Raw genomic sequence first — 65,587 nt, 5'->3', positions numbered from 1 at the left:
TGTGATCCTTGCTGCCCTGTTGTATTGCGTGAGTTTGTGTTGATCAGCTGTCTTCACCAGTGGAACCACTGGTGCTAAACCTCTGCCAGACACATTAGACTGTACCTCGATTTATCTTATTAATTAACTCCCAGTACCCAGTTAATTCATTCCCTGAGTGTTGCACTCCCAGTACCCAGTTAATTCATTCCCTGAGTGTTGCTGGAAATGTTATTCCACTGGGTTTCCGCTGTACTGTCTGGGTTACCCTGGACTCCGCCGCAGCATCTGAAATGAAACAGCCTTCTGGTTGTTGTAGCCATCTGAGATGGCCACCTGCAAAGGACCATGGGAATTATGGCCAACCCAGACAGATAAGATTAAGGTTCCCCATGGTCAGCTTATGCAGAAAGTAAGTAGGCATGGGATAGTGGGAAATTTGGCCAGTTGGATAACGAACTGGCTAACCAATAGAAATCAGAGAGTGGTGGTGGATGGCAAATATTCAGCCTGGAGCCGTTACCAGTGGCGTACCGCAGGGATCAGTTCTGGGTCCTCTGCTGTTTGTGATTTTCATTAATGACTTGGATGAGGAAGTTGACAGGTGGGTTAGTAAATTTGCAGACGATACAAAGATTGGTGGCGTTGTGGATAGCGAGGAGGGCTGTTGTCGGCTGCAAAGAGACATTGGTAGGATGCAGAGCTGGGTTGAGAAGGGGCAGATGGAGTTTAACCCTGAAAAGTGTGAGGTTGCCCATTTTGGAAGGACAAATATGAATGCGGAACACAGGGTGAACGGTAGGAGGAGCAGAGAGATCTTGGGGTCTATGTTCATAGATCTTTCAAAGTTGGAATTCTCAAAGTTGGCACTCAAGTGGATAGAGCTGTGAAGAAGGCCTATGGTGTGCTAGCGTTCATTAGCAGCGGGATTGACTTTAAGAGATGAGGTGATGATGCAGCTGTACAAAACCTTGGTACGGTCACATTTGGAGTACTGTTGCAGTTCTGGTCGCCTCATTTTAAGAAGGATGTGGAAGCTTTGGAAAAGGTGCAAAGGAGATTTACAAGGATGTTGCCTGGAATGGATAGTAGGTCTTACGAGGAAAGGTTGAGGGTGCTAGGCCTTTTCTCATTATAGCAGAGAAGGATGAGGGGCTACTTGATAGAGGTTTATAAGATGATCAGTGGAATAGATAGACAGGCAGACTTTTTCCCCAGGTGGAACAAACCATTACAAGGGGACATAAATTTAAGGTGAATGGTGGAAGATATAGGGGGGGATGTCAGAGGTAGGTTCTTTACCCAGAGAGTAGTGGGGGCATGGAATGCACTGCTGGTGGAAGTGGTTGAGTCAGAAACATTAGGGTCCTTCAAGCGGCTATTGGATAGTTACATGGATTACGGTAGAATGATGGTGTGTAGATTAATTTGTTCTTAAGGGCAGCACGGTAGCATTGTGGATAGCACAATTGCTTCACAGCTCCAGGGTCCCAGGTTCGATTGCGGCTTGGGTCACTGTCTGTGTGGAGTCTGCACATGCTCCCCGTGTGTGCGTGAGTTTCCTCCGGGTGCTCTGGTTTCCTCCCACAGTCCAAAGATGTGCAGGTTAGGTGGATTGGCCATGATAAATTGCCTTAGTGTCCAAACTTTCCTTTAGTGTTGGGCGGGGTTACTGGGTTATGGGAATAGGGTGGAGGTGTTGACCTTGGGTAAGGTGCTCTTTCCAGGAGCCGGTGCAGACTCGATGGGCCGTGTGGCCTCCTTCTTCACTGTAAATTCTATGATAATCTATGATTAATCTAGGACAAAGGTTCGGCACAACATCGTGTTCTATGTTCAACCACCACTGGCTGCAAGTAAAGACTGGACGAAGAAATAATCCACCCACTCCCCACATCGACCACAAGCTGGGAGACTCTATGTGCTTTAAAAATTGGTATATCTTGTCTCTCAAAACGTTATTTCAAAAAAAGAGGCAGTCACACATGGTGACGATCATAATGGGTAAATTGGAATAAGGATAGAAAGACAAGTAAAACGATTTAGTAACTGAAAATAACAGATATTATGCTTGCACTCCCAGGATCACACGAAACACGGAATAAGACAAGGTGAAGCAAGGACCGCTGAAATACGTTTTGATCGCTGGACTCCTGCAACTGCGCGCGCAACAAACTATTTTAATGCACATTACACCAGGCCCAAATACTGCCACACATGACACCCCTAGCCTGGACACTACACCACACAGAGGTAGACACTGACACCCACACTTGGTGCGAAAACATTGCCAATTGGAACCCCTTTCATACAAACTAGAGGCCCTTCTAGTAACTTCAATAATCTGCAGTGTCATTCAGACACTGTGACTCCGTAAATGCCGAGCAAAAGCATCCTGCTCCCCGATATATACAGGTAATTCAATTTAGTTGAATGCTGTAAGAATTATAACCATGTACCTCTGTAACTTTGCTAGATTAGTTCACAATTTACATTGATGATTTGGAGTTGGGGACCAAGGGCAATGTGTCCAAGTTTGCAGATGACACTAAGATGAGTGGTAAAGCGAAAAGTGCAGAGGATACTGGAAGTCTGCAGAGGGATTTGGATAGGTTAAGTGAACGGGCTCAGGTCTGGCAGATGGAATACAATGTTGACAAATGTGAGGTTATCCATTTTGGTAGGAATAACAGCAAACGGGATTATTATTTAAACGATAAAATATTAAAGCATGCCGCTGTTCAGAGAGACTTGGGTGTGCTAGTGCATGAGTCACAGAAGGTTGGTTTACAAGTGCAACAGGTGATTAAGAAGGCAAATGGAATTTTGTCCTTCATTGCTAGAGGGATGGAGTTTAAGACTAGGGAGGTTATGTTGCAATTGGATAAGGTGTTAGTGCGGCCACACCTGGAGTATTGTGTTCAGTTTTGGTCTCCTTACTTGAGAAAGGACGTACTGGCACTGGAGGGTGTGCAGAGGAGATTCACTAGGTTAATCCCAGAGCTGAAGGGGTTGGATTATGAGGAGAGGTTGAGTAGACTGGGACTGTACTCGTTGGAATTTAGAAGGATGAGGGGGGATCTTATAGAAACATTTAAAATTATGAAGGGAATAGATAGGATAGATGCGGGCAGGTTGTTTCCACTGGCGGGTGACAGCAGAACTAGGGGGCATAGCCTCAAAATAAGGGGAAGTAGATTTAGGACTGAGTTTAGGAGGAACTTCTTCACCCAAAGGGTTGTGAATCTATGGAATTCCTTGCCCAGTGAAGCAGTTGAGGCTCCTTCATTACATGTTTTTAAGATAAAGATAGATAGTTTTTTGAAGAATAAAGGGATTAAGGGTTATGGTGTTCGGGCCGGAAAGTGGAGCTGAGTCCACAAAAGATCAGCCATGATCTAATTGAATGGCGGAGCAGGCTCGAGGGGCCAGATGGCCTACTCCTGCTCCTAGTTCTTATTAAGTAGAAATGTGATGCTGCGGTTTTAAAATGTTTGTACTGTACATACGTTCTTTTTGATATTTGCCTGCAGCATGAGAGTAGTTTAGATAGTGTTAGTTATTCAATTGTGCGGATAAGGTAAATGTTTATTCGTGAGATGTTTTGTAGTGACCCGTTAGAAATTAGTAATTTGTGATGTGTTAATAAATATTAGGTAAATGCCCCAAAATATAGGGCAGAGTAGTGTAGAACCTTGCCTTGACCAAGGGTGACCTGTACACCAAGGATGATAAGGGATCAACAGTGTGATCCACCATGCTTTGCGTTCAGGATCAAAAGGGCGGGATGTAGCCATCTGAGATGGCCACCTGCAATGGACCATGGGAATTATAGCCAACCCAGGACTCAGACAGATAGAGAGCTTCTGTGTATTTGAAACGCAGGTAGCTAGACCTAATCGAAACCCCTGCTCGTTTGCATTCTAATGACCCATTTCCCCAGAACAATAGGACTGCACTCAAGAAACCGCTACAGCCAGACTGATCGGCGCCACTCCCTTTACTCAGGGAGCCCAACAGCCACGGTCAATGACCGCTAAGGACCCACCCAGCCACCCGCCCCTTTATTGGCCAAAATCGAAGGCAGTGATCGAAGCCTGTTGAATTATTGGGTCCAAGATTAAGGACCGCCCCAAAGAGCGCAAAATCCCAGAGGGATAAAAGGGGACACAGCCATGTGTTCAGTCTCTTTTGGACCCGGCCTGTGCCAGCCTCCTTTGAATCCGGCCTGTACCAGCCCAACTGCAGCATAACGACCAGACAGCCAAGTTCAAGACCAACAATCGCTACCTGACGGATGAGCACAGCAGAGACAGAGCCACTTCTTCAAACCAGCCACGTGAGATCAAGATAAAGGCCTTATCCATCTGCATAGAGCCAGTCGCCCTGAAGTTAACTATAGGTTATTGTAGCTGATAGGTGTAGTTTAACTTGTAGTATATTGTGCTTGCATGTCAAAGTAACCCTTGTGTGTAAATAAACCATCTTTGAACTTGAACTGACTTACTGGTTGTGTGGTCAGTTGACCGATACATGGGAAAGCCTTGTGGTTCAGTAAGAGAAATAGAAACACCCATAGTATTGGCGACGCTGTTGCGACATAACATCATACCATAAAAAGAGCCTCAGTATCATATTGGCGACTCTAAAGAGCAACATTATTGGTGACGTTGGTGGGATAGTATTCCATTAATTTCGCAACAATATTGAGGCAAGTTGTTGCTCTGATTTGATCTCTGTGATTTATGATGTTCTATTACTGTGGCAAAGCAACAGGATGTGACAGAGTGATGGTAACTCACAATCGAATGACAGGCAGGTCACAGGGAGTCAGTAATACTGAGTTATTCAATTCCATCGATCTGAGGAAATTGGGCTGGATATGTTCATTGACAGAGGGCTTCAGCTTGCTGATCTCATGATGACTAATATGATTTGGTTTTCTTCAAACAAATTTTAAATCAAAGTGCAAAGGAGATTTAAATAGACAAAATTTATTAATCTGACACTGAAGTTTCATTGTCTTCTCTTAAAAGACATTTACTGTGTATAACACATATACTGCTGGGCTGAGGGTATGCTCCACATGAACTTCTGATCAGACTGCTGTACCGTCACTCGCTTTCTTATTGACAGGCTGGCCTTTCGCTAAAGCTGCTACTTTCTGCTTCTGCTGTTCAGCAGCACGCAGTTTCTTTACCTCTTGGAACACCTGAAACAAAACAGAAAGTAACAGAGTGTGTGATTGTGCGCACACCCAGCCTGTCCTTGCTCTTATTATTCATTTAGTTTTTAACTTCATGACTTTCACCATTTGCATTCTCAACTTGGAGCAGTCAGAGGGTTTTTTGCTTTGCACAGAGTGCTCCGAATGAACAACTTTCACCCATAACCTGATAATTTCAATAAGAACAAAAAGCAACATATGGCTGTTGGAGAGCACCCCCTCCCCCCCAATGCCTGCTCTGCCATCTCATGCCAGTCCAAAGATGTGCATGTTAGGTGGGTTAGACATGAAAAATTGCCCCAAGTGTTCAAAGGTTGGTTGGGGCTACAGGCATAAGGCTGGGGATGGGGCCTAGGTAGGGTGTTCTGTCAGAGGGTCGGTGCAGACTCTATGGGCTGATTGGCCTCCTTCTGCAGTGTAGGGATTCTATGATGATGCTATGAGATGGTGGCTGATTGGAGCCTGGCCTCACTTTCCTTCTTGCCTGCTCTCCATAATCCTTGATGCCCCTGTAGTTCATTTTTGCCCTCAACCATGAATATGTTCAATGACCCAGACTTCACTGCCCTCTGGAGTAGAGAATTCCAAAGATTCACAACTCACTGAAGAAATTTATCATCTGTATCTTAAATGGACTACCCCTGCTTTAAAACTCTGCCCCTCAGTTCCAGATGGCCCCAGGAATAGAAACATCCTTCCAGCATTAATCCCATCAAGTCCCCTCAGTACCTTACATGTTTTAATCAGATCCCCTCATTCTAAACTCCAATGGGTATAGGCCCCACCTTCTCAACCCGCAGGAAGGCAGGACTGACGTCCGTTTACCCACCCTGCTTATTACATCCCATAAATTTGTCAAACACAATTTCCCTTTCACAAAACCATGTTGACACTGCCTGATCGTATCATGGTTTTAGAACATAGAACATTACAGCACAGAACAGGCCCTTCGGCCCTCAATGTTGTGCCGAGCCATGATCACCCTACTCAAACCCACGTATCCACCCTATACCCGTAACCCAACAACCCCCCCTCTTAACCTTACTTTTATTAGGACACTACGGGCAATTTAGCATGGCCAATCCACCTAACCCGCACATCTTTGGACTGTGGGAGGAAACCGGAGCACCCGGAGGAAACCCACGCACACAGTGGGAGGACGTGCAGACTCCACACAGACAGTGACCCAGCCGGGAATCGAACCTGGGACCCTGGAGCTGTGAAGCATTTATGCTAACCACCATGCTACCCTGCTGCCCCTTTTTCTAACTCTTCCGTTCATATGCTGTTAATATTCCCTTAATGGATTTCAACATTTTTTTTAATGACAGGTGTTAGGCTAACTGGTTGTTTCCTGCTTTCTGTCTTCCGCCTTTCTTGAATAGGAATAAATTTGTGGTTTCCCAATGTATTAGGACTTTTATAGATTTTAGGAACATTTGGAAGATTAAAACACCCACTATCTTTGCAGCCACCTCTTTACGAGGCCATCAGTCCCAGGGAACACATCAGCCTCCTGTCCCATAGGTCCGCCCAGTACTTTTTCTCTCGAGATCATGATTGACTCCTTTCCTTTGCCCCTTAATTTTTTCACTATTAATGAGATGCTTTAACTGTCTGCTATCGTGAAAACAGATACTACATTATCTTTTCAAAGCCTCTGTTATGTTCTTGTTTCTCATTATTACATTAGCTCCTCTCTCTTTTACTGTCTGTTTTTCAATTTCTTGATAGTTTACTCATGCACTATATTCTCCACATATTTCTTTGCTGGCTTCTAGAATTTGCCAGTCTTCAGGCCTATCAATGATTGAGATTTGCAGCAGTGTGCAGTGTTTCTTCAAATTTGATATCATTCTTTACTTCATTTGTTATTTGTTTATTTAACTTCATTCATTTGTGAGGGGCAGGTCATGCCTCACAGGCCTCATTGAATTCTTTGAGGATGCGATGAGATACATTGATGAAGGTCAGGCAGTGGATGTGGTGTGTATGGATTTCAGTAAGGCATTTTATAAGGTTCCCCATGGTAGGCTCAATCAGAAAGCTAGGGGGCATGGGATACAGGGAAATTTGGCTGTCTGGATACAGAATTGGCTGGCCGAAAGAAAACAGCGAGTGGTCGTAGATGGAAAGTATTCAGCCTCGAGTTCGGTGACCAGTGATGACCCGCAGGGATCTGTTCTGGGATCTCTGCTCTTTGTGGTTTTTATAAATGACTTGGATGAGGATGTGGCTTTTATAAATGACTTGGATGAGGAAGTGGAAGGGTGGGTTAGTAAGTTTGCCGATGTCACAAAGGTTAGTGGAGTTGTAGATAGTATCAAGGGCTGTTGCAGGTTCCAACAGGACATTGACAGGATGCAGAGATGGGCAGAGAAGTGGCAGATGGAGTGATTCATTTTGGAAGGTCAAATTTGAATGCTGAATACAGGATTAAAAGCAGGATTCTTGGAAGTGTGGAGGAAACAGGGATCTTGGGGTCCATGTACATAGATCCCTCAAAGTTGTCACCCAGGTTGATAGGGTTGTTAAGAAGGCGTATGGTGTGTTGGCTTTCATTAACAGGGGGATTGAGTTTAAGAGCCACGAGACCTTGCTGCAGCTTTATAAATCCCTGGTTAGACTTTACTTGGAATATTGTGTCCAGTTCTGGTAGCCTCATTATAGGAAGGATGTGGATGCTTTGGAGAGGGTGCAGAGGAGATTTACTAGGATGCTGCCTGGACTGGGGGGCATGTCTTATGAAGAAAGGTTGAGGGAGCTAGGGCTTTTCTCACTGGAGTGAAGAAGGAAGAGAGGTGACTTGATAGAGGTGTACAAGATGATGAGAGGCGTGGATATCCAGAGACTTTTCCCCAGGGTGGAAATGGCTGACACGAGGGGGACATAATTTTAAGGTGATTGGAGGAAGGTATAGGGGAGATGTCAGAGGTAGGTTCCTTACACAGAGAGTGGTGGGTGCATGGAATGCACTGCCAGCAGAGATGGTGGAGCCAGAGTTATTCGGGACATTTAAGCAACTCTTGGACAGGCACATGAACAGCCGTTACTTGTAGGTTAGGTTGACCTTAGATTAGGATAAATGGTCGGCGAACATCGTGGGCTGAGGCGCTATATCTATGTTATCTTTCTTCAATTCTCAAAGATTATATTCCATTAAGAAATATCATCTAAATATCTGCCACTACTTACCAACTCTCATCTTTCAATCTATTTTCCCAGTCCATTTTAGCCCAATCTGTCTTCATACTTTTATAATTTTCTTTACATTTAAGACAATAGTTAAAGACTCAAGTTTCTCAGTCTCAAACAACATGAAATTCTGTGTATTGATCACTCTTCCTCAGAGAATCATTTATCTCAAGAAAATTCATAAATACATATTACAAGCTCAAAAGAGCTGTTTCCTGGTTCATTCTACAACATATTGTTCTAAGAAACTAGTCAGAATACACTCCACTTTTTCTCAAGGATATCTTTAACCATTTGATTCACCCAGTTTATATGAAGATTTCAAATTGCCCATATTCTTGCAACTCCTGTCCCTCATGGTTGTATTATTTCATAATTTATACTCTAACCTACAGTGTACTGTTACGGTGGCCTCTTGATTATTTCCACCAGTGACTTATTTTATTTGCTATTGCTTATCGCCACCCAAACTGATTCCACATCTTTATTTTCTGAACCAAGAACATTTCTCAATGCTGTACTAATTTCATCCTTTATTAGTATACCCCACCTCCTTTTCCTTTCTCCCTATCCTTCTGAAATGTAAATTTTCCCTCACTTGAGCCCTGAACCCAACGATTAACTTAAAGCCCCATCTACAGCCCTTGTTATCCAATTTTCTTTTGCACTGGAGTGCTGACTTTGGAGTGCTTAAATGGGAGTTTTGTGACTGAGGGGAATTAAGGATTAGTTTCTAACTAAAGTCTATCTAGTCTTTCTTTAATTTAATAATTAACGAAAAGTTGCTCTTTGGGTTGGATGAAGATGAGTTTTAGACCAGCTTTAAAGCAGGGTTGTCTGGATTACTCCCAGTGCTCCAGCTTCTTCCCATGGTTCAAAACCGTGCAGGTTAGGTGGGGTTACGGGGATAGGGCGGAAGAATGGGCCTAGGTAAGGTGCTCTTTCAGAGTGTTAGTGCAGACTCAAAATACTGAATGATCTCCTTCTGCATCGCAGGAATTCTATCGAAAGGTTTTAGGGATCATGCCATTGAATTGCAAAACTAGGTTCGGCCTGAAAGCTGTGTAAAGTACCAATACTGCACAGCTACTGATATCTGTTCAGGTTCCTCATCACAGTGTCAACTGATGCTGAGATTGTCCTTTGGGAACTGACCAGCCTTAAACCCAATGTGTTAGTTCAGCCAGTGGTCACTGATGAGTTTTTCTAGCACAACGTTCATCACAACACAGTCTGATTCCACCCACAACTAACATCCACACATGGATGGGGATTAGAGGAGGGGCTCCTGGACTAATTTTTCCCTTCCTTGTCCAAGGAGCTGAAGCTAATTGCAGCTCCCCAGATTTTATTTAATATTTACCCAACCCCAACCTGTTGAGCAGTCACGCTGAAATCAGAAGATTGATTTTCTTACCCTAATGCAGAAAGCTTTCTTGGCAGCCCACCGCTTTGTCACCTTCCTGTAATACTCTGGAGGGAAGGTGTACTGAATGCCCAGCTGGGTACAAACATTCTCAAACACGTTGTAGCGCGTTCGTCGGAGATACTTCAACAGCTTCTTCCGCCTGTCGATTGCCATTAGCATGTAACGTTTGTGCGTCTTATCCTGTTTAAGAATAAACATGTCTCTGTATCTTAGAAATATGTGCTGAATGCAACAACAGACAGCCCAGTGAAACACATCATATCAGATCCATGGTTATGTATCTGGGTCGGGAGGAAATCAAGGATCATTTGACTGCTGAGTGGGAGTAAAAATACAAACCAATCACAAAATACAGGCCTGTCCCTTTTTGCTTTGGCCAGTGTGTGATGGGATGTTAGGGCTTTATCATTAGAAGAATTGTTAGAATACAAATTTCACAAATACAAATTTCACCCAATCTGTCACAAATTTTAGATCAGCACAAAGAAAAATATTAAAAAGGATGAAAGGAAAGAATATGAAACTTCCTTTGAAGTTAGCACAGGCCAAAGAGTCTCTTCATTCCCAAGGTTCCTCCAGGTTGACACAATCTTTACAATCCCTCAGCACTTCTCCTGTATAAATCTCCCTCTACACTGTCCCCATCAAAAACTCCCAGGTCAGGTACAGCACAGGGTTAGATACAGTGTAAAGCTCCCTCTACACTGTCCCCATCAAACACTCCTAGGACAGGTAAAGCACGGGGTTAGATGCAGAGGAAAGCTTCTATGCTAATCCGAAGATTATTTTCACTCATTGGTGACAATAAAAGACATAGATTAAGCCAGAAGAAGAATGAATGTCTGACAAGGGAACTAAGAGATGGTATTAGATTCAAAGAAGAGGTATACAAGTTCGCTAGAAAAAGCAGTAGACCCGAGGATGGGAACAGTTTAAAATTCAGCAAATGCAGACCAAGGGATTGATTAAGAAGCGGAAAATACAATTTGAAAGTAAATGAGCGGGGAACATAAAAACTGACTAAAAGTTTTTATAGGTATGTAAAGAGAAAAAGATTGATAAAAACTAATGTAGGCCCCTTACAGTCAGCAACGGGGGAATTCTTAACGGGAAACAAAGAAATAGCTGAGGAGCTAAATTCATATTTTGCTTCTGTCTTCACAAAGGCATGAATAAGGTACTGGAAGTTCTGAGAAACACAAGTTTTAGTGAGGAGCTGAAGGAAATTAATATTAGTAAAGAAATGGTTTTGGGAAAATTAATGGGATTGGGGGCGAACAAATCTTCAGGGCCTGATAATCTTCATCCCAGAGTATTTAAGGAAGGGGCACTAGAAATAGTAGATCCATTGGTGGTCATTTTCCAAAATTCTTTAGACTCTGGAATGATTCCTACAGACTGGAGGGTAGCTAATGTAACCCCGCTATTCGAAAAGGGAGGAGAGAGAAAACAGGGAACAATAGATCAGTGAGGCTAATGTTGGTAGTAGGGAAGTTGTTGGAGTCAATTATCAAGGATTTCATAGCGCAGCATTTGGAAAGCAGTGGTATAATCAGACATAGTCAGCATGGATTTACGAAATGAAAATCATGCTTCTCAAATCTATTATAATTCTTCGACGATGTAACTAGTAGAATTGACCAGGGAGAACTGGTGGATGTGGTTTATTTAGGCTTTCAGAAGGCTTTTGACAAGGTCTCACATAATGAAATGAAAATCGCTTCTTGTCACAAGTAGGCTTCAAATTAAGTTACTGTGAAAAGCCCCGAGTCGCCACATTCTGGCGCCTGTTCGGGAAGGCTGGTTCGGGAATTGAACCGTGCTGCTGGCCTGCCTTGGTCTGCTTTCAAAGCCAGCGATTTAGTCCTGTGCTAAACCAGCCCCGAGCAGATTGATATGTAAACTTAAAGTGCATGGATTATGGGTAGTCTCTAGAGCTGGACAGAAAGCTGGTTAACAAAAAGAAGCAAATGTTGAAATAAATGGGTCTTTTTCTGATCGGCAGACAGTCACTAGTACTGCAGAGTGGGGTACCGCAGGGATCCTTGCTAGGACCCCAACTGTTCACATTATATTTAATGATTTGGACGAGGGAACTGAATGTATTATCTCCAAATTTGAGAATGATACAAAGTTGGGTGGGAGGGTGAGTTGTGAGGAGGGTGCAGAGATGCTTCAGTGGGATTGGACAGGCTGACTGAGTGTGCAAATGCATGGCAGATGCAGTATAATGTGGATAAATATGAGATTATGCTTCGGTAGCAAAAATAGGAAGGCAGATTATTATGAAAATGAAATGAAATGAAAATCGCTTATTGTCACGAGTAGGCTTCAATGAAGTTACTGTGAAAAGCCCCTAGTCGTCACATTCCGGCACCTGTCTGGGGAGGCTGGTACGGGAATTGAACCGTGCTGCTGGCCTGCCTTGAAAAGCCAGCGATTTAGCCCAGTGTGCTATTTGAATGGGTGTAAATTGAGAGAGGTGGATACTCAGCGAGACCTTGGTGTCTTCGTATATCAGTCGTTGAAAGTAAGTGCGCATGTAGAGCAGGCAGTAAAGAAGGCAAATGGTATGTTGGCCTTCACAGTGAGAATCTCGCAATAGGGATGCTTTACTGCAATTGCACAGGACATTGGTGAGGCCACATCTGGAGTACATATGTGGCCATATCTGCAGTTTTGGTGCCCTTGTCTGAGGAAGGATGTTCTTGCAATGGAGGGAGTGCAGCAAAGGTTTACCAGGCTGATTCCTGGGATGGACGACTGTCATATGTGGAGAGACTAAATCGGTTAGGATTATATTCTTTGGAGTTTAGAAGAGTGAGAGAGGATCTCATAGAAACTTACATAATTCAACAGGATTAGATAAGGGAAATGCAGAAAGAATATTCCCGATGGTGGGAGAGTCCAGAACTAGGGGTCATAGTTTGAGGATAAGGGGTAAACCTTTTAGGACTGAGGACACAGTGAGAGCGACGGGGACACAGAGCGAAGAGAGCGGCGGGGACACAGCGAGAGCGAGGAGAGCGGCGGGGACACAGCGAGAGCGAGGAGAGCGGCGGGGACACAGCGAGAGCGAGGAGAGCGGCGGGGACACAGCGAGAGCGAGGAGAGCGGCGGGGACACAGCGAGAGCGAGGAGAGCGGCGGGGACACAGCGAGAGCGAGGAGAGCGGCGGGGACACAGCGAGAGCGAGGAGAGCGGCGGGGACACAGCGAGAGCGAGGAGAGCGGCGGGGACACAGCGAGAGCGAGGAGAGCGGCGGGGACACAGCGAGAGCGAGGAGAGCGGCGGGGGCACAGCGAGAGCGAGGAGAGCGGCGGGGACACAGCTGCTGGAGAAGCGGCCTTCAGATTTTCGGCGGGAACAGTGGCCTGTCGGGAAGAGTGACATCACAGCAAAGCAGTGACCCGATTGGCAGGTAAGGAAAGTAGCTGGGAGAAATTCAACTCTTCGTGTGTTGGTAAGTATTGTGATTGTGAAGTAAAATCTTTATTCCTTTCCCTTATTCATTTGATATTATATTTGTAATCAGTTAAGGTAAAGTGTAAAAATGGCAGGAGATCCCAGACCCGTGTTATGCTCCTCGTGCGCAATGTGGGAGTTCAGGGCCGCAACCGATGCCCCTGACCCCTTCATGTGCGGGAAGTGTGTCCAGCTGCAGCTCCTGTTGGACCGCATGACGGCTCTGAAGCTGCGGATGGACTCACTTTGGAGCATCCGCGATGCTGAGGAGGTCGTGGATAGCACGTTCAGTGAGTTGGTCACACCACAGATTAGGATTGGTGAGGGAGACAAGGAATGGGTGACCAAAAGGCAGAGAAAGAGCAGGAAGGCAGTGCAGGTGTCCCCTGTGGTCATCTCCCTCCAAAACAGGTATACCGTTTTGGATACTGTTGGGGAAGATGGCTCACCAGGGGAAGGCAGTAGTAGCCAGGCTCATGGCACCGTGTCTGGCTCTGCTGCACAGAAGGGCGGGAAAAAGACTGGCAGGGCTATAGTCATAGGGGATTCAATCATTAAGGGGAGTATACAGGCGTTTCTGTGGTCGAAAACGAAACTCCCGAATGGTATGTTGCCTCCTGGGTGCTCGGGTCAGGGGTGTCACAGATCGGCTGCAAGACATACTGAAGGGGGAGGGTGAACAGCCAGTTGTCATGGTGCATATAGGCCCCAACGATATAGGTAAAAAATGGGATGAGGTCCTACAATCAGAATTTAGGGAGTTGGGAGATAAGTTAAAAAGTAGGACCTCAAAGATAGTAATCTCAGGATTGCTACCAGTGCCACGAGACAGTCAGAGTAGAAATTGAAGAATAGTCAGAATGAATAAGTGGATTGAGAGATGCTGCAGGAGGGAGGGGTTCAGATTTTTGGGACATTGGAACCGGTTCTGGGAGAGGTGGCACCATAACAAATCGGATGTCTACTGCTGGGCAGGACTGGAACCAATGTCTTCGGGGGCGCTTTTGCTAACACTGTTGGGGAGGTTTTAAATTAATGTGGCAGGAGGATGGGAACCAGATTAGGAAGTTAGAGGTCAGTAAAGAGGCAGCAACTCAAGCCAGTAAGGTACTAGATAATAAACTCAATGTGACTAAGGGGAAGAGTAGACAGGGAAGAGATGATGAACGCAAAGGGACAGATGATATGAGGTGCATTTGTTTTAATGCGAGAAGTGTAGCAGGTAAGGCAGATGAATTTAGGGCTTGGATTAGTACCTGGGAATAAGATGTTATTGGTATTACTGAGACTTGGTTGAGGGAAGGGCAAGACTGGCAACTAAATATGCCAGGGTATAGATGCTTCAGGAGGGATAGAGAGGGAGGTAAAAGGGGTGGAGGAGTTGCATTACTGGTCAGAGATGAGATGACAGCTGTGATTCAGGAGGACACGATGGAGGATTCGAGCACTGAGGCAATATGGGTAGAGCTAAGAAATAAGATTGTTGGGACTTCACTACAGGCCTCCCAAAAGCGAGCGTGAAGTAGAGGTACAAATATGTAGACAGATTATAGAAAAATGTAGGAGCAATAGGGTGGTCGTGATGGGAGATTTTAACTTCCCCAACATTGAATGGGACTAATGTAGTGTTGGAGGCGCAGATGGAGCAGAATTTGTAAGGAGCATCCAGGAGAGTTTTTTTAGAGCAGTATGTAAATAGTCCAACTCGGGAAGGGGCCATACTGGACCTGGTATTGGAGAATGATCCCGGCCAGGTGGTTGAAGTTTATGTCGGTGATTACTTTGGGAATAGCGATCACAATTCAAAGTTTTAGAATACTCATGGACAAAGACGAGAGTGGTCCTAAAGGAAGAGTGCTAAATTGGGGAAAGGCCAAGTATAATAAAATTCGGCAGGAGCTAGGGAATGTGGATTGGGAGCAGCTGTTTAAGGGGAAATACACATTTGAAATGTGGGAGTCTTTGAAGGAAAAGTTGATTAGAGTGCAGGACAGACATGTCCCTGTGAAAATGAGGGATAGAAATGGCAAGATTAGGGAACCATGGATGACGGGTGGAATTGTGAGACTAGCTAAGATGAGATAAGATCTAGGCGACTTAAAACTGATGAAGCTTTGGAGGAATGTCAGGAAAGTAGGACAAATCTCAAATGCGCAATAAAGAGGGCTAAAAGGGATCATGAAATATCTTTGGCTAACAGGGTTAAGGAAAATCCCAAAACCTTTTATTCATATCCAAGGAGAAAGAGGGTAACTAGAGAAGGGATTGGCCCACTCAAAGACAAAAGAGGGAATTTATGCGTGGAGTCAGAGGAAATGGGTGAGATTCTTAATGAGTACTTTGCATCGGTATTCACCAAGGAGAGGGACATGACAGATGTTGAGGCGAGGTATGGATGTTTAAGTGCTTTAGATCAAGTCGGCATAAGGAAGGGGGAAGTTTTGGGTATTCTAAAAGGCATTATGGTGGACAAGTCCCCAGGTCCGGATGGGATCTATCCCAGGTTTCTGAGGGAAGCGAGGGACGAAATAGCTGGGGCCTTAACAGATATCTTTGCAGCATCGGGTGAGGTGCCGGAGGACTGGAGAATTGCTAATGTTGTCCCTTTGTTTAAGAAGGGTAGCAGGGATAATCCAGGGAATTATAGACCTGTGAGCTTGACGTCAGTGGTAGGCAAACTGTTGGAGAAGATACTGAGGGACAGGATCTATTCACATTTGGAAGAAAATAGACTTATCAGTGATAGGCAGCATGGTTTTGTCCAGGAAAGGTCATGTCTTACAAACCTAATAGAATTCTTTGAGGAAGTAACAAAATTAAATCATGAGGGAAGGGCTGTAGATGTCATCATATACATGGACTTCAGTAAGGCGTTTGATAAAGTTTCCAATGGCAGGTTGATGGAAAAAGTGAAGTCGTATGGGGTTCAGGGTGTACTAGCTGGATGGATAAAGAACTGGCTGGGCAACAGGAGACAGAGAGTAGTGGTGGGAGGGAGTGTCTCAAAATGGAGAAAGGTGACTAGTGGTGTTCCACAAGGATCGGTGTTCGGACCACTGTTGTTTGTGATATGCATAAATGATCTGGATGAAGGTATAGGTGGTATATAAGTTTGCAGATGATACTAAGATTGGTGGAGTTGCAGATGGCGAGGAGGACTGTCAGAGAACACAGCAAAATATAGATAGATTGGAGAGTTGGGCAGAGAAATGGCAGATGGAGTTCAATCCAGGCAAATGCGAGGTGATGCATTTTGGAAGATCTAATTCAAGAGCAAACTATATGGTCAATGGAAGAGTCCTGGGGAAAATTGATGTACAGAGAGATCTGGGAGTTCAGGTCGATTAGTCCCCTGAAGGTGGCAACGCAGGTCAATAGACTGCTCAAGAAGGCATACAGCATGCTTGCCTTCATTGGACGGGGTATTGAGTACAAGAGTCGGCAGGTCATGTTATAGTTGTATAGGACTTTGGTTAGGCCACATTTGGAATACTGCGTGCAGTTCTGGTCGCCACATTACCAGAAGGATGTGGATGCCTTGGAGAGGGTGCAGAGGAGGTTCACCAGGATGTTGCCTGGTATGGAGGGTGCTAGCTATGAAGAGAGGTTTGAGTAGATTAGGATTGTTTTCGTAGGAAAGACGGATGTTGAGGGGGGACCTGATTGTGGTCTACAAAATTATGAGAGGTATGGACAAGGTGGATAGCAACAAGCTTTTTCCAAGAGTGGGGGTGTCAATTACAACGGGGTCACGATTTCAAGGTGAGAGGTGAAAAGTTTAAGGGCGATATGCATGGAAAGTTTTTAACGTAGAGGGTGGTGGGTGCCTGGAACGCTTTGCCAGCGGAGGTGGTAGAGGCGGGCACGATAGCATCATTTAAGATGCATCTAGACAGATATATGAACGGGCGGAGAACAGAGGGAAGTAGATCCTTGGAATATAGGCTTAAAGGATCTGGATTGGCGCCGGCTGGGAGGGCCGAAGGGCCAGTTCCTGTGCTATAATTTTCTTTGTTTGAAATTTCTTCACCCAGAGAGTGGTGAATCTGTGTAATTCACTACCAGACAAAGTAGTTGAGGCCAAATGTTTGCGTTTCTGGAAGGAATTAGATATCGCTCTTGGGTCTAAAGAGGGAGGAGGGTGGGATCAGGGTATTGAACTTGATGATCAGCCATGATTATAATGGATAGCGGAGCAGATTCGAAGGGCCGAACTGCCTCAACCTGCTTCTATGTTTCTACGAGAACCTTTCAGTAAAAGGTACTTCAGTGTGAGGTTTGAATGTGGAACTGTATGCTGTAAACTTTCTGAAAGTCAATACTATATTTAAACTTATTTTAAATTTTGAAAGGAGAAACATTATAGAGTATGGAGACTGAGAACATGTATGATTAGACTGAGTGGGAAACGAAAGACCATGAGCAGCTGTGTGTAACTGAGTCGGTGATGGTGGTTCAACTACTTGAAACTGTTCACTGGATTTGATGGAATTGCATGCCTCATTTACATCAGCCTTTGCTTTGACCTTCTGCAGACCCCAAGGAGGTCAATTGCAAAATGAAGCCCACCCTACCGCAAGTGCCCATTGTCTCCATTGGCCAAATGAGAATAGAAAGCACAGAATCTGCGAGGGCCATGCGGAGAACCCAAAACATCCCCGCAAGCTTGTGACAGGACAACAGATATTTGTTTATACAACATCTTTCAAGGCTATAGGATATCTCAAAGCATCTCAAAATAAATTTTGAAGCTGAGTCAATATTGTAATGTAGGAAACGCAGCAAGCTCTTCACACAGTCAGCCGCCACAAACAGCAAAAAATAATGATCATAGATATTACAGTGCGGGAGGCCATTCGGCCATCGAGACTGTACCAGCCCTTGGAAAGATCACCCAATCTAAGCCCACACCTCCTCCCAATCCCCGTAACCCTACCTAACCTTTTTGGTCACTGGGAGCAATTTATCATGGCCAATTCACCTAACCTGCACATCTTTGGACTGTGGGAGGAAACCAGAACACCTGGAGGAAACCACGCACACATTGGGAGAACGTGCAGACTCCACACAGACAGTGACCCAAGCTGGGATTCGAACCAGGGACCCTGGAGCTGTGAAACAACAGTGCTACCCACTGTGCTACAGTGCCACCCCACTTCTTAAATGTTATTAGGGTGTCCTGCACCTGCCCTTGGAAAGATCACCCTACCCAAGCCTCCCAATCCCCGTAACCCAGTAACCCTACCTATCCTTTTTGGACATTAGGGGCAACTTATCATGACCAATTCACCTAACCTGCACATCTTTGGACTGTGGGAGGAAACTGGAGCACCCGGAGGAAACCCACGCAGACACGGGAAGAACATGCAGACTCCACACAGACAGTGACCCAAGCCGGGAATCGAACCTGGGACCTTGGGAGCTGTGAAGCAACTGTGCTAACCACTGTGCTGTCACTGCCCTGGAGTGTCAGTTTAGATTTTGTTCTCAAGTATCTGAACGGGATGATTCCACAAGCCAACACAGACATGCTGCAAATTTAAGTGAAGAGTATACAGTAAGCCCTTGCCGTGCTGAGAAGAATGTGATGGGTTTCATGTTCAAACAGCTGGACCAAAAGTGACCCCGACTAAGAGGAACTATCAGAGAGGATTCCTGTATACAATGCATTAAAACTCAAGTGGAAGCCACAACCACACGAGGCAGTTGATCAATAGCAAAAGTTCAAGGGGAACCTAGATGAAGAGAAAAGGAATTGAAGGGCACTAAATGATATATAGGTCAGAGTGAGGATTTACTGATAGAGTAGGGGGTGACTAGGCTCCTGTGGAACATAAACACCAGTACGGACAAGGAGGTCCGACTGGCCAGGTTTTGTGTTGGAGATAACATGCAAAGTCACGCTCAACTGTGATCCCTGCCACCATCGCTCACATTCACACATGAAAAGCAGATATCAGACTGACAAGCGTGAGTGTCAATGTACAGAATCAGGTCCTGAACAGGCGCCGGAATGTGGCGACTAGGGGCTTTTCACAGTAACTTCATTTGAAGCCTACTAGTGACAATAAGCGATTTTCATTTTTTTCAGGTGGCAGCAAGGATCCAATTCCTCCTTTCCCGGAGGGGGAAACTGGCAGAAAAGGAGAATTTCTTGAAAGGGTGTGGTGTAGATTGAGACAGGAACGAGTCATAGCATGTTCCAATATTCAGTCACAAGCCATGGTGATGGAGCAAGCCTGCAGGAAATAGTTGATCCACAAATTGAAACCTGCATCTGTCAATAAAAGGGACAAAATTGCAAAATGTAATGAAGTAACAAAGAGGAACTGAAAATGGACTAATAGTTTCACTGGTTACTGTCGTCAGCCCTGGTTTAATGAAAGCTCTTCCCCTTCGAATCAGAGTTGAGAGTTCGAGGCCTACTTTCAGATTCTAACACAATCTGGATTGAAGCTTCAGTGCTTTAGAGAGTAACCGTGCCCTGGTCTCAGAGGCAGGGCTAACATGTCCCAGGCTCGCTGCAGTGCGACAATGTCCCAGGCCCATACAGGGTTTCCTTTGGATGCTCAGGTTTCCTCCCACAGTCCAAAGATGTGCATTAGGTGGACTGGGCATGATCAATTGCCCTTAGTGTTCAAAAGGTTAGGTGGGGTTACTGGGTTACAGGGATAGGGTGGAGGTGTGGGTTTAAGTGGGGTGCCCTTTCTGGAAGCTGGTGCAGACTCACTGGGCCGAATGGCCTCCTTCTACACTGTAGATTCTAAAGTTGAGTTCCAGAGCTGGCCTCACAAAATACCCACATATCCATTATCCAGCAATAGTCAATGGACAGGGATCAATGCTCGAGATCCTTGCTCATTATTAGACCTCTACTCCGATGAGAGGATGATCTGTAGAGGAATCAATGGTGGCTGTTTCTCACCTGTTGGGACTCAGTTTGATCAAGAGCAAACCTACCCAATGAGCAAACACCTGTACACTTCACTGGGCATAGGCCCAGCAAATCACTGAACTAAAAGCACTGACCAGCTCAGAAAAGGAGGATTTAACAGTAGCCGGTTAAACTATTAGTCAATTTTTAGTTCCTCTTTGTTACTTCATTACATTTTGCAATTTGCCCCTTTTATTGACAGATGCAGGTTTCAATTTATGGATCAACTATTTCCTGCAGGCTTGCACCATCACCATGGCTTGTGACTGAATATTGGGACATGCTATGACTCATTCCTGTCTCAATTTACACCACATCTTTTCAAGTAATCCTCCTTTTCTGCAGCTCAGCACTGCACCTCTCAATAATGGCCCCCCCTCCCAGCCCCTCTGTTTATACAGGGGAGCGAGGGCACAGGGCATGGAGTGCAGCTGGACTTGGAATTGTGACTTGGAGAGATCTCAGAGGTGTGTCTCAGTTGCTCACTGTCCCAGCACAGCGTTAAAATCAATATGTGGGCTGTCCTTGACACTCACCTTCCTGTGTATCTGCAGGTGCTCTTGGTAATTCCGAATTTTTGCTGTTAAGTTGGCAACTGAGGAGAGAGAGAGTGAGAGAGAGTAAGAGACTGTTACACTGCAATCATTTGACACATACTAGTCTGCACCTCCAGACAGATCCATTTCAGGAATCAGAGAGATCCCATCATTCTCTTTGTACTCACTTGCACACATTGTAAAGGATCCAATCCAATGATTTAGCAACAATGGAGGAGTCGAGAGAGGTGGATGTTGTCATGGTACATGTGAAAACACTGTGCTTTCAGATGATATCTCCGTGGAGTAGCTCGTAAGTGATAAACGGGGGGGGGGGGGGGGGGGGGGGGCAAAAATAGATCCCAGCCAGCATCTAATTCTTCAGTGAAAATCCTGTTTAATTCGCTGCAGTCTTTCGAAGAGGTAACATTGGGGGCTGATGGGAGCAATGCTATTGATGGGGTTTACATGGACTTCCAAAAGGCTTGATACAGCGCCGCACAACAGCCCTGGGAGCAAAGGTATCACTCGTGGATTAAAAGAGACAGAGGAAACATGGATAAAGAGTTGGCTGAGTGACAGGAAATAGAGCAGTGGAGTTTACCCAGGGGTCAGTGTTGGAACCCTTGCTTTTCCTGATACATATGAATGATATCGAACTTTGGTGTACAGTGCACAATTTCACAATATGCGGATGATACTATTATGGACAGGAGAGGGTTAATTTAAACAGCATTGATTTCTCCTTTTGCCATTCATCCATAAACAGAAAGGTGTTTTGATTTGCTTCCCCTCAGTTTTGATGTGATCCAATTTTCTATTAATAACCCCACGCAAACCCGAAATAGGATGAACTCAAAGGGTTAGTTTATTTGCACACACTCAAAACAAAGGAGAGTTGCCACGTTGCTTCCTGTGCACTCATACAATAAAAGAGGGATAGAGGAAAAAAGGATTTAGTGTATAGACCACAGAAAATTTGTTACAGGTGGGTCCAGAATCCAGAATCCAAGTCCAATGATGTACCCCTTCATGAAGGTCAGTAGGCTGATGCTGTATAAAATTCACTTTTCCAGGGGAGTTGACTTCACACGATGAGATAGACACACAGAGATGAATCAGTCTAATAGGTGATGGTATAATAGAAGTTCTGGTAGAAATAGTGTGGATGTAGCCAGCTATCATTCTGGGCAGAGACCCTTTTTCTGTGCTGTTGCTTGTAGATGGTTAAATGGCAGAGTAGATTTGCAGTACAGCATGGCAATATACTGGTTCCAGGGTGCAGAAAAGATTCATGAGAATGAAATGAAATGAAAATTGTTTATTGTCACAAGTAGGCTTCAAATGAAGTGACTGTGAAAAGCCTCTAGTCGCCACATTCCAGCACCTGGGAGGCCGGTACGGGAATTGAAACCGTGCTGCTGGCCTTGGCCTGCTTTACAAGCCAGCTATTTAGCCCACTGTGCTAAACCAGCCCCTGGTTCCAGGGATGAGGAACTTCAGTAATGAAGATGGACTGGAAAAGTTAGGACTGTTTTCCTTGGAGAAAATAAGGCAGAGAGGATTTTTGATAGAGATATCTAAAATGATTAGGGGTCGGATCAGAGTATATAAATAAAACTGTTCCCACTTGTTAACGGACCGTGAATGAAAGGGCACAGATTTAATTTAGCTAAAAAAGCAAACTTGACATGAGGAAAAAATGGCTTTACGCAGCAAGTGGTTGGGGTATGGAATGCTCTGCCTGAGTATAGCGAGGTTCAATCTAAACTTTCCGAAGGGAATTAGATTATCTGAAAAGGATGAATGCGCAGGGTTAAATGGAAAATGGCACTATTTAATTGCTCATTCAGAGAATTAGTGCAGACAAGATGGGCCGAATTGCCTCCTTCCGTGTTGTAACAGTTCTGTGATTCTGTGGAGGGCAGAGGTAATTGCGTGTGAACAGGAAAATAATTTGTTCTTGAAGGATGTTTCTCTGTTTCACATCTCTTCTTATTTTCCGACGATTTGCCCCGGCTTCAAAGAACAAATTAATTCGGGCAGCACAGTAGCATTATGGATAGCACAATGGCTTCACAGCTCCAGGGTCCAGCGTTCGATTCCGGCTTGGATCACTGTCTGTGTGGAGTCTGCACATCCTCCCCTTGTGTGCGTGGGTTTCCTCCGGGTGCTCTGGTTTCCTCCCACAGTCCAAAGATGTGCAGGTTAGGTGGATTGGCCATGATAAATTGCCCTTGGTGTCCAAAATTGCCCTTGTGTTGGGTGGGGTTACTGGGTTATTGGGGTAGGGTGGAGGTGTTGACCTTAGGTAGGGTGCTCTTTCCGAGAGCCGGTGCAGACTCGATGGGCCGAATGGCCTCCTTCTGCACTGTAAGTTCTATGATCTAACAAAGAAAAGTTCAGGACAGAAACAGGCCCTTCGGCCGTCCTAGCCTGTGCCAACCATGCTGCCAGTCTAAAACCTTCTACACTCCGGAGTCCGTATCCTTCTATTCCCATTCTATTCATGTATTTGTCAAGGCGCCCCTTAAACATCACTATCGTCCCTACTTCTACCACCTCCTCCGGCAGTGAGTTCCAGACACTTACCACCCTCAGTGTAAGAAAACTTCCCTTGCACATCTCTAAACTTTCCCCCTCGCACCGTAAACCTATGTCTCCAAGTAATTGACGTACCTAGGCTAAAGAGCTACAGAATGTTTAGAAAACATTCACTGAAGATACCCTCTGGAAGCTTACTTCAGTAAATGGAGATACCAAACAAACACTGCCAAGTCTTCAGCTGAAAAACTCAAATGCCAGGTACCAGCTTCATATTCAGGCCTGTGACCGATCAGTCACCCCAAACCATCACTTTCATTTATAGTATTTTACAGAACTCTTGAAGTTAGTGATGTAAACTTCTATATCAACACCCTTCTCTGTGGTGTGTACAACTTGGGTTCAAAGAATGAGTTTTAGCAAGTTGTTCAATCCTGCTAACCTGCTGGAATTGAAGAATTTTTGGCCTTTTCAATATCAAGGTTAAGGAAACTAAAGGATTGACTTGAACCCAGGATTAATTCCCTCTTAAAGGAGCTGAAATTGCTGATAAAACTATTAAATGGACTGTTGAATGTGTGCTGGGAAATATTGACCAAATTCGAAATGTTTTACACAAATTCTGTGGAAGGCGATCAGGAGACATTGAGAGACCGTCGGAACTGTCAGTTTTTGTAACGATGGGAAAGAAAGAATGAAAGTTAGAGGAAAGATTGTAGATGTCAGCTAGAATGGGAAGGGGCAATGCTGGGGTGGGGACTGTGTTAGGCCAGGAGTTTCCAGTTTTGTTCCAGCAAAAATGAAGGGTTGGTGAAATATGTCTAAGTCAGGATAGTCAGTGACTTGGAGGAGAGCTTGAAGCTGGTTTTTAAAAAATTTAGTATACCCAATTTATTTTTTCCAATTAAGGGGCAATTTAGCGTGTCTAATCCACCTACCTTGCACATCTTTGGGTTGTAGGGACGAAACCCTCGCAGACACGGGGAGAATGTGCAAACTCCACATGGACAGTGACCTCGAGCTGGGATCGAACCTGGGACCTCGGCGCCGTCAAACTGCAGTGCTAACCACTGCACCACCGTGCTCCCTGAAGCTGTTGCTTGCAGTCAAAGAGTCAGAGAATCATATAGCACAAAAAATACCCTTCGGCCCATCGCGCCCACGCCAGTCAAAAACAACCACCTAACCATTCTAATCCCATTTTCCAGCACTTGGTCCACATCCTTATAGTCCTAGGATCACAAGTGCACATCTAAATCATAATCACAGAATCGTAGAATTTACAGTGCAGAAGGAGGCCATTCGGCCCATTGAGCCAAGGAAAGAGCACCCTACTTAATCCCACACCTCCACCCTCTCCCCGTAACTCAATATCCTCACCCAACCTGTTTAGACACTAAGGGTAATTTATCATAGCCAATCCACCTAACCTGTACATCTTTGGACTGTGCGAGGAAACCGGAGCACCCGGAAAAAACCCACGCAGACACGGGGAGAATGTGCAGACTCCGCACAGACAGTGACCCAGCAGGGAATCGAACCTGGGACCCTGGTGCTGTGAAGCCACAGTGCTATCCACTTGTGCTACCGTGCTGCCCAAAGGTTTTGCCTGAAAAGGTTTTGCCTCATCCCCTCTCCTGTCCCTTTTGTTAAATCTTTTCCCCCGGTCATTGCTCCCTCCACCAAGGAGAAAAGTTTGTTCCTGTCTGCTCTATCCATGTTCCTCAATTTTAAACATCTCAATCATGTCCCCCCTCAGTCTCCTCTGCTCCAAGGAAAATAATCCAAGTTTATTCAAGCTCTCTTTATAACCTTCTCCAGCCCAGGCAGTATCCTGGTAAATCTCCTCTGCACCCTTTCCAGTGCACACAATACTCTAATTGTGGCCTAACTAATGTTTTATACAGTTCCAGCATAACCTCCCTGCTCTTAAACCCTGTGATCGGCTAATAAAGGCAAGTATACCATCTGCCTTCTCAACCACTGTATCGACCTGCTCTGCTACTTTAAGGGACCGGTGTACATGCACACCAAGGTCCCTCTGATCCTCGGTGCTTCCCAGGGTCCTGCTGTTTTTCATGTATTCCCTTGCCTTATTTTTCATGCCCAAGTGCCTCACACTTATCTGGATTGAATTCCATTTGCCACTGATCAGCCCATCTACATCCTCCTGTAATCTAACACTATCCTTCTCACTATTGACTACCCATCAATTTTCGGACCATCTTCACATTTACTGATCAACTCCCCCACATTCATATCTAAATCATTTATATAAACCACAAAAAGCAAGAGCCCCAACACTGACCCCTGCGGGACCCCACTGGACACAGACTTCCTGTCAGAAAAACATTCCTCACTTCCTGCCACTCAGCCAATGTTGGATCCAATTTGCCAACTTTCCTTGGATCTCCAGGGCACTAACCTTTGCTATCAGTCTCCCATGTGGGACCTTATCAAAAGCCTTGCTGATGTCCAAGTAGACTATGCACATGCAATTCCCTCACCGATACACCCGGTCACCTCTTTGAAAAATTCAATTGTTGGTTAGACATGACCTCCCCTTAACGAAACCATGGTGACTGTTCTTGATAAATCCCTGCCTCTCCAAATGCAGATTAATTATGTCTCTCAGAATTGATTCCAATAGTTACCCCACCATTAGACTGACTACTTTTTCCCTAGTTATCCTTTTACCCTTAAGGTTCTTGTAAAACAATTTAGGATTGTCCTTTATTTTACCTGTCAGTATCCTTTCATGTCCCCTTTTTGCTTTCTCTGCACCCATTGCCCAATGAAATTGGGTGGGGATTGAACGAAATACAATTGCAATTGCAATATGGGGACAGAGTTGGGAAATGACACTGACTGGATGCTTCACACACAACTGGCATCAACACAATGGGCCAAATAGCCTCCTTCTGCGGTGTAAATGACAATGAGTCAATGGTGCTAGAAATCAAAGGTCAATGTTTTGACACTACACAGGTCCCTGGGTCAGAGTACATCTACACTGTGTCCAGGTCTGGAGTGATACAGTGATCTTGGAAATCATCCAGAGGGCAGCAAGAATGATTCCAAGCTTAAACAATCTCAGCTACTCTGACAGGTTCAAAGGCCTTTATCTATTTACTTTAGAGCAGCACAAAGCATCAACGTGACCCAATTGAGGTCTATAAGATAAACGGCAGACTCATATTCCCATTGATTGCAGTGTAATAGATTGAGGAGGACCAAGGACATGTGTTTAAACTGTTTGAGAGTTGGAAATGATTGGGTGTTGGGCTATTCTTCTTTTCCCCAGGTACTAGCGAGTCTCTCCAAAATGTTACCAGCTCTCTGTACACCTTCACGAGGGAGCTGGAATTGTTCTAGACTGGAGCACAGATCACATCATATAGAAGCTTTGAGTCTTTATAGAGAACACAGGAGCTTTATTTAAAAATTTTTTTTTAGAATAGCCAATTATTTTTCTTTTCCAATTAAGGGCCAATTTAGCATGGCCAATCCACCTAACAAGCATATCTTTGGGTTGTGGGGTGAAACCCACACAGACATGGGGAGAACGTGCAAACTCCACACGGACTGTGACTCAGGGCCCAGATTCGAACCCGGGTCCTCAGCGCCGCAGTCCCAGTGCTAACCACTGCGCCACATGCCGCCCTAACACATGGATCTTCATGACAGGTTTTGATTTCCTAATGAGGGTGGACAGAAATTAATGCCTAGAGTATTTATTCCCTACTTGGTGCTGGGTTTTCGCTTTGTTCTCCTCTCCCTGTAGACATGTGTGCAGTGTTGGTGGTGGAAGGTGAAATAGTTTAGTAATTCCGATCATTAGGATGCGGAGGAATCTGGTCTCTGTCCACCTGTCAATTCTGCTACAAAACAGCTCGTGTTCTAAAAAAATATTAATGCAAATGCTTAAGCCAGTAAATAAAGATTATAGGGAATTGTGTAATTTTAACAGGGGAAAAGCAAACTCACTTTGTACTTCTGTGGAGCCAACGTCACTGGGAGTCCTCTGCACCTTCTCTACCAGCTGGCTAGTTTTCAGTTTCAGCTTCTCTTTCTGAAAGGGAGTCATTCACTAAGGTCAGTTCAATACAAACACTAAGAAGATCAATCCAAACTTAACAGGATGAGAGACCCCGTTCCGAAGTTCCCCATGAGGTTATTGAAAGCCTGGACTTGTTAGTGAATAGTTACAGAAAAGGGGGTTTCGCTCAGCTGGTCTACGAGAACACCACAGCCTGACCTTTACATCCTCTGTCTGACTGCATGTCCCAGCTTCAGATCTCTGCCACCTGTCAGTGCATCATTCCAATTGCAGAAAATGGTAAATCTTGGACCCGCGCGGCCGGCAGCGCGGAGCCTCGACCCGCGCGGCCGGCAGCGCGGAGCCTCGACCCGCGCGGCCGGCAGCGGGGAGCCTCGACCCGCGCGGCCGGCAGCGGGGAGCCTCGACCCGCGCGGCCGGCAGCGCGGAGCCTCGACCCGCGCGGCCGGCAGCGCGGAGCCTCGACCCGCGCGGCCGGCAGCGCGGAGCCTCGACCCGCGCGGCCGGCAGCGCGGAGCCTCGACCCGCGCGGCCGGCAGCGCGGAGCCTCGACCCGCGCGGCCGGCAGCGCGGAGCCTCGACCCGCGCGGCCGGCAGCGGGGAGCCTCGACCCGCGCGGCCGGCAGCGGGGAGCCTCAACCCGCGCGGCCGGCAGCGGGGAGCCTCGACCCGCGCGGCCGGCAGCGGGGAGCCTCGACCCGCGCGGCCGGCAGCGGGGAGCCTCGACCCGCGCGGCCGGCAGCGGGGAGCCTCGACCCGCGCGGCCGGCAGCGGGGAGCCTCGACCCGCGCGGCCGGCAGCGTGGAGCCTCGACCCGCGCGGCCGGCAGCGTGGAGCCTCGACCCGCGCGGCCGGCAGCGTGGAGCCTCGACCCGCGCGGCCGGCAGCGTGGAGCCTCGACCCGCGCGGCCGGCAGCGGGGAGCCTCGACCCGCGCGGCCGGCAGCGGGGAGCCTCGACCCTCGCGGCCGGCAGCGGGGAGCCTCGACCCGCGCGGCCGGCAGCGGGGAGCCTCGACCCGCGCGGCCGGCAGCGTGGAGCCTCGACCCGCGCGGCCGGCAGCGTGGAGCCTCGACCCGCGCGGCCGGCAGCGTGGAGCCTCGACCCGCGCGGCCGGCAGCGTGGAGCCTCGACCCGCGCGGCCGGCAGCGGGGAGCCTCGACCCGCGCGGCCGGCAGCGGGGAGCCTCGACCCGCGCGGCCGGCAGCGCGGAGCCTCGACCCGCGCGGCCGGCAGCGGGGAGCCTCGACCCGCGCGGCCGGCAGCGTGGAGCCTCGACCCGCGCGGCCGGCAGCGTGGAGCCTCGACCCGCGCGGCCGGCAGCGGGGAGCCTCGACCCGCGCGGCCGGCAGCGTGGAGCCTCGACCCGCGCGGCCGGCAGCGTGGAGCCTCGACCCGCGCGGCCGGCAGCGTGGAGCCTCGACCCGCGCGGCCGGCAGCGTGGAGCCTCGACCCGCGCGGCCGGCAGCGTGGAGCCTCGACCCGCGCGGCCGGCAGCGTGGAGCCTCGTCCCGCTCGTCCGGCAGCGTGGAGCCTCGTCCCGCTTGAACAGCAGCATTGAGCTGTGACTTCTTTCTCTGGTCCCCATTTTAGCCAGTGGCATAATGAATGGTTCTCCCTCTTCATGTTCTGATGAAAGGTCACAGGCCTTGAAACGTTAACTCAGTTTTTCTCTCAACAGGTACTGCCTAAACTGCTGAGGATTTCCCACATTTACTGTTTTTATTATAGGGAGATATTACAGCCGCTTAGTCAGAGAGGTAGATTTTAAGGAATGTCTTAAAGGAAGAAAGTTGGGTAAAGAGATGGAGAGGTAAGGGAACTCCAGAGCTTGGGGCCTGGGTACAGCCACCATGGGCAGGGCAATTGTGTTTGGGAATGCACAAGAGGCCAGAATTAGAGCACAAATATTTCAGTTCTGGACTGGAGGAGTTTACATCAATAGGGAATGGCCTTGGAGGCTTTGAGATTAAAATTTTAAAATCAAGGCCTTGCATGATAAGGAGCCAATGTTGGTCAGCAAACACAGGAGTGACAGGGGAACAGGGCAGGGGAACAGGATGAATAAGACACAGGCAGCAGAGGTTTGGATGACCTCAACTTTACAGAGGGCAGAATGTGGGAGGCTGAATTGTAATAATTGAGTCTCAAGGTAACAAAGGTATGGATAAGGGGATGGGGTGACGGCACGCGATGTTAAGCAGGTGAAATGAGCAGACTTGAGAGATGGCACGTACGAGATCAGAAGTTCATCTTGCAATCAGCTGTGAAACCAAGGTTGCAAGCTTTATCTCAGACTGTTGCCAGGGAGACGGATGGAGTCAGTGGCTTGGGAAAGGGTTTGGAAAGGGGCAGAAAACAATCTTCCCAATATTTAATCCATATCATCTCCTCAAAAAAAACCCTCAACCATCTCCATCCCCTCATTACCCAACCATTCTTACAAACCACCACCCCATCTCCAACATCCGTTTCCTCTCCTAATTATTTGCTCCCATCTTTCCCAGAGCTCAAGTCTGAATCCCCCTGCCTGTACCACAGTAAGAAAGCAGCTCTTGCAGTCACAAATAACATCCTGTGTAACTGAACAAAGGTAAACTTTCCCTCCTTATCCTTCTTGTTCTGTCATCCAGCACTCCCATCCAGCTGGGTGAGACCAGTCGTACCTGATCCCACTCTTAACTAATCTAATCGTAGCCAGTCTCACTTACAATGGCTTCTCTTCTCAACCCTACACTATTACCTCTGGTGACCTCTTCAGAATCAATCCACTTCATCTACATGTTGCCCGTTAGTAATATCATTTGAAAGTGCTGCATTCTCACACAGATCTACCTCACCACTATTTCTCTCCTCCATTGTCGCAAAATTATCCAACCATTAACTCGTGTCTAGGACGCGTTTAGCAGAAATGCCCTCCAATTTAAGATTGAGAAGACTTCTGTCCCATTTTGAAATTCCATTCGTTAGCTACATAGAACATACAGTGCAGAAGGAGACAATTTGGCCCATTCAGTCTGCACCGACCCATTTAAGCCCTCACTTCCACCCTATCCCCAGAACCCAATAACCCCTCCTAACCTTTTTGGTCACGAAGGGCAATTTATCATGGCCAATCCACCTAACCTGCACATCTTTGGACTGTGGGAGGAAACCAGAGCACCCGGAGAAAACCCATGCAGACACGGGGAGAATTTGCGGACTGTGCACAATGACCCAGCAGGGAATCGAACCTGTGATCCTGGCACTGTGGAGTCATAGTGCTATTCACTTGTGCTACCGTGCTGCCTTACTCCATTTCTCCCCTGGGAGAACAAACCGACTCTTCAAAATCCTTTACCAGATGAGCCTCTGAACACAACTCCCATCCGCCATCAGTAAGGCCGTCAATTCCACCTTTGAAACGTCACCCGATTTTGTCCCCATCTCAGCTACTTTGTTACCTGCAGACTAGACTATTCCAATGCACTCTGGCTGGCCTCCCACATTATACCCTTCACAAACTTGAGGTCATCCAAAACTCTGCTGCCCTTGTCCCAACATGTACCAAATCCAGTTCATATATCACAATTATGCTTGCTGACCTACACTGACTCCCAGTCGAACAACACTCCCACTTTCTCATTTTCAAATCGCTCCGTGGCCCCTCTCTCTCTGTAATCTCCTCCAGTCCCACAACCCTCAGAGACGTGTGCGTTGCTGAAATTCTGTCCTTTTGAGCAACAAGTTTAATCGATCCACCATTGGTGGCTATGCCTTCAGCTGCCAAGGCCCGAAATTCTGGAATTCCCTCTCTACATCTCTCAGTTTCTGGAGTTAAGAACAAAGACCAGTACAGTACAGGAACAGGCCCTTCGGCACTCCAAGCCTGTGCCGACCATGCTGCCCATCTTCTGCACTTCCGGGCTCCGTATCCCCCTATTCCCATCCTCTTCATGTATTTGTCAAGATGCCCCTTAAATGTCACTATCGTCCCTGCTTCCACCACCTCCTCCGGCAGCGAGTTCCAGGTATCCACTACCCTCCGTGTAAAAAACTCGGACATCTCCTCCAAACTTGCCCCTCGCACCTTAAACCTATGCCCCCCCAGTAACTGACCCCTCTACCCTGGAAAAAAAGCCTCTGACTATCCACTCTATCTATGTCCCTCAATTTTGCAGACCTCCATCAGTTCGCCCCTCACCTCCGTCATTCCAGTGTAGTCTCATCATAGCTGTTGCCCTCCATATTAGGCAACATCCTGGTAAATCTCTTCTGCACCCTCTCTAAACCTCCACATCCTTCTGGTAGTGTGGCGACCAGAATTGAACACTATATTCCAAGTATGGCCTAACTAAGGTTCAACACAGCTGCAACATAATTTAGAACATAGAACAGTACAGCACAGAACAGGCCCTTCTGCTCTCGATGTTGCGCCGAGCAATGACTTGCCAATTTTTATACTCAATGCCCCAGCCAATGAAGGCAAGCATGCCGTATGCCTTCTTAACTATCTTCTCCACCTCTGTTGCCCCTTTCAGTGACCTGTGGACCTGTACACCTAGATCTGACTTTCAATACTCTTGAGGGTTCTACCATTCACTGTATATTCCCTGCCTGCATTAGACCTTCCAAAATGCATTACCTCATATTTGTCCAGATTAAACTCCATCTGCCATCCCTCCGCCCAAGTCTCCAAATGATCTAAAACCTGCTGTATCCTCGGACAGTCCTCATCGCTGTCTGCAATTCCACCAACCTTTGTGTCGTCTGCAAACTTACTAATCAGACTAGTTACATTTTCCTCCAAATCATTTACATATACTACGAACAGCAAAGGTCCCAGCACTGATCCCTGCGGAACACCACTAGTCACAGCCTTCCAATCAGATAAGCACCCTTCCATTGCTGCTCTCTACCTTCTATGACTCAGCCAGTTCTGTATCCATCTTGCCAGCTCACCACTGATCCCGTGTGACTTCACCTTTTGTACCAGTCTGACATGAGAGCCCTTACTGAAGTCCATATAGACATCATCCACTGCCCTATCTGTATCAATCATCTTTATGACCTCCTCGAAAAACTCTATCAAGTTAGTGACACACGACCTCCCCTTCACAAAACTGTGCTGCCTCTCGCTAATACGTCCATTGCTGAGTAGATCTGGTCTCGAAGAATTCCCTCCAGTAATTTCCCTCCCACTCACTGGCCAATAGTTCCCTGGATTATCCTTGCTACCCTTCTCAAACAAAGGAACAACATTGGCTATTCTCCAGTCCTCCGGGACAACACCTGAAGAAAGTGAGGATCCAAAGATTTCTGTCCAAGGCCTCAGCAATTTCCCCTCTAGCCTCCTTCAGTATTCTGCGGTAGACCCCATCAGGCACTGGGGACTTATCTACCTTAATATTTTTCAAGACGCCCAACAACTCGTCTTTTTGGATCTCAATGTGACCCAGGCTATCTACTCACCCTTCTCCAGACTCAACATCCACTAATTCATTTTCTTTGGTGAATACTGATGCAAAGTATTCATTTAGTACCTCGCCCATTTCCTCTGGCTCCACACATAGATTCCCTCGCCTGTCCTTCAGTGGGCCCACCCTTTCCCTGGCTACCCTCTTGCTTTTTATGTGCGTGTAAAAAGCCTTGGGATTTTCCTTTACATAGGTTAAAAGAAAATCCCAAGGCTTTTTACACGCACATAAAAATGACTTTTGGTGACCCATTTTAGACCTTCTGACTCCTTGCTTAAGTTCCTTCCTACTTTCCTTATATTCCACACAGGCTTCGTCTGTTCCCAGCCTTCTAGCCCTGACAAATGTCTCCTTTTTCTTTTTGACAAGGCCTACAATATCTCTCGTTCTCCAAGGTTTCCGAAATTTGCCGTATTTATCCTTCTTCCGCACAGGAACATGCCGGTCCTGAATTTCTTTCAACTGACATTTGAAAGCCTCCCACATGTCAGATGTTGATTTACCCTCAAAAATCCGCCCCCAATCTAGGTTCTTCAGATCCTGCCTAATATTGTTATAATTAGCCTTCCCCCAATTTCGCACATTCACCCTAGGACCACTCTTACCCTTGTCCACCAGCACTTTAATACTTACTGAATTATGGTCACTGTTCCCGAAATGCTCCCCTATTGAAACTTCTACCACCTGGCCGGGCTCATTCCCCAAACCAGGTCCAGTATAGCAGCTTCCCTCGTTGGACTATCTACATACTGTTTTAAGAAGCCCCCTTGGATGCTCCTTACAAACTCTGCCCCGTCCAAGCCCCGAGCACTAAGTGAGTCACAGTCAATATTGGGGAAGTTAAAGTCTCCCATCACAACAACCCTGTTGCTTTTACTCCTTTCCAAAATCTGTCTACCTATCTGCTCCTCTATCTCCTGCTGGCTGTTGGGTGGCCTGTAGTAAACCCCCAACATCGTGACTACACCCTTCTTATTCCTGATCTCTTCCCATATAGCCTCGCTGTATGAGCCCTATGAGGTGTCCTCCCGCAGTACAGCTGTGATATTCTCTCGCTCTTCAAAGGGTCCTTTCAAACCTAGATCACGAACCAAGCTTTCGTCAATCGGCTATCACACTACATTGTGGCTCGGTGTCAGACTGTGCTTCACAACACTCCTGTGAAACGTCTTGGGATCGTTTATTACATTAAAAGTGGAAAGGGAGAGTATTGATGCAGAAATAAAACAGGAGCTGACCACAAGATCAGGAAAAGATGTTGTTGGAAAGCCTGAGATATGCATAGATATTTTTCTTAAATAAAACCCAATCTGAAAATGGGAAAGACTTACACGCGTTGCCATCTCCAGTGACAGCAGCCTTCGAACCACATCATTGGTCCTGTAAAAATCATATCACAAGTCAGATGGTCAGGATGGTATTGCGTAGGATGTATCGATTAAAAATATATAGATTATATAGGATTAGATGGGGTATGTATCAGAAGGTCTGAAGCGGGAATGTCGCTGACAATTGCACAGTCTTCAGTAACATTTGTGGCTCCTCATTCACTGAAGCCGTCTGTGTCGTTACACAGCAAGAACATTCAGGCTTGGGCTGATAAGTACCAAGTAACATTCTTGCCACACCGGTTCCAGGCAATGATCATCTCCAATTAGAGCAAACCTCCCCATGACATTCAAAAGATACTACCCGCTATCAACATTACTGAAAAGAATCTTAACTGGACCCAGCCATTTAAATATTGTGGCTACAAGAACAGGTCAAAGACTAGGAATCCTGCAGAAAATAACTTGCCTCTTAACTCCCCCAAAGCCTGTAAAGCATCCACAGAGTACAAATCAGGACTGTGCTGGCATACTCTCCGCTTACCTGGATGAGTACGGCTCCAACAATGGTCAAGAAGCTCGACATCATCCCCGGCAAAGCAGCCCGCTTGATTGGCATCCCATCCATCACTGATGTAAAGCGGCAGCCGTGTGTACCATAGACAAGGTGCACTGCAACAACCTCCCGAACTTCCTTTACCATTCCGAGTCAGGGTTTTAAAGCACAAAGTGAGGCCTTTCGGCCCACTGTGTCAAGCACCAAGCAATTCTAATCCCAGCACCTTCCAAATCCACAATCTCAACCACCTAGATGGACAATGGCAGCAGACGCATGAGAATAATGGCAACTGCAAATTCTCTTCCAAGCCACACACTTGGAAATACATCGCTGTTCCTTCAGTGTCGCTGGGTGAAAATCCTGAAACACCCTCCCTAACAGCACTGTAGGTGTACCTACACCACGTGGACTGCAGCAGTTCAAGAAGGTGACTCAGCAACACCTTCTCAAGGGCAATTAGGAATAGCCAATAAATGTTGGTCGAGACAGAGAAAGACACAACCCATGAAAGAATGAAAAAGATAGAAACAGGCCACTCAGCTCAACCAGTCCATAGCGATGTTTATGCTCCTACTCAAGCCTCCTCCCATCTTCCCTCATTTAAATCTACAATGGTCACCTTCTATTTCCTTCTCCCTCATGTTCTTGTAATTTATATCTATACTATTGACTTCAACCACTCCCTGTGCTACCGGGTTCCACATTCTCACCGTTCTCTGGGTAACAAAGTTTCTTCTGAATTCCCTCTTCTATCTCTTGGCGACTGTCTCATGCTGACGGCCACTAGTGACGCTTTTCCCCACATGAGGAAACGTTCTCTCTGTATCCATTCTATCACAATCTTTCTAAATTTCAAATACCGCTATTAGGTCACCCCTCAACCTCCATTCTTCAAGAGAAGTGTGTCACTCCTTTCCTGATACGTTTACAGGGACATTTCTGGTATCATCCCTGTAAATCTTCCCTGCACTCTTGCCAGTGCCTCTATACCTTTTTAATAATTCTGTGCCTGGAACTGCATGCTGTGCTCTAAATGTGATATATCCAGGATTTAATGCAGGTTTCGCCTAACTTCCCTATTTTTCAATTCTATCTCTCTAGAAATAAAACCTAGCTCTGGGTTTGACTTTTAACCTGTGGCCCAACTTTTAGTGATTGATGTATTTGTACTAGGAGACTCCTCTGTTCATTGACCTCACCTAAATTCTCAGCTAAGTATTAAGTGACCGTCCCCATTCTTCCCACCAAAATATATTACTTCTGTATTCAACTTCATTTGCCAATTATTTTTCCATTCTTCAAATTTAATAACGTTCAAGGGCTGCATGGTGGTGCAGTGGTTAGCACTGCTGCCTCATGGCGCCAAGGACTCGGGTTCAATCCCAGCCCGGGGTCACTGTCCGTGTGGAGTTTACACATTCTCCCGGTGTCTGCATTGGTCTCACCTTCACAACCCAAAGATGTGCAGGATAGATGGATTGGCCATGCTAAATTGCCCCCCAAGTGGAAAAAAAAAGGACTGGGCACTTTACATTTTTAAAAAATGATTAATGTCCTTCCGTAATTGGTTGTCTTCCTCAATGTGGGGTTTGGTTAGCTCAGTTGGCTGGACAGCTGGTTGGTGATGGGCAGGAGCGCCAACAGCGCGGGTTCAATTCCTGTACTAGTTGAGGCTATCCAAGGCCTTGTCAACCTTGCCCCTCGTCTGAGGTGTGCTGATCCTCAGGTTAAATCACCACTATTCAGCTCTCTCTCAAAAGGGGAGAGCAGCCTATAGTCCTCAGATACGATGGCGACCACAGACTATCCCACCAACCCCCCAGTTTTGTGTAATCCACACATTTCCGAATTGTTTTTGATTCCAAAGCCTAAATGAAAATTGCTTATTGTCACAAGTAGGCTTCAATGAAGTTACTGTGAAAAGCCAGCTATTTAGCTCATTGTGCCAAACCAGCCCCTAACGGGTTGATGCACACAATGGGCAGCCGTGATCCCACACTGATACCTATATACTCACTCCCATCGTTTCCCTACACCTGCTGCCCAGCTGAACTAATCATCTCAAACAAGTGCTGAGAGGTTACTGAGCAGGTCAAGACACTAAATACCTCCTTCTCCCGCAACATCGTCCTCCCTCTCTCTCTCTACCCAAACCTCAACCATCATCTCTCCAGTCCCCATTCTAAGTCTCCACACTCCCCGTGGGATCATTCTATGCCTTTTGTCATCATACATCCAGTCTCCAACAATCCGGAGATCTGGGCCAAATCCCCAGTGGAGATTCAGGATGAGCAATTCGGGTTGTGAGCTCCGAGGCAGCAATGGCAGCTGTGCTGCGAGGACTCAGATGTGACAGTCTGGATATCGACTGAGGCCCTTTGAAAGTGTGTACACAATACTTTGTGCCGATGTGCATAGTCTAATGATCTCTCTGGCCCACTGCAGCCACTAACAGGCAGGTATCTGAGCTTTTTTTTCTGTGACTGTCCTCCTGCCATTTGAATGCCTCTGTCAATTTTCATTCTGCACCAAGTGGAAAGTATTAAAATGGGATCATAGGAAAAGCTTGGGAAGTGCTGTTCTAGAACGAACAAATGCCATAATAGAGTGAGTGAATGCACCAGGTTTAGTTAATAGCCTTCCAGTCTAAAAACGTAATGTGATTGAGTTCAACGTCGTGTTTAAAAGGGACGAGGGGGAAACAAAAACTAGCTGCACGGATTATTAATTTAGACAAGGGCAATGAGACAGAGACTGTTTAGAATAAACTGGGCAAATCTGTAAATGGAGAAAATGAGACCTGAGCAATGGGAGATGTTCAAAGGAGCATTGAATCTGATAGGAACCAGTATAGACCCCGATTAGGAAAGTGTTCAATTGCCAAAACTAAAACAAGGAGCAGCTCACCTTCGCAACAACAATTAAGGACACACAGGGGCTGGTTTAGCTCACTGGGCTAAATCGCTGGCTTTTAAAGCAGGCCAGCAGCACGGTTCGATTCCCGTACCAGCCTCCCCGGACAGGCGCTGGAATGTGGCGACTAAGCTACTCGTGACAATAAGCAATTTTCATTTCATTTTCAGTTGTATTAATACCAAAGCACCCTACAGTCAATTAAGTACTTTTATAGTATAGTCACTACTGTTCTACAGGACGTGTGGCAGCCAACTCGTACACAGCAAGCTCCCATCAATAGGAATATAATAATGATCAGGTGACAACCTATTTCTGATTTTAGCTATTGCCTGCAGGACACTGGGATAATCCTAACCTCCCCCCACCCCACAATTTTATTTCATGGCACCTCTTACATCCATCTAATGGAGCAGAGACATCTCCAAAAACGCAAAAGAAATAGGAGCCATTCATAGAGGCCATTCAGCCACTCAAGCCTGCTCCGCCATTGAAGATGATCATGGCTGATGATAGTGGCCTTAACTTCTCTTTAGCTGCCTCCCATAACTCTTGTCGATCAAAAATCTTTTCAACTTGGCTTTGAATATGTTCAATGGCCCAGTCTCCACTGCTCTCTGTGAAAGAGAATTCCAAAGACAACAATCCTCTTAAGAGAAGAAATTCCTGCTCATCTCCATCTTAAATAGGACACCCTGATTTTTAAACAGTGCCCCTCATTCTAGATTCCCCCACAAGAGGAAACATGTTCTCAGCATCCACCCCGTCAAATCCCCTTGGGAGTATACATGCTTCAATAAAGATCACCTCTCATTCTTCTAAACTCCAAGAAAATAGATGTAACCCTGCTCAATCTTTCCTCAAAAGACAACCTTTTCATCCCAGGAATCTGCCCAGCAAACTTTCTCTGATGTGCCTCTAATGTAAGTATATCACTCCTTAAGTGAGGAGAGCAAAACTGTGCAAAGTGCTCCAGGTGCAGTCTCACCAATGCCCTGTGTCTCCAGTATGCTGCAAGGATCAATTCATGCAGTACTTTCAGTACACTAAGGACTAATTGGATATTCATGACTTCAAAGTCAAACTAGGTGTATTCAACAGCAATGGCAATATGGTGGCTCAGTGGTTAGCACTACTGCCTCACAGCGCCAGGGACCCAGGTTCAATTCCGGCTTGAGTGACTGTCTCTACGGATTTTGCACTTTTTCCCTGTTTCTGCGTGGTTTCCTCTGGGTGCCTCCCACAGTCCGTGGTTAGGTGGATTGACCTTCATAAAATTGCCCCTTGGTGTCCAGTGATGTACAGGTTAGGTGGGGTTATGGAGTTACGGCAGGGAATGGCCGAGGTAGGGTGCAGACTTGATGGGCTGAATGGCCTCGTTCTGCACTCTAGAGATTCCATGATTCATGAGAGGCAAGAGATTTGTATGTGAGGCTGACTCCCCTGCAAAGGACTCAACTCTAGAATATTAGAGCTCAGCATAATCTGCACCCCCTACCATCCCCTCACATTCTAGAGCAGGATCCCAATGGAGAAATAGCATTATTTGAATGTTGAGCAGCAGCAGTCAGGAAATTCTGGCGACATACGTATTCATTAACTCCAAGTCTTTGTAGTCCTTCTTCAGCATGGTTGGTGACAGATCATCCAGCTGGCTGGGAAATTCTGTAATGAGGGAAAAAATACATTTATAAATATGATGGCATTGGGACTTCATTGAATTATAGAGCACAGAGGCCTTTGTCAGCTGTTAGAGACTAACCTGCCCCATCCCACAGCTCTGCAAATATTTCCTCTTCATGAATTTATTATTCGATCTGTTTCAACCCCTTTGGGCAGTGCATTCAATGTTTTCAGAAGTACATCTCCAGCCTTCCTGCTGGGGTGGAGCTCCACTCACTGGTTGCACTCTGACAGTGCACTCACATATTCACTCCTTACAGGATAGGATCCAGTCCCGTTCCAGCCCAATCCTCCTGCCACTCCCAGATCCAACATACGCTTCAATACTTTACCCGGTGGGGAGTGAAAGGGGTGTGGTTGACCGTGCAGTGATTATACATTGGCATCTGGGGTCAATTTTCTCTTTTGAGTAGAGCCTGATGAAAGGTCTCAAATAAACTGGGCTTGGACTTGTCCGGCTGAGATTTTAAGCTATCGGCCAGTTCTAGGCACCCAGCTTGGTTCCAATGACACCCAGTTTTTCGATCAATTATCAAAATGTTTCTAGTGCTACACTCAGTTCTGCACAGCGAGAGCACTCGATTATCTCTGGGTACATGCATTGTCCATTCAACGTTCTGTACATACCTCGAGCTTTCCTTGAGAGACTGGCATAATTGTGGACAATTTGCACCAAACTGGCACCTAAGGGAAGACAAGCCAATAGTCAACAAGGGCCGCAAAACATGCTGCCTCTCATTCCATTACACAAGGCTAAACTGGATGCAAAATGCAGGTTGTTCAGCACAGCAAGGTTAAAGTTGGTAGTACATAAAGACTACACCACAGATAGGTGCCTAATGATTACAGATATAATGAAATTGAAGTGCATTCAGACAGCCTTTATATGTAATAACACTGTTCAGGAAGGTTCATTTCTCACACCCAGTCTGTACAGCATAGTCTGTGTGTTGGCTCAAACCTGTGGAACAAAATCAGTAACAGCAAGTCCTGCAGACAGCCTCATCTTTCATGTTGGTGTTCTTTTAGATTGATAGGGGCATCAGGAGTTATCGGGAGAAGGCAGGAGAACGGGGATGAGAAGCATATCAGCCATGATTGAATGGTGGAGCAGACTCGAGGGGCCGAATGGCCCAATTCTGCTCTTTTGTCTCATGGCCTCCTTCTTCACTGTAAATTCTATGATTCTATGGTCTTGTGTCCTGTCTCCGCTCGAAATGGGAAATACTGATTAGCCCTAGATAGATTCCTGAATGAAGAAGGCTGTCTTATGAGAAAAAACCGAGCAGGTGGTGCCCATACTGTTTGGAGTTCAGGAGAATGAGGGGTGATTTTATGGAAACGTATGTAATACTGATGGAGTTTGGCGGGGTGGATGCGGAGCAGATGTTTTCCCTCATGCGGGAAACTAGAATTGGAGGGGCACAGTTTCAAAATAAGGGGTCTCCCATTGAAGATGGAGATGAGAGGAATTTCTTCTCTCAGAACAAAGAAGAAAAGTACAGCACAGGAACAGGCCCTTCATACCAGGCAACAGCCTGGTAAATCTCTTCTGCACCCTCTCTAAAGCCTCCACATCCTTCTGGTAGTGTGACGACCAGAATTGGACACTATACTCGGCAAGTGTGGCCTAACTAAGGTTCTGTGCAGCTGTAACATGACTTGACAATTTTTATACTCAATGCCCCAGCCAATGAAGGCAAGCATGCCGTATGCCTTCTTGACTACCTTCTCCACCCGTGTTGCCCCTTTCAGTGACCTGTGGACCTGTACACCTAGATCTCTCTGACTGGCAATACTCTCGAGGGTTCTACCATTCACTGCATATTGCTTACCTGTATTAGACCTTCCAAAATGCATTACCTCACTACATTAATCTTTGAAATTCTCTTCCAGAGAGCAGTAGAGATTGGGTCAACAAGTCTGTGTTGGGCAGATGTTTGATCAAGAGAGTTGATGGCTATGGCAGGCAGACAGGAAAAGAAGATAAGGACACAATCAGATCAGCCATGATCTTATTGAATGATAGGACTGGCTCAATGAGCCCAATAGCATACTCCAGCTCCTATTTCTTATATTCCATACATACATCTTTCCTGGTTAGTCATAAGTTGATTAATAGTCATAAAATGAGGCAATTCAGACTAGAGTCTACTCTGGGTCTCCCTAGACGAATCCAGTCAGTCCCATTATCCTGCTCTCTCCTCATACTTCTGTAAGTTTATTTCCAAGTGCCTATCCAATTTACTTTCGAAATTATTGATGGTCTCCAATTCCACCACCCTCAACAGCAAGGGAGTTCCAGGCCAGTCGCTGCATTCTTCTTAACCCTCCTGTACCTCTTAACAAAAATCTTCAATCTTGTACCAATGGTTAATGGAAACAACTTTTCTTTGGCCTCCTTACCTGAACCTGTTTTGTACACTTTTATCAGATTTACACTCAATCTCCATTGCTCCAAGAACAGACTAACCATGTCGATAAAATTCCTCATCCTTGAACCATTCTGGTACATTCCTCTGCACTCTCTCAAGGATTCTCACATTCTTCCAAAAATGTCGTGACCTGAACTCCAGTTGGAGCCGAATCAGTTTTACGCAGATTCAGCATAACCTCCCTGCCCTTGTACCCAACACTTCTAAACCATAAACTTTGCTGAGAAATCTCTCAGTATGTACTACCACCTTTGAAAATCTATGCAAATAAACTGCCAGGTCCCTCTGTTGCCAGACACTCTTCATAAATGTACCGTTAAGTCCATATTGCCTCTTCCATTGCCTTCTGCCAAAACACATCATCTCGCACTTCTCTGTATTAAATTCGAGCTGTCATTTGTCTGCTCATTTAGCCTATTTTAGAACAGTACAGCACAGAACAGGCCCTTCGGCCCTCGATGTTGTGCCGAGCAATGATCACCCTACTCAAGCCCACGTATCCCCCCTATACCAGTAACCCAACAACCCTCATTAACCTTATTTTTTAGGACACTAAGGGCAATTTAGCCTGGCCAATCCACCTAACCTGCACATCTTTGGACTGTGGGAGGAAACCGGAGCACCCGGAGGAAACCCACGCACACACGGGGAGGACGTGCAGACTCCGCACAGACAGTGACCCAGCCGGGAATCGAACCTGGGACCCTGGAGCTGTGAAGCATTTATGCTTGCAGTCTTTTGGGCAGTTCAATATTTTGCATACATTACAGGCCTCAACCCAGTCACAATCCTCACTGAGCACATCCCGACTCAGCTTCTGTTAGATGGTAGACTTAAGGACGGATCAGTTAGCCAGGTCACAGCAGTACACTGGACACTACTACTACTACTTGGTGCACTTTACATCTCTGGAAAGCGCACCAAGGTCCCCACATTTTTCGGGAAAATTTACAATACGCAGGAACCCCACGAGTGCCAGATCATTACAGCCAAACACCACACAGGACCCTTTAATCCCAAGTCATTACAGCCACGAGCAGGCAGCAAGAAACCAGATTCCCAACATTCAGGAGCACATTATAAAATCTAAGTGGACGGCTCCTCCACTATCGAAGATGGTGTTGGGATAACTGGATGCGGCATCTATATGGAGGATTCACAGGGACGTTCACTGGAAGAAGTAGCTTTAAAATTGCCAGAACATCTAAGAGTCCAAGCAGCAGAACTTGCAGCCATAGCCTATGTAGTGGCCCACCCGGAGTTTTTCCCAATGCCTGCAGACATACACTCAGACAACATGCATGTCTGCAATAGTTTGACCGAATTCCTTCCCCTATGGGAAGACAGTGGTTTTGTGTCCATCGACGGAAAACCCTTACCCTCAGGCCCTTATTGAAACACATCCTAAAGGAAGCAACCGGCCACACGCAAGGCATAATTAAAGTGAAAAGTCATCACCGCACCTCCCGACCAGGTAACTGCAAGGCAGACACCTTAGCTAAAGCTGGAGCCCGCAATGGTCACTTCTGGCAGCCACTCGAAGGTGAGCAAACGCATGCAATCCAGGTATCCCAAACAAACATCGCAGATCTGTCCCAAACCCAGAATGCAGACGTATCCCTCAAACAAATTTTAAATGGCACCTACCCAGCCCCCTATGATAAATGGAAGGAAACACTCACGATACAGGATGGCATAGTTTTAAAGGCAGGAGTTAATGGGGTCCCCACCCAGGACAGAAATCAGCTAATATACCAGTTCCATGACAGACACGGACATCAGGGAATAGACACGACCATTGCCCATTTAAAACTGTGTGTTGGTGGCCCGAATTGAAGAGCGATGGCACCCATTATGTTGAGAATTGCCTCATTTGCACCCAAACCAATCCCGACCGTTTTGCAAAGAAGGGACAATTAAGACACACCTGACCTGTAGAAGGCCCCTGGACAAATCTGCAAATCGATTACATTGGTCCCCTCCTGTTCTGGCCGTCATCGATACCTTTGCTAAATGGGTCGAAGCCTTTCCCATCCCTTCCAACATAGCAAATGCTCCAGCTAAAATTCTGACCCATCAAATATTCGAGCGCTGGGGTCTTCCATGCAGCATTGAGTCAGACCAAGGTACACACTTCACCGGAGGGGTACTGCAAAACGTAATGGCAATATGTGGAATTAAACAAAATTTTCATATAGCAGACCACCCCAATCCAGTGGCATCATAGAGCGCATGAATCGCACTTTAAAACGGTGCAGCGAAACAACACCACTTGGGTCACAGTACTTCCCTTCACCCTCATGTTCATTAGGAACACGATTTCCAGCTCCACAGCCTTTACCCTCCACTCACTTATGACTGGCAGACCCATGAAAGGAATTGGGTATTTACTAGGACCCATTTGGCCAACGCCCCAGTAACCGCCCTCACCACGAAAAAGCAGTGCAATAGGTCACGGAGAACATTAAAGTGGCACAATTGGCTGCTGCTGTCGACTAGGCGCCAGGAAAAGGCAGAGTAAAGCCTACTTTGACAAAAAGGTTCACCCCATAGAAAACAGTTGGCCAGCAAGTTATGATCCCGCTGTACAACCCAAGCTCCTTCCTATCCCCTAAATTCACAGGCCCCTTCATCATTTCAGACAAAGTAAGCCCCTCCGTTTACAAGATAGCATAACCTAACATCAATCAACTCAAAACATACGGAGCTCAATGTACTCACGCCCACCACGTCATCATGGCAACAGGAGAGGACAACGCCCTGCTCACTGACCAACTATTCCCCCCTCATGACATCACCCTTCTCTTAGCCCCGCCCACAGGTTGCCTTCACACTTGAACTTGACTCAGATGATGACCTCCTTGACCTTAACAGTAACCCTAGTGACCTGCTCGATCTCTCTGAGGACAGAGACCCCCGCAACGTTCTCAACCTCCTACAGGACACTGATCCACCTGACCCACTTGAGACAAATGATTGGCTTGACTCTCCCACAGCAACGACTTGCTTCGCTTAGGTCCCATGCCTACCTGGCACCACCAATTTATCCACACTTCCCGAGCAGCATCACTTCCACATCCGTGACCCCAGACCATGACTACCCTCCACTACGCCGCAACCCCAACCCTCCACTATGGCAACGTGACCCTATTCACAGACTGGTTCGCAATGACGGATCAGACGACTTCCGGTTGCGGCTATGCGGAGCTAAGCCGCACGTTCGGCAGCTCCCGCTATTTTGGGCCGATTTGAGGGCCCCAAACGGCACTGTTTTAACGCATCACGGTGGGGGAAGGTGTCTGGAGGAGCTTTCTACACAATTTATGGTGCTCACCCGGAGTGGGACGAAGGAAGAAGCTGCAGCAGCGCCCCAAAAAAAACGGGGGAAGAAGAACAAAATGGCGGCCAGCGGGACACCCGAGGACTGGTGGAAGTGGGCGCAGGAGCAGCAGGCCTCTCTCCTGCGTTGTTTTGCGGAGCTGAAAGCTGAGTTGCTGGACTCCATGAATGCAACTAAAAACAAGCTGCTTGGGACCCAGGCGGCCCAGGAGGTGTCTATTCAGGAGTTGCAGCAGCAGGCCATTGAAAGGGAGGAGGAGGCCGTGGTCCTCGTGGGGAAAGTGGAGTTGCACGAGGCACTTCATAAAAAGTGGCAAGACCGCTTGGAGGAGCTGGACGTTCGCACGAGGCGAAAGAATTTGAGGATCCTGGGCCTGGCGGAGGGGCTGGAGGGGTCGGACCGCCCGGTGTATGTGACTACGATGCTGAACTCGTTGATGGGAGCGGGGTCCTTCCATTTGCCCCTGGAGCTTGAGGGAGCTCACAGAGTGATGGCCAGGAGGCCCAAGGCAAATGAGCCCCCGAGGGCGGTGCTGGTGCGGTTCCATCGATTCAGTGACCGGGAGTGTGTGCTGCGCTGGGCCAAGAAAGAGAGGAGCAGTAAATGGGAGAATTCGGTAGTGAGGATCTACCAGGACTGGAGTGCGGAGGTGGCTAAGCGGCGGGCCGGGTTCAACCGGACAAAGGCGGTGCTTCATGCCAAGCAGGTCAGGTTTGGAATGTTGCAGCCTGCGCGCCTGTGGGTGACATACAAGGACCGGCACCACTACTTCGAGTCCCCGGAGGAGGCGTGGGCCTTTGTACAGGCGGAGAAGCTGGACTCGAACTAGGGTCTGGGGACATACTATGGCCGTTGCTGTTTTTTCAACTTTTTTTAACTTCAACGTGTGTGTTATGAATGCTGGTTTTTTCTTTTTGCTCTGTTTACGGGTGGGTTTGTCTGTTGGGTATGGTTGTGGGTTAGGTGGGGGGTTTGTGTTTTATATGTTCTCTTCTGTACGGGGCTGGTGGTTGGGGTGAAACTGGATGTTGGGGAACTGCGTTAGAAGGGTGGGGTGTGGCAGTGTGAAAGCGCGGGCTTTCCTCTGGTTTCCCGCACTGCGGGGCGGGGGGGGGGTGGAGCTGGCGGTGGGGGCGGGGCCTCTAACTGGTTTTCTTTCCCGCGCTGAAGCGGTGCCAAGGAGGTGTGGCAAGAAGGGGATGACCCCATGCCGGGTGGGGATGGGCGTTGGCGGGAGCTGCCGGGGTCAGCAGAAGTCAGCTGACTCAAGGAAGTACTATGGAGGGTGCGTCGCGGCTAGGAGGGGTCCTAGCCTGGGGGGGTGGGGGGGATACCGGGTTTCTGCTGGAATGACCAGGAAGGAGCTGGTGAGGGCCGGGGGGAGGGGGGGGGGGGAGAGAAGGAGGAGGAGAGGCATTATCGCCATGGGGAACGGGTCGGGCGGGGTGTGCTGGCCTGGGGCGAACATTTGATAAGCTATGGCTAGCCGGCGGGGGAGGGGGGCGAGTTGCCCTCTGATCCGGCTGATTACCTGGAACATGAGGGGGCTGAATGGGCCGGTTAAGAGAACCGGGGTATTTTCTCATCTGAGGGGGCTGAAGGCGGACGTGGCTATGCTCCAGGAGACCAACCTGAAGGTGGCGGACCAGGTTCATCTGAGGAAGGGGTGGGTGGGGCGGTTTATCACTCAGGATTGGATGCGAAGAACCGGGGGGTGGCGATTCTGGTGGGGAAGAGGGTGGCGTTCGAGGCGGCTGAGGTGGTGTCGGACAAGGAGGGCAGATATATCATCGTGAAGGGTAGGCTGCAGGGAGAGAAGGTGGTGCTGGTGAATGTATATGCCCCGAATTGGGATGATGCGGGCTTCATGAGGCGCTTGGTGGGCCACATCCCGGACCTGGATGCAGGGGGCCTGATCATGGGGGGAGATTTTAACACAGTGCTGGATCCCACACTGGACCGGTCCAGTTCAAGGACGGGTAGGAGACCGGCGGCGGCCAAAGTACTGAGGGGATACATGGACCAGATGGGAAGGTGGATCCCTGGAGGTGGGAGACCAAGAGCGCGGGAGTATTCCTTTTTCTCTCATGTCCATAGGGTTTATTCCCGGATAGACTTTTTTGTCCTGAGCAGGGGATTGATTCCGAGGGTGCAGGATGCCGAGTATTCGGCCATAGCGATTTTGGACCATGCTCCGCACTGGGTTGATCTGGAGATGGCGCCTGGATGTGGGGATGCTGACGGATGAGGAGGTGTGTAGGAGGGTTCGGAGAAGCATTGAGGGGTATCTGGATACCAATGATACGGGGGAGGTCCTGGTGGGGATGGTCTGGGAGGCTCTGAAAGCAGTGATCCGGGGGGAGCTGATCTCCATTCGGGCCCACAGGGAAAGGAGGGAGAGGAAGGAGAGGGAGAGACTGGTGGGGGAGCTCCTGGATGTGGACAGGAGATATGCGGAGGCACCGGAGGAAGGGTTGCTGGGGGAACGGCGCAGTTTGCAGGCCAAATTTGACTTGCTGACCACCAGAAAGGCGGAGGCACAGTGGAGGAGGGCGCAGGGCGCGGTATATGAGTATGGGGAGAAGGCGAGCAGGATGTTGGCGCATCAGCTCCGCAGGCGAGATGCGGCTAGGGAAATTGGTGGAGTGAAGGATGGGGGTGGAAACGTAGTGCAGAAGGGGACAGAAGTAAACGGGGTCTTTAGGGACTTTTACGAGGAACTGCACCGGTCGGAACCTCTGATGGGGAGGGAGGGGATGGAGAGCTTCATGAACAGGCTATGTTTCCCAAGGGTTCAAGAGGGGCTCGTAGAGGGGCTGGGGGCGCCGATAGAGCTGGAGGAGCTAGTCAGGGGGATCGGACGGGTTCCCGGTGGAATTTTACAAAAAGTATGCGGACCTGGTGGGCCCCCTGCTGGTACGAGCCTTCAACGAGGCATATGGGGGGGGGGGGGGGGGGGGGGGGGGGCCTTTGCCCCCGACGATGTCGCGGGCACTGATCTCTTTGATCCTAAAGCGGGATAAGGACCCCTTGCAGTGTGGATTATACAGACCTATCTCGCTCCTCAATGTAGACGCTAAGTTGCTGGCGAAGATCCTGGCCACCAGGATAGAGGATTGTGTGCCAGGGGTGATACACGAAGATCAGACAGGATTTGTCAAGGGGTGGCAGCTCAACACGAATGTGCGGAGACTGCTAAATGTTATCATGATGCCGGCAGTGGAGGGGGAGGCGGAGATAGTGGTGGCGCTGGACGCAGAGAAAGCGTTTGATAGAGTTGAGTGGGGGTACCTGTGGGAGGTGCTGGAGCGCTTTGGATTTGGGGAGGGATTCATCAAATGGGTGAGGCTGCTCTACGCGGCTCCAATGACGAGTGTAGTTACAAATGGAAGGAGATCGGAGTACTTTAGACTCTATCGTGGGACCAGGCAGGGGTGCCCCCTGTCCCCCTTGCTCTTTGCACTGGCGATTGAACCTCTGGCTATGGCGTTGAGGGAGTCAGGGAGATGGAGGGGTTTGGTGCGGGGTGGGGAGGAACATCGGGTATCGCTGTAAGCGGACGACTTGCTGTTGTATGTAGCGGACCCAGAGGGGGGAATGCCGGGGGTGATGGAGCTGTTAGCGGAATTTGGGGGCTTCTCGGGCTATAAGCTAAATTTAGGAAAGAGCGAAGTATTTGTCGTGCACCCGGGAGATCAAGAGGAGGGAATTGGGAGGCTCCCTTTTAGGAGGGCAGTGAAGAGTTTCAGATACCTGGGGGTGCAGGTGGCCAGGAGTTGGGGGACTCTCCATAAGCTTAACTTCACCAGACTAGTGGAGCAGATGGAGGAGGAATTTAAAAGGTGGGACATGGTGCCGCTGTCGTTGGCGGGTAGAGTGCAGTCCGTCAAAATGACGGTTCTCCCGAGGTTTTTGTTCCTCTTCCAGTGCCTGCCCATCTTTATCCCTAGGGCCTTTTTTAAAAGGGTGACCAGCAGCATCATGGGCTTTGTTTGGGCGCATGGCACCCCGAGGGTGAAGAGGGTCTTTTTGGAACAGGGTAGAGATAGGGGGGGGCTGGCGTTGCCCAATCTCTCGGGGTACTACTGGGCGGCCAATGGGTCGATGGTGCGCAAGTGGGTGATGGAGGGGGAGGGGGTAGCATGGAAACGGATGAAACGGACTGGGGGCCCTGGTAACGGCGCCGTGGCCACTCCCTCCCACGAGGTATACCACGAGTCCGGTGGTGGCGACTACCCTCAAGATTTGGGGGCAGTGGAGGCGACATAGGGGGGGGAAGTGGGGGGCTCGATGGAGACTCCGTTGAGGGGGAACCATAGGTTCGTCCCGGGGACCATGGATGGGGGATTTCAGCGTTGGTACAGAGCGGGCATCAGACAGCTGAGGGACCTGTTTATCGACGGGAGGTTTGCGAGCCTGGGGGAGTTGGAGGAGAAATTTGGGCTCCCCCCCGGGAAACATGTTCAGGTATCTGCAGGTAAAGGCATTTGCTAGGCGGCAGGTGGAGGGATTCCCTGCGCTTCCCGCGAGGGGGGTGAGGGACAGGGTGCTTTCGGGGTTCTGGGTCGGAGAGGGGAAGATATCCGATATTTACAAGGTTATGCAGGAGGTGGAAGAGGCGTCAGTAGAGGATCTGAAAACTAAGTGGGAGGGGGAACTGGGGGAACAGATCGAAGACAGGACATGGGCTGATGCCCTGGAGAGGGTTAATTCTTCCTCCTGGTGTGCGCGGCTTAGCCTCATTTAATTCAAGGTGCTGCACAGGGCCCACATGACTGGGACGAGGATGAGTAGATTCTTTGGGGGTGAGGATAGGTGTGTCAGGTGCTCGGGGAGTCCAGCGAACCATGGCCATATGTTCTGGGCATGCCCGGCACTGGAGGAGTTCTGGAAGGGGGTGGCGAGGACGATGTCAAGGGTGGTGGGATCCAGGGTCAAGCCAGGATGGGGACTCGCGATTTTTGGGGTTGGGGTGGAGCCGGGATTGCAGGAGGCGAAAGAGGCCGGTGTGCTGGCCTTTGCATCCCTAGTAGCCCGGCGAAGGATTTTGCTACAATGGAAGGATGCGAGGCCCCCGAGTGTGGTACCTGGATCAATGACATGGCGGGGTTTATTAGGCTAGAGAAGGTCAAATTCGCACTAAGAGGATCGGTACAAGGGTTCTTCATGCGGTGGCAACCTTTCCTCGACTTTCTGGCTCAACGATAGGGTACTGGGACAGTAGCAGCAGCAACCCGGGGGGGAGGGGGGTGGGGGGGGGGGGGGGGGGGGGAGACGATGACTATGTTTGTTTATTTTATTTAAATTTGATTTATTTAATTTAAATTTATGGTTGAGTTCTCTTGTTGCGGTTGGGGGGGGTGGGGTGGGATACATGTGTTGATACGGTTTGGGGGGTGTTACGGTTGTTATGGGGTAGTTTGTTGCATATTATTGTTTGTTGTTATATTTTTATATTTTCTGTAAAAAATTCCAATAAAAATTATTTTTTAAAAAATGACGGATCAGACAGTTCACAGGCCCACGAGGTACCCAGCATGCTTAATGTCATGTACCTGCAGACGCGACTCTGGCGGCCAGGAGAGGTGGATGTTTCAAGGGATGAGCCACTTTTGGGAAATTTAACAGAACAGCTGAGGCATGCACTGTTCTAAGCAGATATCTGAGGTGTCCAGATGATGACAAGCAGACACCTACCGTATATACTCGCGTATCATGCGATCTCGCGTATCATGCGACCCCTAAATTTTCGCCCCCAAAACATGATTTTATGCTATATCTCATGTATCATGCGAGTCACTTTTTTGGAAATTAATGCCCAAACTAAAACTTCCAAATGGTATCATAGTCTGTGGATTCTGCAGAGTGGATTCTGTTGTGAAAGCTGTTCGCGAATCGAACAGCTTTCCAGCTGGCTTGACTAGCGTCGTGCAGCCACTTGACGTATCCATTCATAAAAACAGCAAGTAAAACACCCGCAAATTTTGTATCCCGCGTATCCTGCGACCCCCCAAATTTAGGTTACAATTTAGGTCTTCAAAAGTCACATGATATGCGAGTATATAAAGTACTAAGAATTAAGGTGTCCAATTTCTGATGGAGCCTGCCTACTCCTCCTTCTTCCACAACCTTTCCTTTTCTTCAACCCCTGCTTTTAATTCATGTCGGCTAGACACACGCATCAAACTCATATATGTACATTGCAGAATTAACGGTCAGTAGGACTCATACGTCGGCAAGACAGCAAATCAAACTCATACAAGTAGATCACCAAATTACGGGTTCAGTACGATCCCTTTACGGTGGGGTGGGGGGGGCAACCAGACCGGGGGGGGGGGGGGGGGGAGGGGCAACCAGACAGGGGGTGGGGGGGGCAACCAGACAGGGGGTGGGGGGGGGGGCAACCAGACGGGGGGGGGGGGGGCAACCAGACGGGGGTGGGGGGGCAACCAGACGGGGGTGGGGGGGCAACCAGACGGGGGTGGGGGGGGCAACCAGACGGGGGTGGGGGGGCAACCAGACGGGGGTGGGGGGGGGCAACCAGACGGGGGTGGGGGGGGCAACCAGACGGGGGTGGGGGGGGCAACCAGACGGGGGTGGGGGGGGGCAACCAGACGGGGGTGGGGGGGGCAACCAGACGGGGGTGGGGGGGGCAACCAGACGGGGGTGGGGGGGGCAACCAGACGGGGGTGGGGGGGGCAACCAGACGGGGGTGGGGGGGGCAACCAGACGGGGGTGGGGGGGGCAACCAGACGGGGTGGGGGGGGCAAGAAGACGGGGGTGGGGGGGGCAAGAAGACGGGGGTGGGGGGAGCAACCAGACGGGGGTGGGAGGGGGCAACCAGACGGGGGTGGGAGGGGCAACCTGACGGGGGTGGGGGGGGCAACCAGACGGGGGGGGCAACCAGACAGGGGTGGGGGGGCAACCAGACGGGGGTGGGGGGGGCAACCAGACGGGGGTGGGGGGGCAACCAGACGGGGGTGGGGGGGGCAACCAGACAGGGGTGGGGGGGGGCAACCAGACGGGGGTGGGGGGGGCAACCAGACGGGGGTGGGGGGGGCAACCAGACGGGGGTGGGGGGGGGGGCAACCAGACGGGGGTGGGGGGGGCAACCAGACGGGGGTGGGGGGGGCAACCAGACGGGGGGGGGGGGGCAACCAGACGGGGGTGGGGGGCAACCAGACGGGGGTGGGGGGGCAACCAGACGGGGGTGGGGGGGCAACCAGACGGGGGTGGGGGGGCAATCAGACAGGGGGGGGGGGCAACCAGATGGGGTGGGGGGGCAACCAGATGGGGTGGGGCGGGGCAAACCAGACGGGGTGGGGGGGCAACCAGACGGGGTGGGGGGGGGGGGGGGGCAACCAGACGGGGTGGGGGGGGGGGGCAATCAGACGGGGTGGGGGGGGGGGGGCAATCAGACAGGGTGGGGGGGCAACCAGACGGGGTGGGGGGGGCAACCAGACGGGGGGGGGGGCAACCAGACGGGGTGGGGGGGGGGGCAACCAGACGGGGGGGGGGGGGGGGGGGGCAACCAGACGGGGTGGGGGGGGGGCAACCAGGACGGGGGGGGGGGGGAAACAGACGGGGGGGGGCAACCAGACGGGGGGGGGGGGGCACCAGACGGGGGGGGGGGGGCAACCAGACGGGGGGGGGGGCAACCAGACGGGGGGGGGGGGCAACCAGACGGGGGGGGGGGCAACCAGCCGGGGTGGGGGGGGGCAACCAGACGGGGTGGGGGGGGGCAACCAGACGGGGTGGGGGGGGCAACCAGACGGGGTGGGGGGGGCCACCAGACGGGGGTGGGGGGGGGGCAACCAGACGGGGTGGGGGGGGGGGGGGGGGGGCAACCAGACGGGGTGGGGGGGGGGGGGCAACCAGACGGGGGGCGCGCTCAGTCCCCAGCCCGAGGGCCCTCCTGCCTCCCCCGGTCTCTCCCCCTCTCCCGCCCCCGCTCACCAGGCGGCTTTGAGGCTGCTCCTGCCACTCGACTCCCCGACACGATCACGGCCCGAGCCCCGGGGCCCAACAACCGGCAGAGCGCCTGGCCCAGCATCACCGTTATCAATCTGCGTCGGCAGCGCGTCATCACACAGCGACCGGTAGCGACACCGCCACATCCATAGCAACGAGCAGGCTAGCAACAAGGACATCCCATAGGGGTCTGGTATTTTTTTTTTGGGGGGGGGTCTGGTATTTTTTTTTGGGGGGGGGTCTGGTATTTTTTTTTGGGGGGGGTCTGGATTTTTTGGGGGGGTCTGGGATTTTTTTGGGGGGGGTCTGGGATTTTGGGGGGGTCTGGGATTTTGGGGGGGGGTCTGGGATTTTGGGGGGGTCTGGGATTTTGGGGGGGGGTCTGGGATTTTGGGGGGTCTGGGATTTTGGGGGGGTCTGGGATTTTGGGGGGGTGTCTGGGATTTTTTGGGGGGTCTGGGATTTTTTTGGGGGGGTCTGGGATTTTTTGGGGGGGTCTGGGATTTTTTTGGGGGGTCTGGTATTTTTGGGGGGTCTGGTATTTTTGGGGGGGTCTGGGATTTTTGGGGGGGGTCTGGGATTTTTCGGGGTGGGTCTGGCATTTTTTTGGGGGGGTGTGGGATTTTTGGGGGTCTGGGATTTTTGGGGGGTGGGTCTGGTATTTTGTGGGAGGGGGTCTGGGATTTTGTGGGGGCAGTCTAGGATTTTTGTGGGGGTGGGGGTCTGGGAATTTTGGGGGGCGGGGTTTGGGATTTTGGGGGGGTCTGGGATTTTGGGGGGTCTGGGATTTTGGGGGGGTCTGGGATTTTTTGAGGGGGTCTAGATTTTTGGGGGGGTGGGGTCTGGGATTTTTGGGGGCGGGGCCTGGGATTTTGGGGGGTCTGGGATTTTTGGGGGGTCTGGCATTTTTGGGGGTCTGGGATTTTTGGGGGGGTTTGGGATTTTTGGGGGGGTGGGGTCTGGGATTTTTGGGGGGGTCTGGGATGTTTTGGGGGATCTGGGATTTTTTGGGGCGTCTGGGATTTTTGGGGGGTTTGGGATTTTGGGGTGTCTGGGATTTTTTTTGGGGGGTGGGGTCTGGGATTTTTGGGGGGCGGGGTCTGGGATTTTTTGGGGGGGTCTGGGATTTTTGGGGGGTCTGGGATTTTTGGGGGGGTCTGGGATTTTTGGGGAGTCTGGGATTTTTGGGGGTCTGGGATTTTTGGGGGGGGGTTTGGGATTTTTGGGGGGTGGGGTCTGGGATTTTTGGGGGGATCTGGTATGTTTTGGGGGGGTCTGGGATTTTTGGGGGGTCTGGGATTTTTTTGGGGCGTCTGGGATATTTGGGGGGTTTGGGATTTTTGGGGGTCTGGGATTTTTTTGGGGGGGTGGGGTCTGGGATTTTTGGGGGCGGGGTCTGGGATTTTTGGGGGGGTCTGGGATTTTTTGGGGGGGTCTGGGATTTTTTGGGGGGTCTGGGATTTTTGGGGGGTCTGGTATTTTTGGGGGGGTCTGGGATTTTTGGGGGGGTCTGGGATTTTTCGGGGTGGGTCTGGCATTTTTTTTGGGGGTGTGTGGGATTTTTGGGGGTCTGGGATTTTTGGGGGGTGGGTCTGGTATTTTGTGGGAGGGGGTCTGGGATTTTGTGGGGGCAGTCTAGGATTTTTGTGGGGGTGGGGGTCTGGGAATTTTGGGGGGCGGGGTTTGGGATTTTGGGGGGTCTGGGATTTTGGGGGGTCTGGGATTTTTTGAGGGGGTCTAGATTTTTGGGGGGGTGGGGTCTGGGATTTTTGGGGGCGGGGCCTGGGATTTTGGGGGGTCTGGGATTTTTGGGGGGTCTGGCATTTTTGGGGGTCTGGGATTTTTGGGGGGGTTTGGGATTTTTGGGGGGGTGGGGTCTGGGATTTTTGGGGGGGTCTGGGATGTTTTGGGGGATCTGGGATTTTTTGGGGCGTCTGGGATTTTTGGGGGGTTTGGGATTTTGGGGTGTCTGGGATTTTTTTGGGGGGTGGGGTCTGGGATTTTTGGGGGGCGGGGTCTGGGATTTTTGGGGGGGTCTGGGATTTTTGGGGGGTCTGGGATTTTTGGGGGGGTCTGGGATTTTTGGGGAGTCTGGGATTTTTGGGGGTCTGGGATTTTTGGGGGGGGTTTGGGATTTTTGGGGGGTGGGGTCTGGGATTTTTGGGGGGATCTGGTATGTTTTGGGGGGGTCTGGGATTTTTGGGGGGTCTGGGATTTTTTTGGGGCGTCTGGGATATTTGGGGGGTTTGGGATTTTTGGGGGTCTGGGATTTTTTTGGGGGGTGGGGTCTGGGATTTTTGGGGGCGGGGTCTGGGATTTTTGGGGGGGTCTGGTATTTTTTGGGGGGCCTGGGATTTTATTGGGGGGGTCTGGGATTTTTTTTGGGGGGGTCTGGGATATTTTGGGGGGTCTGGGATTTTGGGGGGTCTGGGATTTTTGGGGGGAGAGGGATAGGGGGGAGAGGGATTGGGGGGTGGGGGAGAGGGATTGGGGAGTGGGGGGAGAGGGATTGGGGGTGGGGAGAGGGATTGGGGGGAGAGGGATTGGGGGAGAAGGATTTGGGGAGAGGGATTGGGAGGAGGGATTGGGGGGAGAGGGATTGGGGGGAGAGGGATTGGGTGGAGGGATTGGGGGGGAAAGGGATTGGGGGGGCGAGGAGACTGGGATGGGGAGAGGGTCTGGGATGGGGGTGGTTGGAATGGGATGGTGTGGGTGGAATGGGAGGGGGTGGAGACTGGGATAGGGAGAGGGTCTGGGATGGGAGGGGGAGGAGTCTGGGATGGAGAGAGAGTCTGGGATGGGATGGGTGGAATGGGAGGGGGAGGAGACTGGGATTGGGACAGGGTCTGGGATGGGGGTAGGTGGAATGGGAGGGGGAGGAGACTGGGAAGGGGAGAGGGTCGAATGGGCAGAGTGTCTGGAATATGCAGAGTCTCGAAGAGGAGGGGCCTGGAATAGGGAGGGGTGAGGTGTCATTGAAGTGAGGGCTAGAATTCTCTGCAGCTCTTCCTCCATCTCAGAGCCGCAAAATGGTTCTCCTTTCGCCTCACTTTCCAGCCTCGAGATTCAATGGATTAGTTCCGCTACCTGCAGGATGATTCCATCAGCAAACACAGCTTCCTCCCCCTTTTCAGTTGTGATCTCTGCATTTATCTCTATTTGTTTCACTTGTTTATTTATCTTTGTAGTATAAATAATATTGAAAGGGAAAGGTCGGGCAATAATTGCAGACCCTGGATGATGAGAGAGGTAGAGGTGGAAATTGAAAGGAAGTCATACGCATATGACAAATGTCAGGTGAAAGTAGAATGGAGAATCAGGAAGTGAAAAAAATAATCAGAAAAGCAAGAAGGGAGCATGAAAAGAGACTGGCAGCTAACATCAAAGAGAATCCCAAGAACTTCTACAAGCATGGAGATAATAAAAGGGTGGTAAAAGAAGGAGTAGAGATGAAAGGGATTTACAAAAGGGAATTTGTGTGGAGACAGAAGAAATAGCAGAAGTATTAAACAAATAGAACATAGAACAGGCCCTTCGGCCCTCAATGTTGTGCCGAGCCATGATCACCCTACTCAAACCCACGTATCCACCCTATACCCGTAACCCAACAACCCCCCCCCCCCTTAACCTTACATTTATTAGGACACTACAGGCAATTTAGCATGGCCAATCCACCTAACCCGCACATCTTTGGACTGTGGGAGGAAACCGGAGCACCCGGAGGAAACCCACGCACACAGGGGGAGGACGTGCAGACTCCACACAGACAGTGACCCAGCCGGGAATCGAACCTGGGACCCTGGAGCTGTGAAGCATTTATGCTAACCACCATGCTACCCTGCTGCCCCAAATACTTTGCACCTGTCTTTACAAAGGAAGGGATGCATTCAGGCTGAGGTGAGAGAGGTGGCAACTGGTACACTCGAAGAATTTACAATTGAGAAAGAGTGTTAGAAAAGCTATCTTTAATTCACTTTGACAAAGAGTCACCCATACTCGAAACATTAGCTCCATTCTCTCGCCACAGATGCTGTCAGACCTGCTGAGATTGCTAGCATTTCTGTCTTTATTTCAGATTGGATTGGATTTGTTTATTGTTACATGTACTGAAGTATAGGGAAAAGTATTGTTCTGCGTACAGTTCACACAGATCATTCCATATATGAAAAGAAAATATATAGGGCAAACATAAAATACACAATGTAAATTCATAGACAGGCATCAGGTGAAGCATACTGGAGTGTAGTACTATTCAGTAGAGAATATGTGTGAAGAGATCAGTCCATAAGAGGGTCGTTTAGGAATCTGGTAACAGCGGGGAAGAAGCTGCTTTTGAATCAGTTGGTGCGTGTTCTCAGACTTTTGTATCTCCTGCCCGATGGAAGAAGTTGGAAGAGAGAATAACCCGGGTGGGAGGGGTCTTTGATTGTGCTGCCCGCTTTCCCAAGGCAGCGGGATGAGTAGACAGAGTCAATAGATGGGAGGTGAATTTGTGTGATGGACTGTGCGGTGTTCATGATTCTCTGTAGTTTCTTACAGTCTTGAGCCGAAGTGCCATTGAGGGAGAGATTGTTGTCGTTACACCACTACACTCGGTTCTCTATCTCCGTCCTGTATTCTGACTCACCGTTATTTGAGATCCGACCCACTATGTTTGTGCCGTCAGCAAACCTGTAGATGGAGTTGGAGCCCTCAATATCTGCAAAACTAAAGAGCTGGTCATTGACTTCAGGAAGCAAAGACAGACACACCCCTGTCTGCATCAACAGGGCCAAGATGGAGATGGTCGACAGCTTTGCATTCCTAGGTGTGCACTTCAACAATCTGTCCTGGTCATCATCAGTAATTTGTTTTTACCTTTACTTGAATTTGATAAGGTACCAGGACCGGATGAGAAACGTCCAAGGATACTGAGGCAAGTGAGAGTGGGAATTGCAGAGGCACTGGTTATAATCTTCCTGTCTTCATAGACCCAGGGATGGTGCTGGAGGACTGGAGAATTGCGAATGTTACAATGATAGAATGTTCAAAAGGGGTGTAAGGATAAAACCAGCAACCACAGACCAGTCAGTTTTACTTCAGTGCTAGGGAAACATCTAGAAACTATAGTTTGGGATAAAATCAATAGTCACTTCTTCAAGTGCAGGGTAATTAAGGAAAGCCAGCATGGATTCATTAAGGGAAAATCATGTTTAACGAACTTGCTAGAACTTTTTCAGGAGGTAACAGAGAAGGTTGATAAGGACAACACTGTCAATGTGTTGTATGTGGATTTTCAAAAGGCATTTGAAACAGTGACAAACAACAGACTTGTCAGAAAAATTCAAGCTCATGGAATAAAAGGAAAAATAGACACTTGGCAGAAATTGGCTGAGTGACAGGAACCAGCGAATAGTGATAAATAGTTGTGTTTTAGATTGGAAGAAGGTTTATTTGAAAGTGGAGTTCCGCATGAGTCGATGTTGGGACCTTTGCTCTTCCTGTGCAGAGTTGACACATGAATGCTGCATGTTTCTGCACACTGTGATGTGCAGAGTTGATGCAAGCATGGTACATGTTTCTGCACACTGCATGTGCAGAGTTGGTACATGCGTGGTGCTCCTTTCACCCTGAGCATGTGCAGATTCAACGCATCCTTAGTGCGCACTTTCTGCACACAGAAAGGTTAGAGTAAACTTATTTGATGGTAGAATAGAAACTAAAATTAGATACTTATTGTTTTGCACAGGCTGATGAAATGTAACTCCGCCTACCCCTATTTACTGCAAAAGTTTTGTGAAATACAAGTTGCCTTTACAGCATTAGTGTAAGAATTTATATTGAGGCCTCAACCCAATTCCTCAGGGGTAAGAATCTATAACACAAAACTGTCCTTATTCATGTTGCATTTTTAATCATGTTAAAAATGAAAAACAATAATAATAATGATCTTTATTGTCACAAGTAGGCTTACACTGCAATGAAGTTACTGTGAAAATCCCCAAGTCGCCACATTCTGGCGCCTGTTCGGGTACAGAGAGGGAGAATTCAGAATGCCCTGTCCACCTAACAACACGTCTTTTGGGACTTATGGCAGGAAACCGGAGCACCCGGAGGAAACACACGCCAACACAGGGAGAACGAGCACCCGGAGGAAACACACGCAGACACAGGGAGAACGTGCAGACTCCTGGCGCTGTGAAGGAACAGTGCTAACCACTGTGCTACCGTGCTGCCCAACGATTTTGGCATCGGGCAATGCAGAATCCTGCCCCTTGCCTTTTGTTTGCCAGCCTCCTATTCTGCACTCTGTGTAAACCTGAGCTCATCCAAAAATCTGCTGCTCCTATTTGATTTGCATCAGATCCCAGTCAACCATCGCCCTTGTGCTGACTGACCTACATTCACTCTGAAATTCCAACACCTTGTGGTAAACACCACTGGGAGCACACTATGCGTATTACGGGACTGCCACTGTATTACAGGTACCACAGTAAATGCCAGCCTGCTGGCTCCTCCCAGCAGGCGCCGTATAAAAGTGTATGCTCTCCTGCGCTGCTCCCATTCTGGTTCCAGCTGCAGGAAGCTCAACATCCTGTGCAATAAAGCCTCAATTGTTTTGTCATTCTCGTCTCGTGCTCATTGATGATACATCAATTTATTGCACAAGGTTTTTAGAGATGAACGTCTTAATCAAGCCTGATCGCTTGGAGCTGAACCCTCACACAGCTGACGCCACAGCCACCTTCGAGCACTGGCTAGCCTGCTTTGAAGGATACCTCGGAGCATCCACTGAAGAACTCTCAGACCCGCAGAAGCTCCAGGTCCTCTACTCATGGGTGAGCCCACAAGTTTTTCCCCTCATCCGGGATGCGCCCACCTACACAGAAGCAATGGCGCTACTAAAGGGACAGCACATCAAATCTGTGAATCAAGTGTACCTCCTGGCCACGAGATGGCAACTCCCGGGGGAGTCTCAGGATGATTAATTGTGGGTTCTACAGATACTCGGTAGGAACTGTAACTGCCAGGCAGTTTCGGCAGTCCAACACACCGAACTACGAATCAGAGACCCTTATGTCACTGGCATTAAGTCTATTTATGTTCGCCAGCGGCTATTGGAAGGGGGCACGCTCAACCTTGCAGAGACTATGCAGCTTACTAACTCCCTAGAAGTGGCCTCCCGTAATCTGGAGGCCTGTACGTCGGAATACGCGGCACCCTTGTGAGCATCGTGGGCCCCACCAGCGGCCGACTTGAGTACACCGCAAGCCTGCGCCACCCGGCAGCCGACCAACTCCGGAGGGCCCAAATGTTACTTTTGTGGCCAGAGCAAACATCCCAGTGAGCGTGACCTGCAACGGGTGTGGGAAGAAGGGCCACTTCATTTCCCTTTGCCATGCCCAGTCGGTTGCCGCTGTTTCCAGGCCCAGCACCGCCAAGCCCCCCATGTATGATCCAGGGGTGCCTCCATCTTCTCCACCACAAGCCACGTGCGGCCCGTGGGTACCGCCATCTTCGGCGCTATCTTAGACTGTGCCTCAGGAACCCCTGCTCACCTGGCCGTTCGCGGCCAGCCGATACCTCCTGATACAGCTGATCAGCCCGGGACCTCCCAACATCTTCTGCATCACCCTTGATCAGTCTCAGCCCTTCAACCTCGCGACCGCTACGACAACGGTAAAGATCAACGGGCACGAGACGACCTGCCTCTTTGTCTCCGGGTGCACAGAGAGTTTCATCCACCCAGCTACGGTAAGACGCTGCACCCTCCCGGACCTCCCCGTCACCCAGAAAATCTCCCTGGCCTCCGGATCCCATTCCTTGAAAATCCGGGGGTACTGCGTCGCGACCCTCTCGCTACAGGGCATAGAGTACAGCAACTTCAGGCTCTACCATCCTCCCCCATCTGTGCACTGCCCTGTTACTAGGTCTCGATTTTCAATGCCACCTCCAAAGCCTTACTCTGAAATTCGGTGGACCCCTGCCCCCCCCCCCCTCACCATCTGTGGGCTCACAACCCTTAAGGTCGATCCACTTTCACTTTTCGCAAACCTCACCCCAGACTGTAAGCCCGTCGCCACGAGGAGCGGACGGTACAGTGCACAGGACAGGATCTTTATCAAGTCGGAGGTCTAACGGCTCCTGCAGGAGGGGGTCATTGAGGCCAGTAACAGCCCCTGGAGAGCTCAAGTCGTGGTAGTGAAGACTGGAGAGAAGCACAGGATGGTCGTTGACTACAGACAGACCATGCGGACAAGGCCTGCCCACTCATCAAGTCCACAGTTTTTCCCCTGACGGCTGAGGCCCGCTGGGCCTTCAACCAGATCAAGGCGGACATTGCGAGGGCCACAATGCACGCAGTCGACGAGCCCCTACCCTTTCAGGTGGAGAGCGATGCATTGGACGTAGCTCTGGCCGCCACCCAAAACCAGGCGGGCAGACCCGTGGCTTTCTTTTCCCGCACACTCCAGGCCTCCGAAATTCGGCACTCCTCTGTTGAAAAGGAGACCCAAGCCATTGTGGAAGCTGTGCGACATTGGGGGCATTACCTGGCCGGCAGGAGATTCACTCTCCTCACTGACCAACGGTCAGTGAATGTGGTAAACACCACTGGTAACATACTACGCGTATTACGGTACTGCCACTGTATTACAGGTACCACAGTAAATCCCGGCCAGCTGGCTCCTCCCAGCAGGCGGTGTATAAAAGTGTATGCTCTCCTGCGCTGCTCCCATTCTGGTTCCAGCTGTAGGAGGCTCAACATCTTGTGCAATAAAGCCTCAATTGTTTCGCCATTCTCGTCTCGTGATCATTGATGGTACATCACACCTCACATTTATATTGTCAGTCTTGTATTTCAATTCCTCCATGGTCTTCCCTCTCTCTAACTCTAACTTCCTGAAGCCGCACAGTTTTCCTCTCACTCTCTTCATTCCACTGACGCACGATCAATAGCTCAAACACTCAGATTGGGTACAACTGTGGCTTTATTGCAGTCAGATGGGTGGCCTCCTGCTGCAGCTGGTGAAATGGTAGATCAATGGAGGACACGCATATTTATACAGCTCCTAGTGGGCGGAGCCAGCCGGCAGGGGCTACCGGCGAACCTGTAGTACAGATCCTACCTTACATCCCCTAATACAGGTGTACAGTGGTTCACCACATTCACCCCCTGTTAAAATGAGTCCGCCGAGGGTGGTGTGGAACTATATACAGTGTTGAGAATTATGTACAGTGTCTTAGAAATGAGTGGGGGAGGAAAACAAAATGTCCATTTTGACCGCCCGGTGCCTGTTGGAGGTTCAGTCGATCCGGTGCTTTGACGATTCGCTGGGAGCAACGTAACGGTGGTGGCGATGGCGGTGCTAGTGTCACCGACGTCGGTGCTGGCGGTGCTGGTGCTGTCCTGCTGTCAGATGACTCCGGGAACGTGCCGCAATCTTCTTCGTCCTCTTGCGTGGGCAGGGGAAGGAGGGATGGACCTGGTGGGGTTAATGTTGGGAGCGCCGGGGGAGTGGAGGGTGGTGCTTGGGTAGGGAAGTGTGTTTGGTTGGAACCTGATGGTGCCAGGCCCCTGAGGCGACCGTCGGGAAACTCCACGTAGGCATACTGGGGGCTGGCGTGGAGCAAGTGTACCCTGTCCACCAACGGGTCCGCCTTGTGGAGTCGGACGTGCCTACGGAGCAGGACTGGTCCTGGAGCTGCAAGCCAAGTCGGGAGCGACACCCCGGATGTGGACTTCCTGGGGAAGGTAAAAAGACATTCATGGGGTGTGTTATTTGTAGCGGTGCATAGTAGTGACCGGATGGAGTGGATGGCATCAGGGAGGACCTCCTGCCAGCGGGAGGCTAGGAGGTTCCTGGAACGTAGGGCCACTTGGACGGCCCTCCAAACCGTCCCGTTCTCCCTCTAACATAGACATAGCACAGTACAGCACAGAACAGGCCCTTCGGCCCTCGATGTTGTGCCGAGCAATGATCACCCTACTCAACCCACGTATCCACCCTATACCCGTAACCCAACAACCCCCCCCCCCACCTTACTTTTTTAGGACACTACGGGCAATTTAGCATGGCCAATCCACCTAACCCGCACATCTTTGGACTGTGGGAGGAAACCGGAGCACCCAGAGGAAACCCACGCACACACGGGGAGGACGTGCAGACTGCGCACAGACAGTGACCCAGCCGGGAATCGAACCTGGGACCCTGGAGCTGTGAAGCATTTATGCTAACCACCATGCTACCGTGCTGCCCATACCTGCCCGTTTCACCGGGGGTTGTAGTTGGTCTGCCTGCTGGAGGCGATACCCCTGCTGAGCAGGAACTGCGCTGCTCATCACTCATGAATGAGGATCCCCATGTCACTGTGGATGTAGGCGGGGAAACCAAACAGAGCGAAGATTCTGTTGAGGGCCTTGATGACGGTGGCAGACGTCATATCGGGGCATGGGATGGCGAAGGGGAATCTGGAGTACTCACCGACCACACTGAGAATATACATGATGCGGTCGGTGGAGGGGAGGGGCCCTTTGAAATTCACGCTGAGGCGTTCAAAGGGGCGGGACGCTTTCACCAGGCGCGTGCGGTCCGGCCGGTAGAAGTGCGGCTTGCACTCCGCACAGACCTGGCAGTCTCTGGTGACTGTCTGTACTTCCTCGACGGAGTAGGGCAGGTTGCGAGCCTTGATAAGGTGGAACAGTCGTGTGACCCCCGGGTGACAAAGGCTGTCGTGCAGGGCCCGGAGTTGGTCTACTTGTGCGCTGGCGCATGTACCTCGGGAGAGGGCGTCTGGGAGCTCGCTGAGCTTGCAGGGGCGATACAAAATCTCGTAATTATAGGTGGAGAGCTCGATTTTCCACCGCAAGATTTTATTGTTTTTGATCTTGCCCCGCTGTGTGTTATTGAACATGAAGGCTACCGACCGCTGGTCAGTGAGGAGAGTGAATCCCCTGCCGGCCAGGTAATGCCTCCAATGCCGCACAGCTTCAACGATGGCCTGGGCCTCTTTTTTGACGGATGAGTGCCGAATTTCAGAGGCATTAAGGGTGCGGGAAAAGAATGCCACGGGTCTGCCTGCCTGGTTTAGAGTGGCGGCAAGGGCAACATCTGAAGCGTCGCTTTCTACTTGAAAGGGCAGTGTCTTGTCTACTGTGTGCATCCCAGCCTTGGCTATGCCTGCTCTGATACGGGCGAAGGCCTGCTGTGCCTTGGCCGCGAGGGGAAATTGAGTGGACTGTATGAGTGGGCAGGCCTTGTCCGCATAGATTGGGACCCACTGGGCGTGGTACGAAAAGAACCCCAGGCAGCGTTTGAGGGCCCTGGGGCAGTGGGGGCGGGGAAGCTCCATGAGGGGGCGCATGCGGTCGGGATTGGACCCCAGAAGTCCATTCTGGACTACATAGCCGAGGATGGCTAAGCGGGTTGTGCTGAACACACACTTTATTATTGCACTGGAGTGCTGAACTTGGTGCATTTGAGTGCTACAGTGAGAGTTTGGTGACTGAGGGAGTATAAGGGTTTATTTTTATCTAAAGTCTAGTATTTCTTTTATTTAGTTAATTAACATAAAAGTTGCTGTTTGGTTTAGATGAAGGTGAATTTTGAATCAGCTTTAAACAAGGTTCTACTTGTAGGTGGAACTTTTTAATTAGTTAATTGGATTAGCCAGTTTTAGAGGCTAGAGTCACAGTATAAAAAGAATCCAGCTGCAGTGCAGACTTTGTTTGCACTGGAGTGCTGAACTTGGTGCATTTGAGTGCTACAGTGAAAGTTTGGTGACTGAGGGAGTGCTGAACTTGGTGCATTTGAGTGCTACAGTGAGAGTTTGGTGACTGAGGGAGTTAGGTGAGGAGGAAGCAAGGTACTCCTTTTATTTCATTTCCGCAAGGAGCAAGAAGGGAGCCAGGAGTTTACAGAGTGCAGCTGACTGGAAGCAGAGTCGGAGGACGGAGTTCCAGTTGGTCTACAGAGCAGCTATACTCTGTAAAATAAGAGGGGATGGAGGCTAGGGCAGTTGCATGCTCCTCCTGTAGGATGTGGGTGGTCAGGGACACCACCGGTGTCCCCGCTGACTATACCTGCGGGAAGTGCACCCAACTCCAGCTCTTCAGAGACCGTGTTATGGAGCTGGAGCTGGATGAACTTCGGATCATCCGGGAGGCAGAGGGGGTTACCGAGAAGAGTTATAGGGAGGTAGCCACACCCAAGATACTGGACAAGAGTAGCTGGGTTAAAGTCAGGGGAGAAAAAACTAACAGGCAGACACTGCAGGAATCCCTCGTGGCCGTTCCCCTTCAAAACAAGTATACCGTTTTGGATGCTGTTGGGGGGGATGACCTACCGGGGGAAGGCCCTAGTGGTCAAGTCTCTGGCACTGAGTCTGGCTCTGGGGCTCAGATGGGAAGGATGGAGAATAGAAAAGCAATAGTAATAGGACATTCAATGGTTAGGGGAATAGATAGGAGATTCTGTGGTCGCGAGCGAGACTCCCAGAAGGTATGTTGCCTCCCGGGTGCCAGGGCCAGGGATGTCTCGGATCATGTCTTCAGGA

General features: G+C 49.3%; 1 protein-coding gene across 1 annotated transcript; it reads right to left on the bottom strand.

Moving 5' to 3' along the window:
• Positions 1-4,953: 4,953 nt before the first annotated feature.
• Positions 4,954-53,193, bottom strand: LOC119969026 (28S ribosomal protein S15, mitochondrial-like). Its single transcript, XM_038802157.1, has 8 exons — positions 53,039-53,193; positions 39,935-39,991; positions 39,214-39,289; positions 34,156-34,204; positions 27,297-27,381; positions 20,766-20,824; positions 9,819-10,010; positions 4,954-5,191 (listed from the first exon to the last, which is right to left on the bottom strand). The coding sequence occupies exons 1-8, from the start codon at positions 53,166-53,168 to the stop codon at positions 5,078-5,080; spliced, it is 762 nt and encodes a 253-aa protein (XP_038658085.1). The 5' UTR covers positions 53,169-53,193; the 3' UTR covers positions 4,954-5,077.
• Positions 53,194-65,587: the final 12,394 nt, after the last annotated feature.

Source organism: Scyliorhinus canicula, chromosome 1, assembly GCF_902713615.1.
Source record: "Scyliorhinus canicula chromosome 1, sScyCan1.1, whole genome shotgun sequence".
Taxonomy (NCBI): domain Eukaryota; kingdom Metazoa; phylum Chordata; class Chondrichthyes; order Carcharhiniformes; family Scyliorhinidae; genus Scyliorhinus; species Scyliorhinus canicula.
This window is presented reverse-complemented; position numbering and strand designations above follow the sequence as displayed.

What these genes read in the sequence shown, in the direction of transcription:
- LOC119969026 (XM_038802157.1), bottom strand. Translation starts at nt 53,168, where the DNA reads ATGACGCGCTGCCGACGCAGATTGATAACGGTGATGCTGGGCCAGGCG. An exon ending in TGGCTCCACAGAAGTACAAA is followed by an intron (nt 20,825 to 27,296) that starts GTGAGTTTGCTT and finishes CTCTCTCCTCAG; the next exon opens with TTGCCAACTTAACAGCAAAA. An exon ending in ACCTGCAGATACACAGGAAG is followed by an intron (nt 10,011 to 20,765) that starts GTGAGTGTCAAG and finishes ATTCTTAAACAG; the next exon opens with GATAAGACGCACAAACGTTA.